This window comes from Meleagris gallopavo, chromosome 25, assembly GCF_905368555.1.
Source record: "Meleagris gallopavo chromosome 25, MGAL_WU_HG_1.1, whole genome shotgun sequence".
Classification (NCBI taxonomy): Eukaryota; Metazoa; Chordata; class Aves; order Galliformes; family Phasianidae; genus Meleagris; species Meleagris gallopavo.
The window spans coordinates 1,153,971-1,225,242 of NC_139428.1; the positions used below are offsets into that span (position 1 = coordinate 1,153,971).

General features: G+C 56.4%; 1 protein-coding gene across 1 annotated transcript; it reads right to left on the bottom strand.

The window, feature by feature from the left end:
* Positions 1-36,755: 36,755 nt before the first annotated feature.
* On the bottom strand, positions 36,756-52,472 carry FOXO6 (forkhead box O6). The gene is made up of 2 exons (XM_085208680.1): positions 51,460-52,472; positions 36,756-40,469 (listed from the first exon to the last, which is right to left on the bottom strand). Exons 1-2 carry the CDS (start codon positions 51,895-51,897, stop codon positions 39,081-39,083), a joined length of 1,827 nt encoding a protein of 608 aa, XP_085064806.1. The 5' UTR covers positions 51,898-52,472; the 3' UTR covers positions 36,756-39,080.
* Between the last annotated feature and the right edge of the window lie 18,800 nt (positions 52,473-71,272).

The window sequence follows — 71,272 nt, forward strand, 5'->3', positions numbered from 1 at the left end:
TTATGCACAACCTTTAAAAAAATAAATAAATAACATGGAAATATTCTTATTTCCAATCATATTCACAATCCTTGAGTCATCTGTCAACTCCCAGTTATCTATCCATCTATCTATCTAGCTATCTATCTAGCTATCTATCTAGCTATCTATCTAGCTATTTATCTCTCTGTCTGTCCGTCCTTCCCCTTTTCCCAGTGCTCCATCCCACCCCTCTCCACAAAGCTTTTCCCCACATCCCGCATGTCTGTACGTAGCCATCTGTTTGTCTGTCTCTCCAGCCATCTGGGTGTCTGCCTACAGTGTTTGCTGTGTCTCTAAAGCATATACAGGCTGCATGTATAGATCTATCAATTGGAAGTCTACTTGCCAGTCTCTTTAAGCTGTGTTCTCTGGGCTTCATTAACATGCAAATTAGCAAGATCTGACTGGCTCACTTAGCTGCTACTTCTCTTAGACAGCCATGCAACAATGCAAATACTAATGAGGCTCTGGAAATGGCACTTGCTCTATTGCTAAGCGAGCATGCACACAGAGCAGGCTTTGGCAATTTCAGGCATGCCATCCATCCTCACACCTGCTGGAGGACTCAGGACAGAAGGGATGGGTGATGGATGGATGATTAGGGGTACTGATGTGGAAAAAAAGGCAAGAATTCCTGCTCTGAGTGGGATGCCAGCGCTCCCAGCCCTGGGATCCTTGGCTCCAAGATCCCTTTGTCCTCACTGCCACATGCTGCGGCTCTGGAGCTTGCCCACAAGTGGGATCCCCCATTGGGAGCATGTTGTCCCCAGAACCCCAACACACACAGACACACCGCCCCAGTGGTTTTACTGAGTTTGAAGGCTCCATCTGTGCTCCCTTCCCTGTGCAGATGGAGAGCTGGAAATCGGGGTGCAGCTGCTCTCATGGACCCCTGGCCCTCCTGGTCCCCATCCCAGCACAGCACTGCCTCCTGGGCTTTGTTGCCCTGCTGCTTCCAACATGAGGCCAGGTCACCATGGGGGAAGTTCCCTGTTACTCTTCAGCTCCATCGCCTCCTCTAATGATAATTCAACCATACATCTCCTTGTAAAACATCTGAAATGATCAAACACTGCGCAGCGAGATGAAGGCACCTCGTCTTAGGAACCTGGTTTCCGTATTCCTTTTTATCCCAGAGATAAAATAAAGAACCATTTGCTCTGGTTGCTGCTGCAGTCTCTTGCCTCTCCTCACCCACGCTGCTATCCATCCCCTTGGGAGGTAACGCCGCAGCACACCCGGCTGCTTTACTCCCAGTCCTTTTCATCTCAGCCCTGGCTGCTGTTGCAGGAGAAGCACAGAGCAGCTTGCTGAGCCCCAGGGGGATGTCCCTGCCCCTGCTCTTATGGGGTGATGTTATGATATGGGTTCCTACAGCTGCTTTCTGGTGGCTGAGCCACCACACGCGTCTTGTCCCACGTAAGGATGAGCAGCCCTTCTGTGGGGATGAGGGAGGAAATGGGGCCTGGAGTGAGGGATGTGGGGGATTGGAGGGAGATGGAGCTGAGGTCGGGATGCGTTGGGATGTGGAGATGGAGCACACATGGTGGGCATATGGCTGAGTGGGGAGGGGTGGCTTTCCCCAAGCAGAGAGCTCTGTGCTGCATGGGATGAGCCATGCCATGGGACTGGGGGGGGTGTGCAGGTCAGGGCACACTGCAATGACTCAAAGCTGTGCTTTCTGGGGCTCTTTCCTCCCCCCAGAAGAATCTGTTCCATGGAGGACACCTCTGCCCAGCAGCCAGCACTTGTAAGAAGGGAAAATTTTAAATGAAGCTCTGGAGACTGAACACCTTTATGGAGGCTTATGGATGAGAACCTGTGTGTTGGCAGCGAGCTACAGGATGGTCAGCAAAGGGGGAGGTGGGGAGTTGCGCTGCTTGTGTAGATCTGTGCAGAGCAGCCCTGCAGGTCTCTCTGCTTCCCCTTTGCAGCTGGCAGATGGGCACTGCAGCCCACAGCAGCCTGCTTTCTGTTGGATGACATCTGGGTAATGCCAATGCAAGTGCCCCATGGGCTCCTGCAGTTCTGACTGTGCCACAGCGTGGCCCTCTCTCTGCAAACCAAGATTGCAGACCAGGCTTCATGTTCTCTGCTCAGGGGATGCCCTGGGAGGTTGGCCACACGCTGTGCACGTTTGCAAAGCAAACTGCCTGCCTGGCTGTGTGGGGAGCCCCACATGTTGGCACGGGTGGTTTCAGATTCACCTCCTGTCTGAGGAATTGTCATGGATTTCTCCTCGTGGTGGGAGAGCCCCTCAGCCATGCAGGGCAGTGTGGGGCTGCTGTTCCCATCCATCACTCGTCTCTGTGAGGATTTCAGCTTGGCAGAGCCCAGGGGCTCCACTTATGCACCCGTAGAAGCGAGGACTCCATTTTCCAGTTCCAGACTGCACAAGCTCAGTGTTTCCACCCTGAGAAATGGCATTACTCTATTGAGAAGATGTGGTGACCCGCTGGGGGGAGAATCTGCGACAGGATAAATTTATCTGATGAAATTGCTGCTGCAGGGACACCAGCATAATAGCACCCCGTGCTTGGCTGCACTCTGTGCTTTCACATCAGCAGCTCTAGCAGCTCCCCAGGTCTCTCCTTGCTGGAGCGTGGCCTCCAGCACAGGTCTGATCGCAGCACAGTGGGCTGAAGCTCATGGGAGAGCCCTCAGCGAGATGTGCCCCACAGCAAAGCACGTACCAGTGTGACATGAGCTGCTCCCAGGCACCGGCCCCTGTCTGCTCCCGGCCTCACTCCCCGCCCTCGGCTGCCCCTTGGCTCCGTTCTGCTGCTGCAGCTGTGTCTCTGGTTTGGCTGGAGGCTGCCTGGCTGCAGAGCTCTGCCCTGAGCCTTTGGGGACGTGCTAGCAAAGGGACCAAAATAGCTCCTGCATTCCGTGACTCCAGAGCAGCTTGTTACCAGTTTCCAAACCTGCATAAGGTCTAAATGTCCCCGTGTTGTCACTGGAGATGCAGATCTCAGTCTACCCTGCAAAAGACAGGCTCAGATCTGAATCCTCTCCATGCAGACTCATGCTGAGAGGTCTCTGCCCACAATTAGAGTCAGGAACTCAAGCTCAAAATTTCACAAAATCATAGAGTATCCTGAGCTGGAAGGGACCCCTAAGAATCATCAAGTCTAATCAGCTTTGCTGCTCCTGTCTCACTTTTATCTTCCATTATCCATGCTTCCATTATCCATTATCCATCCATGATAATGATGATGCACCTAGGATCTGCCCAGACAGGTTCCCAGTGTGCCTAGTGCTCTCCTTGCCATGTCCCATAATATTCCCCTAACGCCACTCAACATCACTGCCATCTGTTCCCATCCTGAGGTGCACAGTCACCACATTGAAGGCTGCACGAACTTCCTATAAAGGATGTCCTGCAAAGGGTCACCATGTTTGGAAAGGCTGGCAAAGGTCACTGCTGGGTGAAGAAGGGTCAGCACTGCCCTGTTGGGATGGGGAGATCCAACACGATGCACTCAGACTGGGGAGCAGCCAGGATAGGAGCCCCATACTTCAGAGCCAGAGGCTGAAGCTGGGACAGAAGAGCTGAATGCGGTGATTCCAGGGAGAATTGAGCTCCTGCTGCCACGAGGATCCACTCTCGGCATGACCGTGGTGCACAGCGTGGCAAAGGCTTCCCCTCAGAGCTGGCAATTTGGAGCCCAATCCCAACTGCAGCACACACACATACTGCAAAGCCCTGCGCTGAGCTCGCCAGGCTGCGAAATAATGAGGGAGGGAGGGAGGGAGGGAGGAGGGCCAGCACGCGACGCCTTCGTTTCAGCTTCGTCCGCCGTGCGTTCCGACCTTAGACAGACGGAGACGGAGCAGAACGCCGCGTCTGCTTAATGCGACCTGTCGACTCTTCAGGGAGAGCAGCGTGTGTCCACGGCGGCGAAGGTCACCTCATTAAGAGCAACGGGAGCTGCGTCCCCCCGGGCGCTCCGGGTGACTCCCGCTGCTGAAAGGTGACCTTTTCCGTGTGGGAGGAGACGGTCCCGCACACCGGCCCTGACCCGGCTGGCTGTTAGCTCCGCAGACACTTACACGTCCCGAGCACTGGTTTTGAACTTTTCATTCTCACGAGCCTGTCAGGTCTTGAAAGCTGCAGGCGCCGGCGGTGCCTCCTGCTCGCTGATGGGCTGCACGGTGCCGATGTGCTCCTCAGTGCTGGTGAGGAGAGCAGGAGCAGGGATGAGGTTCCCGTCCATGGATGGACCTCTACTCATGCAGCATAGCTCAGCCCCCAGCATATGGGCTGGATGCAACCCAGGCACAGCTGAGCATGACGCCCCAGAGTAGCACAGCTTGCAGCAAGGGAGCCCTGTGCAATGCCCTGTGCAGGCTGTGCTCCCAGCCCGTGCAAGCCCCACTTCTGTCTCCACTGTTTGCAAAGCCCCACATTCCCATGGGCAGCAAGGCACTGCAAACCCAGCAGCAGCATCCACGCTGCAGAAAAGCAAATGAGCTGCCTGCTCTGCCCTGCAGCCTCAGAAGGGATTTTTGCCTTTCACATCACCATCCAGCTGGGGAAGGAGGACATGGGTTTCCCTCGGTGGTGGGCAGAGGTGCCATGCTGCTGCTGGGCCAGCCCTGCCAACCCCCTCCCTGCACTGCCCTCCACAGACCTTTAATTCCGCCTCCTCCGATGTTCATCACAGAGGTGGTGCACAGGTCAAGTTTAATATGCTATCCTGGGGGAGTTTCATTTAGAGCTGGTGAGAGCGAGGCAGGGGATTCAATTAGGGTTTCCCATGTAGTCCGAGAGCGCTGCCAGCATCCAAAAGCAGCCAGCTGTGCTCGGTGAATGCCGTTTCCCACAGCTTTAGCATTTACTCATGGGGCTAACCAGTTCTCCCCGCTCCATGGCACTGCCCCCAGTGCCACACTTCAGACACCATCCACAGCTTTGCCAAACAGATGCACCAGCAGCCCCCCATGAGCTGCCCCAGCACCAGGACACACACCAAGGCTCCCATGCGCATCTCCTAGGCTGCGGGCACACACATGGCCCTCAGTTTCCCCATCTGGACTCAAAACACATCGCTTCTGGTGGTTCTCCCAGGAGATCAGTGGGGCAGGTGTGCAGAGACCCCACTGGGGCAGGGGATGTCCATTAGTTTGGGGTGCTGGGGGGATGCTGATAGCTCCAGCACACCTCACCTCCATCCACCAGGCGGGCACGTGGCAGCAGTGCCGCTGTAATGCAAGAGGACAGGCAGCAAAAGGGCCGTGATGGGGATCATAAATATCCATTAAAGCAGCTTTTAATCTGCCCTACTCACAACAGCAATGCAGAGGAGAGAGAGACAGGAGCCTGGCAGGCTGCGTGCGGGAGCAGGTGGCACACAGACAGCAGGGCACCCCGAGCACCCGCTGTGGGAGGGGACGGGCTGTCTGCAGAGTGCAGAGCATGCAATGCAATGGGATGGAGCTATGCAGAGCAGTCACATCGGTGTCCCCTGCCACCAGCATAGCGTGAGGTGTCCCCAGGTGGCAGCGCTCCTCAGAAGCCGGCATCTTTCCCATTCAGCCTTGACTCCAATGCACGCATTTGGGAGGGGGGGGGGAAGGATAAATTCCACCCAGAAATCTCAAAGTGTTTTGACGCCGCTGAATCATTAAACAGCAAAACGTTAGAGAGAATAGAAATGTAGATTTGGAGTAATGTGATAATGTAAAAGCCCAAATGGAATGAAACCAAATGATAATGTCAAGTTGAAATGCTCGTCTCTCATTGGGAAGGATCTTTTCAACGTTATTGAAACAAAATGTGAAAGTTGAAATCATTTTATTTGACACTTCCTGACTGGAAAAAAAAAAAAGGAAAGAAAGGAAAAAATCCTCTGGATCGCTGTGTTCCCAGATTTGGAAAGCTGCTCTGATGGGGAAACATCACCAGGTGGGAACCGGGGAGAGTGACAGAGCTGATTCCTCCCATGCTGAGGGAAGATGAAGGCAAAGGGTGTTCCTATGGGACAGCCCTGAGCCCCACTCCTCTGCTGACTCACACCCTATTAGGGCAGCTCGGACGGCTCCGGCCTGGAGGTGCACTTTGCATTTTGCCTTTTGTCTTTTGCTCTCTGTCATACAGCGGTGCCAGGCGGATGCTCTGTGGCTGCCCCACATCCAGCCCTGCCCACACTGCTCCTCATTTATTTTCTGACCCCTCTGTATGCTGGAGCTGCCCGGTGCTCCCTGCTCCTCCCCAGGCCCAACTCGCCACAACCGGCCACTAATGAAGATTTCCTGGAGCGCTTGCTTAGCAGAAAATGATTGGTTATACCCGCGCCCATAATTAAAAAAAAAAAAAAGAGAGAGAGAGCGTGTGCACTAATGGGTATTTATTTGACTGTTACCTTGTCATGTATTTATCGATGCAGATAAATTCAAAATCATTAAATGCTTTACGGGGCCTGACAATTTACAGCCCCTGTCAGCGCTCCGTTTGCGGCTGTGCGGTGTGGAGCCGTGTGGGGCGGCCGCATCCTGCCCCACTGAGGGGCTGCAGGTGGGGGACGATGGAGTGGACTTGGTGCTCACATGGCTCTGCCTCCGTGCACACACAGCCCCTCGCTGTTCTGATGAGCAGAGATCAGGATCCAGCACATCCCCACAAGGCAAGCCTGGTCCTGCAAACACATCCACATGCTATTGCTGCCGATGTAAGCAGGGGAAAGGAGGGCACTGCTTCTCCTCTTGGCAGCTCTGCGCTCACTGCACTGGTGGGTGTTGCCCTGCAGAAGAAGGTAATGCATCCAGCTGGTGGATGTGGTGCTGGTGGGTGCTGCACCACCAGGTGATGCATGGATGGATGATGCACTGGTGCGTATTGCACCGTCTGGTGGTGCACTGATGGATGCTGCACTGGTGGATATTATGTTTATGGGTGCTGCAACATCATGTGTTACACTGATGGGTGCTGCACCAGCAGGTGCTGCACCAGTGTGTGATGCACTGGAACGTGCTGCACTGGTGGGTGCTGCACCAACAGACCGTGCACTGATGGGTGCTGCACGGGTGAATATTGCACTCGGGGATGTTGAACTGTCCAGTGATGCACTGATGGGTGCTGCATGGGTGGATGCTGTACTGGTGGGTATTACACTAGCAGGTGCTGCACCATCAAGCTATGCACTGATGGGTGCTGCACTTGTGAATATTGCACTGGGAGATATTGCACTGTCTAGTGATGCACTGGTGGATGCTGCACTGATGGGTGCTGTCCCATCATGTGATGCACTGATGGATACTGCACCAGTAGGTGCTGCACTGGTGGATACTACACTAGCTGGTGCTGCACCATCATGTGAGGCACTGATGGATGATGCCCCAGTGAGTGATGCACTAGCAAGGTGCCACACTGCTGGGTCTCTCAGGAGATGCACCAGCATGTGCCATGCAGGCTCAGGGAAAGGCTCTGCAAGAGCCACTCTGACTGTGCTCAGAGCTCACTGCACAGCAGCTCGGGTGGCAGCATTGTTCAGGAGAGAACAGGCAAGAAGTGGAGCTGTGTGTGTAAGTAGGTCACGCACAAGGCTGGCGCTGAGGCCATGGGCACAAGCTACAAACGCTGGTGGGAGAAGAAAAGGGGTGGGGGTGTCTGGGGCTGGTGAACCCCTGAGTCCTGCAGCCCTGTGGATTCCTTTCCGACCCCCACGGTGACCAGTTGGTGCCCTGAGGCAGGAGGTGCAATTAACCTTCTCTTGACAAGAACAACCACCGATGTGATTATTGATCATAAAATGACCCGGCCCTTTCCCAGCCACAGGGTCTGAGTGGAGGTGGTGGTGAGGGAGCAGAGCTCACAAAGATGTGCTGTTCACAGCATCCCTGGTGCATGTAGAGGAGGGATAGCCTCACAGCTCCCACCTTCACACCCTACTCCAGCTCTGAAAACAGGCTTGGTTTGGGGGCACATACAGTGGGGCCGCCCCCCCAGGCTTGCAATGGGCTCACCCAGAAATGAAAGGGAAGGAGGGAGAGGGCCCTGAGGCTCCATGCAAGCTGTGCTCAGCCCTGCAGCAGAACCCAGCGGGACGTGTGACTGTGGGACATGATGGGTGAAGGGTGGTGTCCTCTGGAATCTGGAATGAATCCACTGCAGACAGCTTAATCACTGCGTAATTATGTCCAAGCATCGGTCACTCACTGAGTGGCTTCTGCAGAACACCGACCTGGGGGAAATTTTCCTTGTTTTGGTGTTTTTTTGGGTTTTTTGGTTTTTCTTTTTTTGGAACAGAAACCACGAAACTGGAAATTCTCAGGGTAATGTTTCTGGTCCTAGTTAGGAAAATCATACTGGAACACCAGGCATTTTCACTGTCTTCTGTCCTGACAGCTTTTGTTTGGGGTTTTTCATTTACAAAAGGCAAGGATTTGGCAGAGAGGGGGAAATCTGATGGCAGTGCAAGGAAACAACAATAACAACAACCAAAAAAAAAAGATTTCTGCACACAATCTGCAATGGAAAATAACCAGAAATTATTTCATCTGCCTCCTTTGAGCCTCCAGCAGTGTTTGCAGGGCTGGCCCAGGGGCTGCCCTGTGCTCACCCGCATCCCCGGGCGTCACGCTGTGGCAGCCACAGAATTGGCAGCAGGTGAGAGGATCGTCACCCGCGTGATGGAGTGTCTCCGGCTGCTGAGGACTGCGATGCTCTGCACTCCCATCACCAGAGCTGTGGCAGAGGGAGGGAGAGGGAAGGTCCTTGCGATGCGTGGAGCGAGGCTGGGTCTGCGGGGGGTCCTGGTGCTGCCCCCCGTCCCCAAGCACAGCCTTGCAGCAGAGGGATGGAGGCTCGTGGATGTGTGCTCTGCTCGTTGCTCACGGTACTAATGGCCCGGAGTTATTAATATTGCCACTGTAGTCATGTCTGGGTAATTACCGCCATTAACCGCCAGCAGAACTATTGAGTTCCCCTAATCAGTGCATTATAATAATTGGGACCAAGTGTTTTATAGATCTGGACAGTAATTCCTCCTCCCCAGCACCTCTCTGCTCCCGGGAGCTGCCCTGCTGCTGGGACACCCGTCTCACCTCCGTGCCACGGGGTGGGTGAGGACAGTGGCCACGGGGATTCTCCAACAGGAACTCCTGGTCACAGGAGCTTGGGGCATCTCGGTGCTCCCTATGGGAGTGCCTCTGTCCCCAGAGTGCAAAGCAATGGGTGGCACTCAGTGGGGACCTGCAGCTGCCAGGCAGCAGGATGGGAGGGAGCGCTGTGGCTGTTCCCATTCTGCAGGGACTGAAATCTGGTGTGGGTGCAATTAGCTGCACAGTCTGCTATTTACACCCATTTCCTCTTGCTCTGGAAAGCTTCTCGCTCCCGCAGCCATCTGGATTGCAGAGCCCAAACCTGCCGGGCCTGGAGCTGGCAGCAGGCAGGTTGCTCCAAGCAGAGCATCTCCTCCTTCCATGCAGATCCTTATCACCACTGCCCAGCACCAGTGTGACGGGGGGTCCTGCCTTGCCCTGCATGTGCACAGAGCTCACCACAGCACAGCCCTTGCTGCCCCCAAACAGTGCCCAGCCCAGCTCCCAGACCAGCAGGTGTGCAGCACAGAGCCATGCTGGGGCAGTCAGATCCCAATGGACCCGTGGCATGGAGGGGTCTGCTGCTTCCAACACACAGCCCCACAGCAGTGGGTCTGTGACTGCTGCAGCTGGGAGAGCACACAGCGTGTTCCTGGGAGCTGGCCTGGGAATGGAAATCACTGAGGGGTGGGGGAGAACCTTGGGGTGAAACCAAAGGGTTTGTTGTGGCCGAGCCAAGGCGGTTCCTTCCAACTGCAGCCATTTCACAGCCCTTTTTTTTTTTTTTTTTTCTTTTATGTTTGGAGAAATGAAATTAAGGGAAACTTTGAAACAAACTCGTTTGGAAGAGGAGGAAAAAAAAATCAAAACATTTCACTCTCAAAGTGCTGAAATGAAATGTTTTGATCTTTTGGGTGTGTTTTTTTTTTTTTTTTCCCTCCAAACCATCCAGAAGAATTGACATTCCCTTCCAGAACTTTTTGGTGCTGTGAAACCTGATTTTTTACTATTATTATTTTATTATATTTTGGGGAAAAACAAGAAAGAAAAAAAAAAAAGCCCTCTCCATCCTCTATCCAGACAGAGCTTCCAGCAGGAGAAGAGATGCACTCCATCCTCCGCTGGAGCTCCCGTGTGCCCCTATATGTGACCCACATATAGGCAGAGCCCCTCGGTGGGCTGCAGGGGACCAGGTGCAGAGCTGGGAGAGGGGCACACGGCCCCAGCACAGCACGAGGAGGGCAGCCAGGTGAGAGCCTCATCCCCCGGGAGCCAGCAGGTGAGAGAACAGAGCCACGCAATCAATAGCGCTAATTGCAAAGGCAATGTCTAGCAGCAATGAGGTGGTTATTCTGCATCACTGGGTGCTCTTACAATCAAATCGTCCACAGACAATTAGCTGAGCGAGAGAAATAGGAATTAGGTTTCTAATTATTCTGCCGGTGAAAGGCAGTTGGGAGCATGCGGAGGGATGGAGGAGGGAAGGGCTGCGTCTCCGCTGGGCTGGGGGGCTCCTGGAGGGCTGACCGGGGAGTGGGACTGCAGCTGGGAATCACAGACAGCTGCTCTGGAAGCTGTGGTCAGGGCTTGTTTCTCATGGCAGTTATTTATTTGCAGCATTCAGCACTCTGCACTTCGTATCTCCCAACCCCACTCCACGTGGGGACGTGCACTGCTCCATGGACATCTCCCATCGGCACCCACAGCGCTGAGGGACCACCAGCATCCCCATGGAGTGCATGGAGGATGGGGGGGCGAGAAGGAGCCAAGCCATGCACCCACTCAAAGGCACTTCAAGCAAGGCAGGGGAGGAGGGGGGGTATTCTGTTTTTGTTAGTACATCTCTTGTGTCACGCTTGGGTTGAAACACCACAGAAGGGAGCTCCGGATGCTGCAGGTCATGGTGATGAGGACAAGGGGATGCTCTCCTGCCTCCGCACCATGGAGCAGCCCTGGTGTCCTCCAGCAGCCACAGGGCCATTGCACCCACTCCAACACCAGGGCTCCCTCCAGGAGCATCCTCATTCAGCAGTAGGGCATACCCAGAGTCCTCCCTTAGGTGTAACAACTGTGTCTGTGCTGATCGTAGAATCACAGAATTATTAAAGTTGGGGAAGAATTCTCAGATCCCCAGTCCAACCCCAGCCCACCCCACTATGCCCCCTGACTGCATCCCTCAGTGCCACAGCCCCACAGTTCTGGAACACTTCCAGGGTTGGTGACCCCACCACTCTCTGGGCAGCTGTGCCAATGCATCACCACTCTTTGGAAGAAGACATTGTTCCTAATACCCAACTTGATGGCAGCCCATGCCCATGTGCAGCAAGGACTGCAGAGAAGGTCACAGAACACCCTGAGGGAGCCGTGAGGATCATCACATCCAACTCCTGGCTGCACACAGACAACCGAAGAGTGAACCCAGGTACTTGAGAGCATTTCCCAACTCTCTTAGGTCCAATATCATAGAATCATAAAACCATAGAATGGCCTGGGTTGAAAAGGACCGCAGTGCTCACCTAGATCCAACCCCGCTGTTATGTGCAGGTCACCAACCAGCAGCCCAGGCTGCCCAGAGCCGCATCCAGCCTGGCCTTGAATGCCTCCATGGGCATCCACAACCTCCTTGGGCAACCTGTTCCAGTGCAGTGTGAAAAACTTCCTCTTAATATCTAACCTAAACCTCCCCTTCTCATTTTTGGTGCCCCAGGACTCAATAGGACCAGACAGAGTGACAGCGTCACCCTCCTGCCTCCTCCACCCCCTACCAAGGAGTAGAACTGGAGATGTCTGCAGAAAAACCCCCTCCCAGCAGGTCATAGCTATGTTATGTGTAAATCATTATGTACCAATAAATGTGCACTGCTTCCTCATACTGGGGGTAGGGCTGAGGGTCTCACTGCAGCAAAGAGGGGAGTGGGTCCTCATCGTGTGCTTCCAAAACCATCGGCCCCAGTGGTGCCATGGGAGCACAGCCAGCAGCACTTGCAGAAAGCCATTCTCTTGCACACACACACAGATACCTGACCCCCCCCTGCCTTTGAATCACCTCCCTGCCAAGAGCCCTCTAAGAAATGCTCCTCTTTCTGGTTCTCCCTCCCTCTCTTGCATACGGACTAATTTTATCTTCTGCCTTTCATCTGTCTGTGCATCCACCACTCCTGACAAAAAAAAAAAAAAAGGGATTTTCACAGATTTTGCTGGTGCTCACCAGCTCTAAAAGCTTTCATCTCCCTCTGACGAGGAGTGCATGTCATCTGCGTGCTCCAAATTACAGCGGAGGCCTTCACACTCAATCGGAGCATTTTCTGCCTAATTTCCCAGGCAGAAAGATTAAGTGTGGGCTCAGGGTGCGTTGTGAGTGATCTGCAGAGCGGCCTGGATGCACTCCCAGGGCAGGCAGTGGGGCACAACTCCTGCTCCAGTGGGGGCATCCATTGATATTTCCTGTACAGGAAGATGTGCTGGAATCTTAACCCTCCAAGCCAGGCTCCTTTGGCTTCTGTGGGGACCAGCCATGCTGTGAGGTGCCCCAGAGTTGGGAGTGAAGCAGGACAGCAGCAGGCACCAAGGGCAGGCAGATCCAACACAGCCCCACATCCCAGCCACCCTTTTGTGCTTCCCAGCTCAACATCTCTCATAGAACAGAACAGAATAGAATCATTAAGGTTAGAAAAGACCAGGAAGATCATCAGGTCTCACCCCATCCCCACCATGCCCACTGTCCACATCCCTCAGTGCCACATCCCTGTGGTTCTGGAACACCTCCAGGGATGGTGACACCACCCCTCCACCAGGCAGCTGTGCCACTGCATCACTGCTCTTTTGGAGAAGAAATTAATATATAATAATAATAATAATAATATCCAACCTGTGCCCCCTGGCACAACACGAGGCCATCAGCTCCCATCCTATCGCTGGTACCTGGGAGCAGAGGCCAACCCCTCCTTAACAACCTCCTTTCAAGGGATGTGTAGAGAGCAGTAAGATCTCCCAGAGTTCCTCTTCTCCAGACAGACTCATCCCATTCCCCCACAGTTCTGTGCTCCAGACCCCTCACAGCTCCATTGCCCCAAGCCTGCAGCACTGCCTGGGGCTGTTGTGCCCAAAATGCAGCGCCCAGCACTTGGTCCCATTGAAGCTCATCCCATTTGTCTCTGCCCAGCGATCAGCCTGCCCAGCTCCTTCTGTAGGGCCTTCCTATCCTCAGTAATGGGATCTGATCCTGAGCTTTCAGGTCTTCAGATGACACCCAAATCAAAAGCACAGATAGGAGGCAGTGGATGGGGGCACACAACCCTGCACAGCTGGGACCTCCAGTGGGACCCCACTCCCATCAGTGCCCCACAGCTCCTCCCTCAGAACCCAGCAGGCAGAGCATGAGCTGAGACTGAGCGAGGAGCAGACGGCACGATTAGCTCTGTTCAAAAAGGTCAAAACACTTATCAGACATGAACAGCAAAGCTAAAAATACACTCGGCACCTCCCTGGCAATTCTCTCTCAGGGAAGTGACAGCCAGGGAGGCTGGGTGTGGGATGTGAGCAGGGCTGCTGTGCTGCTGGGTGGGTGCCTGGAGCTGTTGGGGGGTGTTTTTCCATCTATGTGATTGGGAGGGGCAGAGCACGGTCCAACCAGTGGGACATGGCAGTGGAGACATGGGGGATTGGCATGGGGAGCAGCAGGAGATGCAGGACAAGGAGCTAACAAGACACCAGGGATGCTACAGATGAGGAGCAGGAGACATGAGCTGTGCTCCATCAGTACATTGGAATCCCCTCACCTGCCCAGATACAGCACTGTGCACCCCCTGGTGCATGGCTTGAAGCTTTCCATCATGGTGCCACATCCACCAAAGCCTCTGCTGCTGCACTGTCTCTGTGGTACTCAAAGTTGCAATGGGAATTCCTATCTTGGTCCAGCTTTTTTGGCTCAAGGAGGGAGGTGGGTTTGGAGTCATCACCCCGTGCCTTGGAGCACTGCTCCTCCCTCTGAGACCCCAGGGAACCACAGAGCCCTGTCCTAGCAAAAAGACACCCAGTCTGAGCAGAGTACACAGCCTGCTGCCCTCGGCTCAGCCCCCAGCTTTAAGGCTTCACTGCAGGCAGGGAGGAGCAGTGGTGCAGGCTGCGGCTGCCCTGGTCTGGCACACTGCTCCCAGCCCAAGAGCCAAGGCCATCCCTTTGCTGCTGTTTCCCATGGTAGGAGATACTTTGGCTGGGAGTGAGAGCTGAGAAAGTGGCACTTCTCACCCGAAAACCATCCTGCCCAGCAAATCCGTCCAGGAGCACAGCATGGGAACAGCACGGGGCAGCAGTGTGAGTCAGGGACGGAGACCCAGCGGGGATGTGAGCAGCTCCAGCACAGGCAGCAGTGACAGCATGGAGAGACGACAGCAGCAATTTGCAGCAGGGCTGCTGAGCGCTGTCACCACCAATCGCTGTCACCGCGTCGCCTCCAAGACCTCACCTGGGCGGCAGCTGAGCTCCAGGTCTCCTCACCTCATTAGCAATGGTTCCATCATTACCGCTCTGTGTGCACTCCCTGCTGTGCTGGGCCCTGCGGGGATGAGCTGTGGGGTGATCAGGTGTCCTGCCATGCCTGGGGGGGTTCAGGTGTCCAGGGCCAGCCCCAGCAGCTCCTTGATGTCCCTAACTTGCTCTTGTTGTCCCCCTCCAGCACCCAGCATGTCAGTTCCAGTGCAGCCTGGATTCACCCTGAGATGATGTGTGTCCCCTGGAGGATGCTGCAGCTGCCCCCTCTTGTCTCTGCATCCCCAACACCCAGACCGGTGCTGCCCCGCCTGCACCTGTGGCATTATTCCCCTGGAGTCGTGGAGCTATCAGGTCCCTGGAAAAAGTTCCTCTCCCCCTCAGGGACCAGCAGCTCTGCTGCCCTGTGCTCTAGAGCAGAGCCTGTCTCCCATTATACCCAGTGCCCTCCTGGTGCCATGGGTGTGCAGGGACATGAGGCCCCCAGAACCTCATCTCTACTCTTTCCCACTGAAAAAAGCAGGAGGGAAGAGGTGTTTCTCCTTCACCTCCTCTTCACCCTTCCAAGGCCAGGGCTTTAATATCCTTTCAAGGCCAGAGCAGCAGCCATGGAACAATGTCAGATCCTTGGTGCAACACCAGGGGATCCCTGGTGCATGACTGAGCAACATCCCTGTACCTGCAGGTCAGAGACCCTCCTAGTGCTGCCAGCAGCTCTGCCAAAAACTCTTCGTTCCTCAGTCCCCTGAGTGGTTGGCAGCACCAGGAGCATCTGCATCACCCACAAGGACTGTCCTGATGGGGAGATGCTCTCTGGGCAGCTCCAAGTGCCACCTCAGCTCATCCATCCCAGCTGGGGTTTGCCCATAGGGCTCAGCCCTCTGCCCTGGGTGCTGTCCCATGGGTGCCACTCAGCTGCTCTCCCATCACTGTGCACGCACCACGCATGCAGCCCCTGGCCCAGGGTCAGAGATGAGCTTGTGCCCCCTGCTTTGCACAGAGGGGCTCCTCTGGTGGGCGCCTACACCTTTAAATCAGGGAGAAAAATAAAATAAATAAATCCTTCGCCTAGAGGGCAGTGGAACAATTTTGACTTTAAAAAGAGAGCGAGACAGAGAGAGCGAAGTGAGCGTTAACAACTCCTGATCCAGTCCCTGGGCATTCATTAATGTTTCATGGCGCTTTCAATTATTGCCTCCTCTGCCACTGCCGTCATCTGTCTCTTCAAATCGACGGTATAATAACCACTCAAGCAGAAATCCACTCTGCTGTCTGCCCGCCGCTCCCCTCCCAGCCTCCCCAGCTCCCTTTGCTCCCACGTTTCCCACTGCACCGCCCTTCTGCTGCCGTCGCCGCGTCCCCACGCTGTGCCAGGGTTGGGACCTCCCGTCTCCAGGCAGGATCCACCAGCCCCACGTCGTGGGGATGCTGCAGGTGAGCCGGGCAGCTCAGTCCATGCCTTGCAGTTCGCGTTGCTCCCTCCAGCCCTCAGCCTGTATTGCTGGGCAGGGGATGCATGAGGGTGTGCACCGTGCGTCCATGCAGACATCCAGCTCTGCGTCCAAAGCAAGCCAGCAAGGGGCTCAGACCCCAACCCATGCCCCTCATTCCCCCTCCTGCAATCGACCACTTTGCTCCCTGGGGATGTGGGAGAACTCTGAGCAGAGGTGGGTTCTGTGCACACCCAGGAGGTGCTCTGGGAGGAGCAGGAGGGGCCCTTCCAGCAGCACAGCCCTGATGGAGGAGCTTGGAGCAGACCACAAGGCTGTGCACCGCAAGCAGAAGTGGAGTGGGAGCAGCTGCAGCACCTGCAGCTCTCTGCAGCTCCATTCTGCCCTTTGGTGCCTCCATACTCTCAGACCAGGCAGCACTGAGCCTTGCACAAGCCTCTATAAATCTCGTGCTCAACTTCGGAGCTCACAGCACAGCACAGTGCCTCGTGCAAGGAGCGAGCAGTGGGATCCCAGCTGCTCTGCACACTCACGTGGGAAGGAGAGCTGGGGGTTCCCCACAGACCGCCCCGCTCTGGTGTCAGAGCGCTTCTGTTCACGGAGACAAAAGCATTTTGTGCAGATGAACTCATGTCCCTCAGTCCCACCCTGCATTCACACCTCACGGAAGTGTCGAGGCTCCATGCTCTGTAACCTATATGAGTTTTCCAGAATGAAAACAGTGTTGAAATACCCCTTTTAATTGTCCTCTCTGGGCTGAGGTTTATTAACAGCAACTGAACCACCCACATCTTGTTGCTATTACCCAAAACTCTTCTCAGCTCAGCTCCAGCACCCCAGAGCTCCCCACAAGGATGCTCCAAGGAGCACTGAGGCCAACTGAGTATGATGGTGGCAGGCCAGGGAGAGTGAGGGCACAGCAGCACTGCAAACCCCTTTTCCTCCAACTCTGACTCCCAAACCCTCCTGGCAGAGCTGCTTTGCGGTGTCTCCCACCCACCTAACACCCCAGTGCTCCCAGTGGCTCCAGAAAGGCTGCAAGTCCAGAGCTCCTGCCTTACTCCTCTCTTGCTCCCTGCTGCCCAGCCGTGCTGCTGTCCCCTGCACACTGCATTCTGCCTTTCCCAGAACTCCTCTGGCTGGAGGAGGCGAGCTGGGACATGGCCCAGGGTCAGTGCTGGGACTCACAGGAATGCCCCAGCAGGAGTTTCACTCTCTCTTTCCTCTCGTGCTCTTTAAGGATCTGTCAGAGTCCCTCTGATGAGAGCCAGATGTGCCGCAGCTGTTTCTGCTTAGCGCAGCGCTGGCCCTGCCTGCTGCACGCTCAGAGGATGCGCTGCGTTTTGGCGACGTCAGCGCAGCCCCACTGCACCCACACACACACGGAGCTGCAGGCAGTGCTGCACACGTGAGCACACCCCAGCACGCCAGGACAGGGTATGCACGCCTCTCCCCAGCGTGATTTCTCATGTGCACACGGAGCAGAGAACATGTAAATGCATGCACACACACGCTTTGGGTATGCAAAGGCACAAGCACACCCATATGCCCGGGGTTTGTAGCCCAGAGCTGCTCGGTGGGGGCCCTGGGGGTACAGCTTGCCTAGGATCAGCACTCCCTCGGACGCAGCCAGAAGGGTGAGGATGGGATGCATCTGACCATGCTGGGGCTGCTTGCAATGCGGCAGGAAGGGCTCGGTGCCCAGCACCCACACCCAGCACCCAGCTGCTTTTCTTTCCCATGTATGGCCTTGTGCTGCTGTTCGCAGCACAGCATAAATCTCAGCGACGCCGGGTGACATTTCAGAGCAGGCGGTGGGGTGGGACAGAGCCCATCCCATGCGAGGACACAAAACCTCGGCTGAACCTACAGCAAATGCTCGGAGCTGCCCCTGTGTGTGCCAAGCAGGAAGCCAGGGCTGATACTCACCAGGCACCAGGCTGTGAGTGTGGGGCTGTGAGTGTGGATCCTTGGCTCTGCCTCCCCGTCGCCCCCTCCTCCGTTTCCCCCTGCTCCGCTCTCCCCCTCTCCCTCCTAATCCCCACAAATGCTAAGATATTTAAATGTGGTATTTTCAAATCTAATCAGCGTTCCAAAGCTGTGCTGCCGCCACTCAAATTTAATTTGATCCATTTACCAGCTTTGTGGTGCATCTAATCAAAGAGAAGGAACAATTAGGTTAATGTCAGGGGTCACCCCGCAGCCTCAGCAACAGGAGGCATCTGCAGCCCCAGGGAACAAAGTGGGAGCCAAGGGGTCTCGGCGCCGGGGCCGGGGGTGGCCGTGAGGGCATAGGGCGTCCTGGGTCAGGCACATCACAGGGATGCTCAGGGCTTCAGGCATCTCGCAGCATCCACATCTGGGCCCTGAGAGAGCTCTGAAGTAGCAAAAGCCTCGGCCAAAGTGTCTCCTGGCTTCACTAAGGCTGTAGCATCCGTGTCGTGCGCAGGGTGGGACCGCTTTGGATCATGCTGGCCATCACTTTGGCCAGCTGATGTTGGGCAAACCAGATTTCACGAGGGCTGGGAAGGATGTCAGTGCAAATAAATCAGACATCCTGCTGAATGAACAGCCCCACAAAGCCAGGGCAGAGCTGCACAGGGGTGTTAGGGATCAGCAGCCTCATCCCTAAGATGGTGAGCCGTCAGAGCTCTGAGCAAGGTGAACAACCACACATGGGGCTGTGCCCCCACCAGCCTGGGAGCAGGAGCCCACAGCCAGAACTCCCCCGCAGGGCAACCAGGGCCAGGCATGCTTCACTGACTCTGCTTAACTCTAGAATGGAAACCTCCCCATGTTGACACGGTCCATCTCACAGGTTCTCTCTGCTCTTTGTTCACGCCAGGATAAGGGTCAGCCCCGTGGAAGGGCACTGGAAAGAGCACGGGAGGTGGTGCTCATTCCCATGGGGCATGATCTCCTGGATGATGCTGAGTGGCTTTGAAGTGCCGCACAATCCAGGGCTCAGCAATGATCAGGAGGAGATGGAGATGGAGGATGAGCATTTCTGGTGCCCCACTTCATAGCCCCAGTAAGGGCAGAGCAAGGAATCCTGCCCTTCCTCCTCCTCCTCTCCTCTCCACCTTGCTCTGAAACACCAGGGGAGGGAAGAGAAGGGGAAAGGGAAGGGGAAAGGAAAGGTGAAAGGAAAGGGGAAGAGGGAGGGGGAGGGGAAGGGATCCTGCGCATGCAAGGGCCCATCCTAGGTTGACACAGCTCTGAAGATGTGGGGTGGGCTAAGGATGCCCACCCATCAGGGCTGCTGCATCCACAGCCCCACAGCACCTGAGGAGTGAGCATCACCTCCTGCAGCAGCACTGGGGATGTCTCTAGCTCAAGCTAGGGCAGAGATTTGGATACATCAGGTACTTGTCCCAAGGACTCAGATGGGCACCTCCAGGCATTCTCATTTCCTCTCAGTACTCCATCCCTCTCCCTCCTGTCCTAAAATCCCTTTCTCCCAGGGCTGGGCCACACATGCCATAAGCCCCACGCAGGTCCCTGTCACCTCTGACCATAGCAGTGTGGCACCTCACCAAGCCATGTCCCTGCCTGCCGTGGCATTTCACTCCCCAAACTGGTTGCAAGGATGTTTCTGCACCGTGTGATTTAAATACACATGCTTTGCAATCTGTTGCAGAGCAGGGGTGCTTGGCAAGGCTTGGCCCAGGCTGTTCAGGGACTTTGGGCTCAGACACAGCTGGGGTTTCCTAGATTTAACAGAAGCAAGAGGAGGCACAGGTGCTTGCCCCCTGTCTCCTGCATTTCCAGATGCCATCCCCATCCACGGCTGCCCCAAGCCCTCCATCCCCAGGGGGCTGTGGCAGGGACTTGTGTTGCATTTAGCTCCTTGGGGTGTTACATTTAGCACCCAGAGAGCACCTCTGTCCCTGAGCAGAGCTGCCCCTCTGGATGCACCACAGACACACCCTAATAATGGGAGATGGACCTTGAGCCCATCTGCCAGCACTTCAGCATTTGTCCATGTGCTGGGCATGGGAGCATCAAGCTGCCCATCTTCTTGAGGGCCAAGATGGCATCTTCTTCACAAGGCATGGGGAAACATGATGCTTAAAAACCTGCTGACTGTGCTGAGGCCACCTGCATTTGGGGCAAGTGTTTTCTTCTTCCTTTCAGCCTCCTTTCATCCACTCTCTCTACCTCATTGCATCCATGATTTGCATCTGACCCACAGCTGCAGTCTCCCTCCTCTGCCCTACATCCCCTTCCCCACCACCACAGTGCAGCTATCACAGTCCAGAACCAGTGGGTGCTCAGCAGCTTCATCCAGCCTGCAGCTTCTGGGAACAGGATGAGAAGGACAACAGGCAACAGAGACCCAAATAGTTCAGCCAGGAGAAACCTTTTGGGGTAGGAAACCACTGGGGTGGCTCCCCACCCATCGCAGAGATGAGAAGATGACATGCACTGATGGCATGGAGGTCCATTTTCCCTCACATCTCAGCCACCTCATCATTTCCCTGTTCATTGCAGGGCAGTTGGACTAAATGACTTTTAAGGGTGTCTTCCAACCCAGACATTTCTATGATTCTATTCTATTATTGTCTATCATACCTCCTTCCTGTTCCTTATCCCACATGCAGCCCTTTCCCTCCTTCTCCATCATTCCTTCCTTCTCCACCATCACTTACTTCATCATCTCTTTCCCTCTCCATCACCCTTACTTCTCCATCAGTCTCATCTTTTTTCATCAGCCACTTCCTTCTCCATCATTTTCTTCCCTCTGTCACTCCTTCCTCCTCCATCATCCCTTCTTTCTCTACCATCCCTTACTTCTACATAGCCCTCTTCTCTCCATCACCCTTCCTTCTCTCCATCACCCTTTCAACAAGGAATCATAGAATAATTCGGGTTGGAAGGGACTTTTGAGATCATCTAATTCCAACCCCCCAACAGTCCCATTCTTCTCCATTAGCCCCTTCTCTTTCCATTGTCCCTTCTCTCTCCATCCCTTCCTTCTCCACCATCCCTTGCTTCTACACAATCCCCTTTCCTCCACCATTCCTTCCTTCTCCATCAGCCCCATCCTTCTCCATCCTTCTCCATCAGTCTCATTCTTCTCCATCATTTCCTTCCCTCTCCATAATTCCTTCCTCCTCCATCATCGCTTTGTTCTCCATTATCCCTTTCTTCCTCATCACTCCTTTCCTCTCCATCGTCCTTTCTTCATCACCCCTCCCTTCTCATTCATCCTTCCTTCTCCATCAGCCCCATTCTTCTCCATCACTGCCATTCATCTCCGTCAGTCCCATTCGTCTCCATCAGCCCCTTCCTTCTCCACCATCCCTTATTCCTATGTAATTCCCTTCCTAGCACCATTCCTTCCTTCTCCATCACCCCTTCCCTCTCCATCACTCCTTCCCTCTCCATCACCCATCCTTCTCCATCATCCCACCCCTCTCCCATCTCTCTGCCTGTCCCCCCTTCCCTCCACTCCCCCACCCCAGCCCAGTTCCTGCAGGAGGAAGGCAATGCCACGTGCATGCAGGAGCACGCTGAGGACATGGGAACAGCATCAGAGAGACGGCGCCGGGGAAGCGAGGAGCACAGCAAGAGTTTGAAAAGCCTGCCCCCCTGTTTGGTTGCAAGGAGTTAATACTGTGATCTGTTGCGTGAGTTCTGATGAGAAGCTAGTTGACATGCAGTGCTGGAATAATGAAACGTAATACACATTAATAGGACCTCCCTCTGCGTGATTGCTTCTGCTCCACTAGCCCCATTGAAGATTTCACTTTTCTTTTAACAGTCAGAATAACAGAATGTGACATTAAGTCTTTTACATGCAGCAATTTATTTTAAAATATTGGGGCACTCAAAACAGTATCCAGAATGTTAAATAAGATATGCATGAGATGGAAATCAGAGCAGCACTGCAGTAAGGAGACAAGAGTCAGACAGAGCCTTTCGCGGGCAAAAGCAGCTCCACTTTTATTCTTAATTGCTGTTTAAGGCACAAAGAGATAGCCAAGTTGGAGAGAGCTCTGAGGCATGAAGCATCTGATCTCCCTGCTCGTGGGTCCAGGCAGGACATCGATGCTGCATGGCACAGTGCAGTGGCCAGCGATGCTGGGAGCCCACATCTCAGATCTGCTTCATCCCGGGAACATGGAGCTTCTGGGGTGGAGCATGGCAAGACTGGCACTGCCACGGAGCTCCAAGGCTTTGGGACCTGCAGGGTTCCTCCTCATTGTGCTGGGTCACACAGAACCTTCACCCAACCCATCGCAGGGACGGCATTTCCTCCGTGGCTCAGCCGAGCAGGAGCCGTGCCCCCATGGCTGCTTTAATCCCAGCTTTACCCCGGCCTCATCAGCCATCAGGGATTCTCTCATTAAGCATTCAGCCCCAGCCTTGGCCTGGATGCTCTCGTGGCCCATTTTGTTGGCCCACGGCAGTGCTGGAGCAGATCCCAACGGCAGATGCTCACTACCAGCACCCCTCCCTGCACCACTGTGACAGTGAGGATGTTCAGGCAGTGCTGGCATGGCCTGGGGCATCCTTCAGAGGACAATCCTTCAAAAGCCTTGTTGAGTTTTTTATGCCACATTTTCAGGTTTTCCTCTGGGAGTTTTGGACTGCAGTCACTGAGGCCAGGGAAGTTGGGCCATGGTGAGGCCGCAGTGCACCACCCCCTCCTCCCCCCTCCCAGGAGTACTGCAGTGCTGCTTTCTTTGTGCTGCTCATGCAGAACAAAACCAGTTGGGTGGTTTGGACTACGGCTCTGCACATCCTCAAAGCCCCCATCGGATGCCCGTTGGAACTCCCATTTTGCAAGGACAGCAGAGGAAAGCTCCTGCCGTGCTACATGAGGCATCCCACTTGCTCAGTGCAGCTCCAGCCAAGCAACTGTGAGCCAAAAGCCGCCAGCAATTTGCCTGTCATCTGCTGGCACTGCCCCTGGCAGCACGGCAGGTCCCCCCACCCCATGCCATCTGCCCCACGGTGCTGCTTGTTGGCTCCTCTGCCAATGCCAAAACATTTCCATAGGGAAAACTGGTGGCTGATTCCTGTTTTCTGAGAGCTGAGGGGGATGGAAATGATCCCTGCTTCCATAGCCCTGGGCTCTGCTGGTGTGCGTGCTGAGGTCTCCGTTCTGCCGGGCTGGAATTTCCCCAGAAATCTTTCCCTGCCAAAACCCTCACGTTCTGCATTTGTCCTCACAGTGGCTGAGCCATGCTCCAAAGGCAGGGCACTTTTCCAGGGAGGGGACTTGCAATCTGCAGCTGTCCCCGTGAGAGCCGGGGTCCTGCTGTGCTCTGGCAGAGCTTCCATGGTGTCACTGCATGTCCCCACCGTGCACTGCACTCAAGGAGCTGTGCTTTGGGGACACTGTGACACTGCAAATCCCACAAGGGGTCCGGCACTGTCACAAGTGCCCCTTGCAAGAGCAGAGAGGTGATGACAGCCACCATTCTTGGGGCAAAGTGTGGCTCCAAGCAGGATCCCCAGTGAGGGGATGATAAGGGTGGGAGGTCAGAACCAAGCTGAGCTTTGGATGGAAGGGGTGCTCCCTCAGGGGCAGACCCCTGCCTGGCTGACACCTCACCAAGTGGCACTGGGTGGCACCTCCACGCTCCCACACACCACGAGCTGTCTCCATGTGCCCTTAGGGGACTCAAAGCAGTTCTGAGCTCAGAGCCTCGTGCAGCAGGAGCATCCCTGCTGCAGACATTGCAGCAGGTTGTTGGCGCACTGGGATAGGGGTCTCCATCCCATCACCCACCCACAGTTCCTAGGGACAGTCCCACCCCATACACACCAGGCTTTAGCTCTTGCCTCCACACTGTGCTGCTTACATCCTGCAGGAGAGGCATTGGATGAGTGTGTTCCACAACCCTCATTTCCGCCCCTGCAGCCTCTTCTGGAGCTTGGAGGAAGCCGGAGCCATGCTGGGGCAGAGCCTGGGAACTTCTCACTGCCCTTCCTGCCTCCCGGCCCTCGTGCCAGCTTCGCTTCAGTTTTATTCTAATTTAGGGAACTGATGCAAAAGACCGTCCTGGCAGTTCAGCTTGGCTCGGGCTGGGGTTATTTTGGTTTAGCTGCAGTCATCTGAGGACAGGTCACGCTCCATCCAAGCCTGTCTCTGCACAGCCAGGGTGCATAGAGGGTCACAGCCATCCATGGAGCGTATTTAGGGAAAGCTCTCTGCCTGAGTCCTGCGGCACTGCAGCACGCAAAACCCCCAGGGTGCAGCCAAGGATCACTGCACGGAGCCCCAGCTGTGGTTTCAGAACAGCCTCAGTCCTGCACAGCCACCACCCTCCCCTGGGATGCTCTGGAGACTGTCCCTGAGCTGGGAACAGGCTGGCACCAGCACGTCTGCTCCCACTGCCACCCACTTATCCCTTGGGACATTCTTAGTCCTGAGTCAAATAGGGGAATACTGGGGTGGGATAAGCCACAGAATGGGCTTGCCACTGGCACAGAGCTATCCGAAAGTGTTTATATGGTATCAGTGTGCCTGGGGTGTTGCTGCAGGTTGAGGCTAGGAAAAGCAAAACACAAATCTCTGTGATGTCCCTTAGGCTCCAAATGCTGAGTCTGAACTGTCACCAGGGAGTGATTCCCAGCATGCTGTATCTCCATTTCCTCATCATATCTCCATGTCAATACTGCATCTCCATAACCAGGCTGCCTCTATGTCCATCACATGCACATCCTCCACGCTCATGCCATGTCTCCATGCCGTCTCCTTGTCCATCACATCTCCATGCTCAAGCCATTTCTCTGTGCCCATGTTGTGTCTCTGTGCCCTTGCCATGTCTCCATGTCCATACCACGTCTATGTTCGTGCCATTTCTTTTTGCCCGTGCTATATTTCCATGCCCGTGCTATGTCTCCATGTCCATACCATCTCTCCATGCCCAAGCCATGTCACTGTGCACGTGTCACATCTCCATGTTCATATCATGTCTCTATGACCATGACATCTCCTTATCCATACCATGTCTCCATTGCCCATGCTGTGTCTCCATGCCCAACCCATGTTTCCATGCCAAGTCTCTAAGTCCATGTCATCTCTCCATCCCCATATCATCTCTCCATCCCCATACCATCTCTCCCATGCCCATGCCATGTCTCTATGCCCAAGACACATCCCCACATCCACACTGTGCCCAAGAGCTGTTTGTCTCAGGGCAAAGCAATGCCCTTAGCCAAGTGAACAGTGGAATTCGTGCACCCAGAAACATGCACTAGCACAGGTCCCTTTCCAAGAAGAAACAATCTCTCCCTCCAAGCAGAGGTGACAGCACCCAGTGGAAACACCAGTCCTGCCCTAGGGTGCCAGGCACAGACTGGGGCTGCCTGACCCTGCAGTGCTGAGGGTTGGTGGGAATGTGCTGCTCTGCTGCAATGTGTGTTGTGCTGCTACAAGGAGACCGGGTGGCTGCACAGGAATCAGCGCTCAGGCCCAAGCAGAATGCTTCTCCCTGGGATTTGAGCATGAGGGTTCTCCCTTCACACTGTCATGTTGTCACGTTGCAGCAGGCAGCTGTGCTGAGCACTGATTTCTATTTGACTGAGGCCACAATTCCCTGCTGCTCCTGGGATCTCAGGCACGTGAGTTCAGTGGAAAGGGAAAGGAGCCACCAGGGCTTGGCACCCAAAGCTGCCATGTGCTGCAGAGACACCCTGGAGGAGATGCAATGGCAAAAGTGATGGCTCTGGGAAGGACTGATAGCAGTACCATTACGCACAGCTCTGCAATGAACTGCAAAGCCTCCAGGAGCTGCACACACTCCTGTAGGGGAAAACTGCACCCATGCAATGCCAGAGCTGGTGCAAAGTGAAGGCAGCCCATGGAAAGCAAAGGCTACAGCTGCCCGGCAAGATGTCCCAGCAAGGGACAGGAGAAACCAGGTGCTGTGCCCCCTTCCTACCCACCAGCCCAGCCTGGGCTCAGCCATCCACAGGGCTGGGAGCAATTCCTGCTCTGTGTGCCCCAGGGCGCAGGTCGCTGCTGGAGAGCATCACACTGCATGTGCGTGTGCCCTGAATGCTCGCTCTGCACGGTCATTAGATGATATTTATGGCCCTTATTAAGCTCCCCCCCCAAAAAAAAAAATCTGATACGCAGGGGGAGAAGCGGAGCTCACTCAGCTGTGCAGACAGCAGGCGCCAACCCATCCGCACACCGAGCCCCGACGCCCGCAGCAGCCCCATGAGGGCTGGGGGTGTTCCTGGCACAGCACTGGCAATGCAGCTCGCATGGAAAGGCCACCTCTGTGCCCAGTGCTGGTTTGGGGACCCCACTGCCGGGCTGCTGTCCCACTGCTGCAGAGGAGCAGGATCAGAGCCCTCTGTGTGTGCGGGGACCTCCCTGCACGGCTGCGGCTTTGTGGCGTGGATTTGTAGCCTGGCTGCTTCCGAGCTCAGCATGGAATACACTCTACAATTTTTAATTTGCCAAAAAAGCCCTCTTTTTAGTTTACAGGGACAGAAGGGGGACTTTTATGTGCAATCTGTACAGCTCTCCAGAAAGCACTTACATTTATGATGTTCATGAAATTTATAGCCAGTTGGCAGTGCTGCTCTCTCCTCTCCTCTCCACCAGCCACCCTGGCAGGATGGCAGACTATAATAAGCCGCACATTCAAGTGGCATAAAAGGCATTTCTACAAGTTAGCCTCCTGCCCGGTCTTATAAACTCTAACAAGTCTCTAACAAGTAGGCAGGATCTCTTTATAGCCAGGGAGAAAAACCCCTTTCAGAAATGGCCTTTTCACAAAGCCCACACCTTACTTCTAATTAAGGTTAAATAGCTCCATGTTTTCTGGCCAATTTCATTCTTTCCCCTTATTCCCCTCTTAACAAGGCAGCCTTTAAAAAGACATCACTAATTGGTGTCTGCTTCTCACATACCATGCGTGCTTTGATAGTCAGTTAGAAAGCCTTCCCCATCGATCAAACTTCCCCTGAAAGGCTGCTAATGTGCTCCATGTGTCTGCCGCAGGACAAAGCCAAGCGCCGCTCCCCCTGTTCCCATTCCCAGCCCGGGACCGCGGGTCGGGGCTCCTGGGCACCCCCAGCCCCGCGCCCTGGGAATAGCCCGGCCCCGGCAACGTGTGTGGCAAAGGGGAAATTAATGGGGAGTGGTTGGATGTGAAGGGTAGGATCTGGAACACAGAGAGCACTTGGCATGCTGATGAGGCTGGAGCGCGGCCAGCCCGCGTTCCTGAGAGCCCAGTGTCCCCAGTGTGCCGTGGGCCAGGCGGAGAGGTCTTACTGGGGAGAGCAGTGGGGAGGGGTGGTGCCTCCCACCAGGCCAGGCTGCCAGGTTAGGGATAGGGATAACTTAGTGCTGGGGTGAGGATTAGGGTTAAGGTTTGGGTTAGGGTTGGAGTTTGGGTTGAGAGTGAGGTTGGGGTCAGGGTTACGGATGAGGCTGGGGTTAGGATTAGGTTAGGGATGAGGCTGGGGTTAGGGCACCTCCAGGGATGGAACACCCACAGCTTCTGGACAGCCTGTGCCAGGCCTTCACCACTGAAGAAGAGGTGCTCCCCTATGAGCATCCTCCTGGCCTTCTCTGGACCTGCTCCACCAGCTCCATGCCACCATGGAGTGGCTGTCACCACACAAGCTGCATGCTGTGCACAGAATGTGGCATTGAAGGGCACGATGGTTGTCACCAGCTGGGATGGCTGCACCGTGCGTGGGTGACATGACCCAGGTGAGAGCTGTCTGGAGTGGGTTGGGCATGCAGGATTGCACCAGGGCTTTGCCACGTTGCTGTTCCCACTGCCAACATTTCTGTAGTCCCCGGTGCCCAATAAACCTAATGTTGTTTAGGAGAAGTTACCTTCCCCAGCTGTGGCTCTGTTCTGGCTGCCAAACCTCTCCTGGGGTGAAGGCTTCTCTCCACAGGTCTGTATGTCCCTGGTGGGGCTGTTAAGCTCAGCTTCGCCTTCCAGCCCTGCCCCAGGGGCTCCTCCTGCAGTAGCAGCCAAGGACTCCCAGGGGTGGCAGCCAAAAGCTGGCATCCTGTTGGCACCACAGCATGATGGGCACAGCCTTGGCACGAGGCACTGTGCAGAGCAGCAAGCCGTGGCTGCACCGTGGTGACAAGGTGACGGGGTGTCCCCAGAGGACGGGGACATATAATGTGCACACACTCACCATTTCTCACTGGCAATTTGTGTTGCTGGAGCCAAGGAGGAGGGAGATGGTCGGCAGCCAGGCGCTGGCTCGCGCCCAGCGCTCAGTGGGGCTTGTCAACACCATAGGTTGTGAGGGTGGAGGACTGCCAGGAAGCATCGTCCCCCGCCTCCAGGCAGGCTGCAGGTGTCTTCCTGCCTCCGTGGCCAGAAATGTCGCTGCTGAGGCTCTCAGAGCCACGTTCAGCTTCCCTAAACAGCAGACGTGTGGCTTGCACCAGACGGCCTCCATCAGCTGGGGTCTCTGGTGCCATGCAGCGGGGCTGGTGAGGTGCTGGCATATCGCTCTGTTCCCAGCAGCGTGCAGAGCCCACAAGCACAGCCTAGGGGATGAGCACAACAGCCCCTTGGGCTCTTTGCAGCACTGTGCTGAAGAAGGAAGCACCGCAGGGAGAGCGCTGGGATGCGGGGTGGCTCTGAGCCCAGAGAAAGAGAAAGGACAGCCCACAGCCTGCACTCCCCCAACCCCAATATCTGCGCCTGACCTGAGCACTCACACACCTTGCTGCTGGTCCTCCCCTCTGTGCACTGCAAAGCAGAGGGGCGTAACAGGGGTGCACAGCACCAGCACCCATGGATCGGCGCTGGAGGGGCTCTGGATCACAGATGTCCTCACGTTGTAACAAAATGCCTGGGGACAGAGATGTGAGTGCCGGGCTCACCTGGGCAGAGCTGGGGGTGTGGATGCAGAGCAATTACACAGCTGTCAGTGGGGGTTGGGATGAGGGGCACAACCACTCAACACAGACACCTGGCACAATCCGAGATGCCCAGAGGGACCTGAGACTTCCCCGCAGGGCTGGTGGAGGTGACACAGGATCCAGGGGAACCCGCATCCTTCTGGCACAGCAGATGGTGGCCAGGTGGGCTGCCCATGTTGTTCCTGGTGCACTGAGTGTCAGCGGTGCCATGCCAAGTGGCTCACCTACATGCACGGTGCTGGAGATGTGTGCATGTAGCCCTCCCACCCCTGCACGTGTGTCTTAGCTGCCACTCCATGCCTCAGTTTTCCCAGCTGTGTTAGGGGACCACACTGACCTCATCTGTCCTCACAGCTCTGCCTGCAATGGGGATGATGCAACTCCTCATTGCCTCTAGGCAGCTCATTGCCCACATTATTCAGCTGGGGAAACTGAGGCAGGGAGAGAGCAAAGAGCAGGCAGTAAGCTCATTGCAAACTGGCAGAGCTACTGGTGCCCCAGCTCCTTTGCAGAGGGGAAAAGCAGTTCCCATTATGCTCCTTTCTGATCCATTTGATCACTGCATTACCCTCATTGGTAAGGGGCACGTTTGCTGGTTCAGTGCCAGCTCCATGCATGGAGATGCTCTGCTCTGTGCTGTGGCTGTAGCGGTGCCACACACCCAACAAAGGTCAAGGAGAGATGAGAGCTTTTCTCAGTGGTGGCACAGCAGAAACCTGCTCTTCACCTTCTGAGATGCACCAGGGTCCAGGAGATGGGCAGAAGAAGGCACAGTGGGCAGGAGCCATTCATATCCCCCCCAACATTCTGAGACTCCAAGGTGGGATAAGGACATTCTGGGGCTGCAATTGGGACAGGGACACCCTGGGGCTGTGATAGGGATAGGATCATCCTGAGGCTATGATGAGGAGCCCCTGGGGCCGGGGAAGAACCAGTTCAGGGACTTCCCTATCACACTGTAATACTGATTCCCCAAAAACCACAGGACCAATTAATCACACAAGCCATTGTGAGCAGATGACAGGAAGGTGACTAACAACCAGCCCAGACTTGTTGGGAGCACGGTGTGTTGCACCACCTCATATCCTCGTACAAGGGAGCAGCAGGTACAGGGGAGCTCTGTTGGCTCCTTCTCCTTCAGCCAGAGAGAGGTCTGTTCCTTTCTGTGTGGCTGCAGGAGTGATTTAGTGGGAATGGTGGTGTTGGGTCAACTGTTGGATATGATGGCCTTGGAGGTCTTTTCCAACCTCAGTGATTCTATGACCTTCCGTGATGAACCCAGAGTGGGTGATGCTGGAGGATGCAGTGTGAGGCTGGAGAGGCAGTGGGAAGCCAGAGGGTGGTGACAGAGTGAAATCCTCTGCTCCTGGAAGGGAGGAATGCTTCCTTCAAACCCATAGGGTGATCTTGATATGATGCCCTCAGGCCAAGTGATGTAGCTGTGGTTACATGGCCAGTCACCCCTAAGAGGAGTGAATGGTTGGACATTAGGAAAAATCCCTTCTCCCAAAGAGTAGCGATGCATTGACACACACTGCCTGTGGGGTGGTGGGCTCACTGTCCCTGGAGGTGTTCCAGAACGTGGGGCTGTGGCTCTAAGGGATGTGCGCAGTGGGCATGGTGGGGTGCATTGGGGTGGGATTTGGGACTTTGGAGGTCTTTTCCAACCTTAATGATTCTAAGATTCTATGCTCACAGAGGCAGGAAGAAGCCACATAGGCCAGGCAGTCATTCAGAGAGAGGCATCTTTGTGGTGCCCAGCAGACATTCCCAGCCTCCCCACACAGCCCTTCTCCTCGTGCTTTGTCAGTCACCACTGGCTGTGGGGTGATTTTGGAGCATGGATGCTCCTGGCATCTCACCCAGCCCAAAATGAGGACAAAACTGGGGCTTTGTCACCCTGTGGGTCTGAAGGAAACAAGCCTTCCAGGAGCAGAGGACTTCACTCCATCACTCCATCTCAAGCACCTTCAGGTTAGACTAGAAATAGCAGCAAGGCAGTCACTGTAGGGAGACACATGGGGACGTGTGCCCTGCTCACAGCCCCAAAGAATCCAGGACAAATGCAACAGCAGCTTTTTGCAGTAGGTTATAACGAGAAGTCTGCATATCCTGCAGAGGGACGGGCAGCTTCTCCACAAAGCCTTAACGATGCTGGCCCCCCAGAGGTGCCAAGCAGAGGGCAGCCCTCAGTGGGAGGATGCAGCTCCCAAAGCACTGCACAACGCTGTCGGTGCTTCCAGCAACCCTCAGGCTCAGTGCACACACGGCCGTGAGTGGAACCCCACGTGCTCCTCTCCTCCCCACGGCAGGATTTGGCCCGGAGCTGCCCATCTCCTCCCCATGCCATCACCCAGCGCAGGACGCTCACATAACCGAGGCCGCCTCTCTGCATGTGTGGTCCTTTGGACTGTGTGGAGCTCATAAATAAATAAGGGGAAAAGTTCTTAATCTTCATTCGAAAGCTCCCGGTATCACAATGCTGCTGCACAAAAGCCATCTTATTAGCCCCAAGTGCAAAATGCTGCCTTTTCTTGCAGAAGCTCATTAATTGCAGGTCACCATTCAACAAGAAAGATGAGGCACTTGAGTTCTTCAGGCTCTCATTAGCCACAGAGCTGAACAGTATGTGTGAAATTAACAGTCACCTGAGTACCTCTATAATTTCATAATTATTAGGCCTAATGGGTTAGTCCCTGCCAAATGGCTTTAACTCTTTCCTTGACAAAGCAGGGAACGGCGCGAGGTGCCAAGGTTGGCGTATCTCACCAGTTTTATAACCATTTAACAGCTTCCTCGTGGAAATAATAATAAGGAGGGGAAGTTTCCAGGATCATGTACTGTTTGCATTTTTTAACATATGTTTAGCTTTTAATTATTCATATACAGCGCGCCAAGGAAGCAGATAGCCCATATCCCAGAGAGTGGGTGAAAGAGCTTTTCTTTGCAAAGGGATTTTAATTGGTTTTAAAATGTGTTATGTGTGTGTGTGTGTGTTTATATTTGTGCATGTGAGAGAGTCGAGCCTTTGGTTTCTCCTCTCCTTGATGATTACATTACATTATTTCCCACCTCTTACTTTTTTTTTTTTTTTCTTATTTATCTTGGACTTAAAAAAAGCAAAATCGGTGCAGAGATTCTGCCTCTGCTTTTGAACTCGAGGAGCTGGGAGACAGCGCTGCCTTTTCACGGGGATTTTCTCCTCCTTGAAACCTCAGAGGCAAAGCTGGAGGGGAAGCCACCTCTCACCTCCTCCTCGCTCATTGTTTTCCAGCTGGCAGACAGAGCGTGAGCACCTCGTGCCAGGAGGGAGCACATGGTATTGGGCACATGGCACGTGGACCCCCGGCCTGGGGCCATCACCCCACAAGGACCCCAAAGTGCTGCTCACGGATTCTCCTCTAGGGCCAGGATGTCTGAGCAGTAGAGACTGAAGCAAAGAAGGCATCCATCCTCCTCACCATCCCCAGTTATCAGAGCACCCACCACATTCAGCATCCGGTCCACGTTATCCTTATTCCTCCCTTTGCTGTTGACACGCTTAAAGAAGCCTTTATTGACACAGATTTAATTCCAGGTGGGCCTTAGCCTTTCTCATCACATCCCTGCAGGCCCTTCAGCATCCCTATATTCCTCCAAAGTGTCCAGGCTCTTTTCCCACATTTCATAGAATCATAGAATTGCTCAGGTTGGAAAAGACCTTAAAGATCATCAAGTCCATAACCTAACCATACTACCCTAACTCTAACAACCCTCTGCTAAATCATGTCCCTGAGCAAAAGTTCGTAGACTTTCCTCTTCCCTTGGAGCTTACCACGAGCACCTTGCTCACCCATGCAGGTCTCCTGCCACTTTTGCCTGATTTCTTACTCTGAGGGATGTGCCAATCTTGAGCTTGGAAGAAGTGATGCCAAAATGTCAACCAGCTCTCCTGGACCCCCTTTCCTTCCAACGCTGCAGCCCATGGGGTTCTAAGTTCTAAGTTGGTCCTTGAAGCGGTGAAAGTTGGCTCCCCTGAAGCCCAGCATTACGATCTTACTTGCTGTAGGCCATGGTGGTGGTGGTGTTTGGGAAACACGTAGATGTGGCACTGTGGGACGTCATGGAGGGCAATACTGGCGGTAGGTTGGACTCTTCTGTGGATCTCAGAGGTCTTTCCCAACCTTAATGATTCCATGGCTCTACGATTATTGCCTTGCTTCTTCCACATGAGAGCCTGAACTCCACTGTCTCACGGCCACTACAATCCCAGACCAGATGCTCTTCAGACCTCCCTGCACCCACCCCAACACTGGTCACACCACGGTCCCCTCCAGCACTGCAGTACAATTCTCTTTCCCAGTGCATTCCCAGTGCTGCAGATGAGGGCTGGGAAGAGGGAGGGCCTTTCCTGGTGCAGGTGCTGGAGAGACATCTCCTGTGCTGCTATTTCACCTTACCTCTCCTTGCCACATCTGTCAACTTCTGCTAATTACCGAGTTTGCTATCACCCTCCGCACTGATGTGAAGGGTAGGAAAAAGAGAAAAAGGAGGTTAAGGGATTCTACAATTATAAATGATGTCTGGCAGGCTAAGGTACCATATAATGCATTATAAGCACTTAAAAAGCTAACCCATTCTGTCTTCTTTCTTTGGCATAAATAATGGCTTTTTTATGAATAAATCATGCAGCCAAGGTCTCTGAAAATAGCAGGAACCTGGAGCAGAATGTCTCCATCCTCATTTTTGCTAGGACAGCAGAGAAGTCAGCACTCCACTCCATCACCGCCGATAAAGCGGGGCGAGCGCAGCTCCCGGGAATGAAATAGGGAGATAAAGTTTCGGGAGGGTGAGTGGGGCAGGGGGGATTTTTCTGCCAAAGCACCGATCGCACCCGGGCTCCAAATGAAGCATAATGGACTCTTAGGAGATAAGCATTTTTTCCTGCCCCATGAATAAAGCAAGACCTCATAACTCACAGACAGGCAAAGCTGCCAGCAACTTGAAAGTGCTTCCTTCTGCTTCTGGTTTGTGTTTCCTTTTAATGAAGCTCCGAGGAGCCGAGGGGAGGGGGGGGGGTGGCTCAGAAGTGGGGCTGGAAGCGAGCCCTGCCTTTGCGTGTGTGCAGTCCGGCGCGCGGCGGGCGGCAGCCACCCAGCACAAAGGGCTCACAGCTGCACGGCCGGGGGGGCTGCAGCCTCTGGGGAGTGTCTGGGGGGAGCACGGCCCCACAGCTTGCTTGGCCCCACCGTGGGGGCACACAGGTATCTCCCACGGGAGCCACCCAGCTGGTGGTGGGGTGGTTTTGGGGTGGGTGCGAAGGATGCGGCCACAGTTTGGGGTGATGTGGTGCCGTATCTCAGCCACCTCCTGAGATGCAGCACTGAGAGCTGAGTGTGCAGCCCTCAGTGCTCCTGGACAGGGGGCTTCCTGCACGGGTTCTGCACAAAGCAGGGCAGCAGGGAGAGAGCGGGGGCAGCCCGGTATTCTGAATGGGATGGGGGCACATGTCACCCGTCAGCCTTCCCTCACCCCCCATGGGATGCATCACTAGGCTGCAGATGTGTTTGCAGTGGAGTCCCTTCCATGCAGGGCAGTGCAGCTGGCACACAACAGCAGAGCAACCCCCGGCAAGAGGCTCAGTACGGAGACAGATCCACAAGCACTGTGCAGGTCTGAGTGCCCACCATCCCTCCATGCCCAGGGTGCAGCATGGGATGGTGCAGGGTGGGAAAGCAGCATGCAGCCCCCAGGCCAGGTGGCTGGGCTGCTTCCTTGGGCTGCGTTCAGCAGAAGCAGCTTGTGATGTTTCTCCTTCTCCCTGGGGTGGGCTGCTCATTTTTGCCCCATAAGACAATGCCCTCTTTCAAAAACAAAGAAATTATAAAGTACATATGAACATATGGTAACATATATTCTGGGCTGCCTATGTGGCCAATTTTCTGTATGTTACCATATGGTGCCGCGTATTTAGCAAAAATATAACTTGACTGTTTCTCTTTCCATATGGGGATTCTTTTGCCTTAATTAATAACATTGAGCAAAAACTCTTTCTAAGGTTTCCAAGATTTCTGCAAGGGAATATCTTATGACAGACACATGCTCCTGGAGGCTTTCCTTCCCATGTGCCTGCAGCCTCCTGTCCTCATCCTCCTCCGTGTGCTCAGAGAAGGGCTCAGCTCCATTCCCTGTCCCCTGGGCACCGCTGTCCCGTCTCTGTTTCCCTGCCCCTTCCCACTGAAGCCCTGTGTGAGCCGCCCGAGCCAGCTGGCAGTCAGCTCTGCACCTTCAGCCTTGCTCTCCATCCCTGTTCTCACTGAGCTCAAATCCTGCTCAGATGTCGGTCCATCCCACTGCCACCCTCATCACTTTGTGCTCTGCGGTGGTTCCCACAGCCCAGAGCGCGAGCAGAGCAGGCAGACGTGGATCTGGTGACCAACACAGGGAGCTGGTGTGGGATGGGAGTGGGGCAGGCACAGAGACAAGGGATCGTGGAACCATAGAATCATGGAGGTTGGAAAAGAGCTCTGAGACCATCACACCCTACTGTTGTCCCATCCCCACCATGCCCATTCACAGAACCATAGGATCATTAGGGTTGGAAAAGATCTCCAAAATCATCGAGTTGAGCCATCAACCCATCATCACCATGCTCACTCAGTCGTAGTCATCAGGGCTGGAAGAGAGCTCTGAGATCTCCAAGTCCCACCCCCACTAACAGCATCTCTCAGTGCCACATCCCCACAGTTCTGGAACTCCTCCAGGATTGGTGACCCCACCACTCCCTATGCAGCGTGTGCCAATACATCACCACTCTTCCAGAGAAGAAATTGTTCCTAATATCCAACCTGACCATCCCATCTGTTTCATGGGAAGGGAGCTGATGCTGAGGGTGAGGATGTCCCTGGACCAGGCTAAGGTTGGGTGAGAAATCAGTTTTCCAAGAAGGAAACCCACCCAGGAGCCTTGGCTCCAGCACTGCATTTTGGTAAGGCATTGAGCACTTGGGGATTTCCAGAGCCCTGGGAGAACAGTGGAGGTTGGCCTCATATTTTAAAAGGGGAAACAGGACGACGCGGGTAATTACAAGTCTGTCAGCCTGACATTGATCCCAGGCAAAATAATGGAAAGGCTGATATGGAATGCAATGAATAAAGAATCAGAAAGGGTGATATAATTAATGCCAATCAACAGGGATTTATGGAAAATAGATCCTGTCAAACCAACTTGATGTCTTTCTTCCGGTTGTTCTTTTTTTTAATTTTTTTTTTTTTTTTTTTTTGCTAAGATGACAAGTTTTCCCAGTGAGGTGGTGGGGTTCACTGAGGACACGGAGCACAGCAGAGTCCCACAGCTCCTGGGGTGAAGGTGCTGCTCTTCGTGAGCATTACCCAGGCACTATGGAAGGCCCCAGACTCTTCCTGGTGTCACTTTTAGTTTAACCCCAACCTCTCCAGCCCTGGTTCTGCCCCTTGACCCTACATAAGGCTGAGCTGAGCCTTCTCCAGCAGCAAGACCTGGGAAGCGGTGAGAGGCAGCCGGCTCTGGTGTCCTCCCAGCTGACACCACGAGCGCCCTTGAACCCATCACCCACCAAAATCATAGAATCACAGAATGGTTGGGTTGAAGCCCACCCAGTTTCAACCCCACTGCTGCAGGCTGGATGCCCCCATTGGGTTGGGTTGCCCCATCCATGGCCTCGTGCACCTCCGAGGATGGGGCAGCCAAAAAGAGAAAGCTTCCCCAGAAGGAGATCAGAGAACTTCCAGAACAGGTGGCTGCACAAAAGGGAGTTTCCAGGCCAGCACTGCACCCAAAGAATCCCTACACCCAGTGGGAGCAAGGCTTGAGCATCCCCAACCCAAACACATGGAAACATCAAAGCCAGCAGCCTGACCTTATCATATTTAAAACAATTTTATTCATGAAAATATGCTGTACAATGCACTATACACAGTTCTTTACATTGCCACATACACAAACTCTAATAGCACAACCAAGAAAGTTACCATTGCCATACGATAGATGCGTGGTGAGAGATGACGCCTGTCAGAGACCCTCCCCCCCAGTCTGTACAGTTATAAATACGAGGGAAAGGATGGACCGAAGCCACTGGATGAAGAAAGCTGGTGGGACCCCTCAGCGTCCCCTGGCTCGGTGGGTGCAGAGCTGCAGGCTGTGGGGCGGGGGCGTGGGAGGGGGTCAGGGGGGAGGTTGGGGTTGGGTGGGCAGTGTTCTGGGAACTGTTTTCAGAGATGGAAACCCAGCAGTGTGGGCACCCTATGGGTATCACCCTGTGCCACACGCCCAACACCAGCCTTCCCCATTCTCCATCCCACCCAGAGCCCCCCGGCTCCTGCCTGACTCTCCCGGGCTGTTTTTGGGGGGCTCAGCCCCCCGCTGCGCTCCATCCCTCGCACCTCACAACCACTGTACACACGACGCTTAACCAACACGACTCCACCGCACACACGACAACCCCACGGTCACGAACCACAAAGACAGCTTCGCAACGGGACCCCCCCCCCCCAGGGGGTGCGAGCGGGGCCGGGGGCTTTTCTCATCCTTCGGGGGCTTCAGAGGGTCCCTGCACATGGGGCATCCCCGTCTGTGTGCCGGGTGCTGGTGAGCTGCTGGCTGTGCCTACAGAACCGCCACTTGGGGGGCACACAGGGCAGGACCCCCCCCTTTCTCCAGTGCCCTCCCCACCTCTCCACATGCAGAGCTGGGGGGGGGGCAGGGATTGCACTGCGATCGCAATCGTTTTCCAATGACTGAAACACGCCTGAAACAAGAGGTGGTGGTACAAAACGGATGATCCTGACCCAAAGAATAATCCTTTTTTTAAAAAAGCATTCGAGAAAGATTATATATAATAGAATATATTAAATTCTGTACATGATCAAATAATGTAAACATAATTAATTAACCTGTAAGAATGTCTTTAGAGACTACGCCTGCCACGTGCCCGGGCCGGAGGTGAATGGTGGCACTGCTCTGCCAAACCCAGAGCCAGGAGAGCCACAGAGGGTGCCCACCCATGGGCCCCAATGGGACCACCAAGCGGGACCAGCAGCACGGTGAGGAGGCGATGCTGGAGCCAGCAGGGAAGAGCTGAGCTGAGACAACATGCTGGCTCAGCAGAAGGAGCCCTGCTGTATCCCATGGATGCCCAGCGCAACCCCCACTGCAGCTCCCAGCTCCTGCTGTCGGTCCCAGCACCCAGCCCAGCTGGGACAGGTGGTGGGCGCAGCTCTGTGCTGCACAAGCGCTGCCATGGCCTCCTCCTCCCCTCCCCAAGCTCGACCCTTCCTTCCAATGCAAGAACTCAATGGCAAAAGAGTGCATGAAATCAAATAAATACACCCCCCCTCCCCAACCCTGGGACTGCCCCTGGCTCATGCATGGGGCACCCAGCTCCAGCACTGAGACCATGGCACAGCCCACACCAGGCAGGCAGCGCCGGCACCGTACACAGAGCTGCCAGCCAGCCTGCCCATGGCACTGCAGACTGACATGGCACCACAACAGAAACATGACACTGAATGTGACCATGGCATTGCAGCATGACTGTGACACTGCAGTGTGGCTGTGGCACTGCAACATGGCCATCAATGTGACCATGGCACTGCAGTGTGACCATAGCACTGCAACATGACCGTGGCACTGCAGCTTGACCGTTGGCACACACAGTGCACATGTGCTGTTGCACCCTTCCCTCCATCACCAGCCCTTCTTGCTTGGCCCCTGCACCGAGCAGAAGGACCTGGGCGCATGCGCAGAGCTCAGGTCCCCATAAGGGTTTTGGAGGTGATGAAGCCCCCAGCCTGGGGCAGGCTCCCTTCTACTGACACTGCTGCTTGGAGGACTCACTTTCTAAGGTGTCTCCAAGCAAAGTGTTCCCCATTTCAGAAATCAGTACGCACAGAGCAGGTCCCCACATCACCAGATGTCCCTGCTCCTCCACCCAGCACAAGCACAGGCCAAGCTGAAACTAGTGCTCGGAACCTCTGGGGAGGGGTTCCCTTTCTGCTGCCCTTCCTGCCTGCCCCCAGCGCCCACCCCATCTCCATCCGTGACCCTAAGGTTTGTGTTTCATCACAAGTTTGACCCGATGGCTCTAGCCCATCTTAACAAATAAAGGCAGAAGAGAAAGGAAAAAAGAAAGAAGTTTGTCTCAGCGTTCCCCTGGTGACATCCCGGAGGCGGGCGCCAGGCAGGGGTCACCCGGGCACCCAGCTCTGGTTTGTGGGCTGCGGGCCACCGGGCAGTGTGGGCACATTGAGCGCGTTCTGCGGTGGGAGTGCTGAGTCGAAGTTGAAGTCCATCTCATCGCTGTCCATGAAGTCATTCAAGATGATGGACTCCACGTCGCACTCCAGGCTCCCATTGAACATGTCCAGGTCCAGGTCTGCTGGAAACCTGTCCTGGCCCAACACCGGGGGATGCACAGCCCCCGCGTAGGGCGAATCCAGCAGGCTCATGTGCGCCCCTTGGTTGGCGGCGTAAGGGTGCAGGTGCCCGTGGTGCGGCATGGCCGTTGCGCCGCACGCGTCACCGGGCAGGCTCATAAGGCTGACGGGGTTGGCTAAGGCACTGGCGTTGAGCGCGGGGTGGTGGCCGGCGGACGGTGGATGGTACAGAGCACTGCCCTTCAGCAGCGGGGCCGGGTGGGCTGGGTAGGCCATGCCCTGCTCCCCGCACAGCAGTGGGCTCTGTCTGTGGCCGCGGGACGGCACCGCAGGGCCGGGCGGTGGAGGGGGCAGGTCCCCCGGCACCATGCTCTCTTTGTGTGCGTAGGAGATGGAGGAGAGCAGATCCTGCAGCGAGGAGGCATTCCGGTAGGAGGCGGCGGGCGAGAAGGTGGCCTGCTTGTTCTCCTGGATGGTCTGCATGGGCAGGCGCCGCATCAGCCCCAGCGCTGGCTGGCTGTAGATGGTCCCGCAGTACGTGTTGGCGGCCGGCCCCATGCTGGAGCACTTGGAGTTGAAGGAAAAGCTGGAGCTGCGTTGGCGCAGGGGCAGCGGCTGCGAGGGGCTCATGCTGTAGCCATCCTGCAGGTCCTCCAGCAAGCTCTCCCCCAGGCTCTCCCCCAGGCTGATGGTACCGGTCAGGTCGGTGAGTCGAGGCAGCTCGACGGAGCAGCGGGCGCTCAGGGAGGGGGATACGGTGCTGGAGGGGCTGGGGTACATCAGCGGGGAGGACGGTGTGCCATCGTCCTCCTCCAGCTCGTCGGGCTCACGGTTGGCCATGATGGGCGAGAGGCGCCCACTCAGCGTGCTGGCCGAGGAGCTGGCCCTGGTCCTGAAGTCCGCCCAAGCGTCGTACTCGTCGCTGGCGTGGGACGCGGGGCTCTCCGACCACTTGGCCTGCTGTGAGCTCGGGCTGTCGTCCCCACGCTCCGGTGTCACCTGCAGCTGCTTCTTCTTGCTGGCCTTGCCTTTGATACGCAGGAACTTGCTGTTGTTGTCCATGGAGACCGCCCGCCGGCGCGGCGTCTTGCCCGTCTTGCCACCCTCGGGGTTCAGCATCCACCAGGAGCTCTTCCCCGTGCCCTCGTTCTGCACGCGGATGAAGCGGGTGTGCAAGGAGAGGTTGTGCCGGATGGAGTTCTGCGGGGAGAACAAGCAGAGGGGACGTCAGGGGGGACTGCGTCCATGGAGGGGAGGAAGCCAAGCGAGGGAACAGAATGTCTCAAGCCTTGCAGCTCGTGGGATGCCGCTGCAGCTCCCTGCTTCCCCAGGAGGGATGCAGAAGGGGAAGGAACCAAGGTGCTGGGGAGAAAGTTTGGTGCCATCGCCGGCGTACAGCGGAATACTAATGAAGAGGCGAGTGAGCTCCAGCCTCATCTATCATATTATGTAATGGCTTACTTCTCTGCACTTCATTTATTTGGAGATTGCTCCCAGGCTGGCTCCTCGCCAGCAGCCACCAAATCCAAGTCTACAGAAATCAATCTCGCGCTGACTGATTAAGCCGTGTTTAGAACTAATTGCTCCTTCGTGTGTGGGGAGAATAAATTACGGGCTTTAATTTCACATCTTTAAAATGCAACTGCAGGTATGGGCTGGCCATTAACCCCTTCCTGCACGGCCCTGGGTACAGCTGGGGAGGGGGTAGGCAGAGAGGATGGGATGGGACACGGTGCTGCCTCCAGCGTGGAGAGGTCTCCCTGTCCCCAAAGCCCTCCTTGGGGACACCTGACAGCCCAAGCCTTGCACTGCGCCACCGTGCTGCAGTGCGAACTGCAGGGGACTGGAGCGGAGCACGCAGCATCGTCATGATTGCAGAGCCAGCAGCAGCTTGATGCCACTTTGTCCCCACACATAGGGACACATGGGGGCTTGGAGGACCCCAGGGGTTGGGGACACCCTGAGGGTGGGGACACCCAGGGGCCAGGGGCACCCGGGGTTTGGTGACACCTTGAAAAGGACTGTTGGGATGTGACCCATCCAGGGGTTGGAGACACTCTGAGGCTGGGAATACCCAGGGGATGGAGGCACCCTATTAAGGACCATAGCGATGTGACACACCCAGGGGCTGGGGACACTCAGAGATCGGGACAACGGGGGGCTGGGGACACTCAAGGTTGAGGACACCCAGGGGTCGGGTGCCCCCATCCCCCTCTCTGCCTCCCGTCTGACACCCAAATCTCACCATGCACCCCTCGCCCTGCCCCCCCACAGCGGAGGGAGGGACCCTCCACCCCCAAGGCCCCCACGGAGCCCCCTCTACCCGCCGCCCCCTCCGCCGAGCTGCATTGTCAGGGGAGCGGGCGGTGTGAAATCGGTCTGATTAGCAATTAGTCCCATTGTGAGAGGATTAGCCGGACCCCATTGTTCGGCGGAGCGACTGCCGGGCGATCTGCATCTGGCAGCGCCGGGAGGGCCGTCCGTCGGGGGGTGACGGTGGGGCCGTGGGGGGCACATGGGAGGCCCCCCCGCGGGACCCCAACACGGCCGCTAATGAGTGCTCGGCCGCACGAGTGCGGTTCCGGGGTTAATTGGTGCTGATTTATTCCTCTTACACAAAAAATTGCCACTAACGCTGGGAGCATCCGCGGGGACACCACGCCTGGGGGGGGCGGACACGGGGCAGGCGGTGGGGCACTGATGGAGGGGTGACACCGCCTCGTAGCACCGCTTACCAGCAGCCCTATGGCCACGCCGCATCGCTTCATGCTCAGCTTTAAACCCTGCAATGCCCCATAGCCACATCCGTGTTGCCCCCCATAGCATTGTGCACAAACCCCACAGTGCCCCATAGCCACATCTGCGCTGCGCCCCATAGCATCGTGCACAAACCCACAGCACCGCTCCATCCACGCCCCACCTATAGCACCCTATCACACCCTGCAATTCCCATAAGCGCCCCATGGAAACACGGAGGAGCAGTCCCACTGTGCCCTCCCCAGGGCGGGGTTGCGAGGGATGCTCCCGGGAAGGGCACCGCGGCCGTGTCCCCCCCCCTTCCTCCCCCCGGGGCAGCCCCACGGGGGTCTCGATGGAGGCGAGCGTATTCGGGTCAGCGCTCCGGCTGAGCGGAGCGGGGATGACGCGCCGCTAATTGAACCAAATGCCCATTAGCGGCGTGACGGGCCGTGTCCGCCCAGCCCCACTGCAGGTGGTGACACGCAAGGAGCACAGCGGTGGCCTGAAGGCCGTCACCGCAGCTCCTGCCCCGTCTCACGCTGCTGCTGTCTCTCATCACCCTACGGGGTGGGGAAAAGGTCGGCCGGGGACGGGGCCTCAGCACAGCCAGACCCAAAGGGACGGGGTTGGCACGGGGTGGGGCTGCCCTCCATCCCCAGGAGGTGCCACCGGGGCGGAGGCGGTCGAACAGCCCTCTCCCAGCGCTGGTCTCTCTGCTGCCACACAGCTGGTTGCTACCCAAGCTCTGCAATGGGAGTGATGCCGTTGCCATGGCAGCGGGTTGATTTTTAGCAGCTGCCATCACTCCGGGGCCCCTCCGAAAAGGACAGCATCCGCCTCGGGGGTCCCACCGTGTCCCCATCCCCGCAGCCCCGCCGTGTCTCTCAGAGCACCCATAGCAGTGGGACCCCCAGACATGTCACCCCACCCCTGCTCATGCCCTAGCTTGGGGTGTCCCCTTGGCCCGGACCCCTCTGTGGCACCGGGACACCTCGGGAAGACCCTCCTCCCCCCCCCCCCCGCCATCAGCCACTTATCCATAATGCTCTAATTACACCCCAGAGCTGCCCACCGAAATAGCTGCAGTAAATCACACCGAGCTGCCGTGTAATTTTTGCATGAAATTACAGTGTTTTTTCCCCTGGGTTCAATTTTCTCCACACCGCGTTCCTCCCGCAGCCCAACCACCGCAGCCGCTCCCCGCTCACCTCCCACTGCACAGACTGGGGCACAGCCCTGCAAACCCCACACAACCCCAGCTGGGTGTCCCAGCCATGCACTGCCCTCCTGCCCCAAAGCAGAGACCCCCAAACTCTACTCCAGTGCGATGTGCTGCCTGCTGCAATGCCAGCACCCCCCTGCTCCAATCCGTGTTTCCCCCCTGAGACCTTTCTTGCTCCAACTCCAACGTCCCTCTTTGCTCCAACCCCAATGCCTCCCTACCCCAACCTCAGTGTCCTCCCTGCTCCAACCCGATGTCCCTCCCTGCCTCAATTCCAATGTTTCCCTGCTCCAAACCCAATGTCCTCCTGCTCCAATCCGTAGACCTTCCTTACTCCAACCCTGATGTCCCCCTACCCCAACCCTAATGTTTCCTTGCTCCCCTATATCCCCCTACCCCAACCCTAATGTCCTCCCTGCTCCCCCTCAGTGTCCCTCTGCCCTAACCCCAATGTCCCCCCACTCTCCAATATTCTCCTGCCCCAATCCCAGTGTCCTCCTGCTCCAATCTGAGCATTCCCCTGCTCCAACCCTTGTGTCCTCCCTGATCCCCAGTGTCCTTCTGCTCCAACCTCAATATTCTGCTCCAATCCAAGAATCCCCCTGCTCCAAACCCAACGACCTTCCTTGCTCCAACACCAATGACTCTTCTTGCTCCAAATGCAATGTTCCCCTGCTCCCCAGTGTCCCCCTGCTCTGGTGCCAATATCTCTCCCTTGCCCCAACCCTGATGTCCCCCTGCTCCCCAGTATCCTCCTGCTCCAACCCCAGCATCCTTCCCTGCTGCAACCTGATGTCCCTCCCTGCCCCAACCCCGATGTTCTCCTGCTCCAAACCCAATGTCTTTCCCTGTTCCCCAATGTCCCCTTGCCAATCCCAATGACCTTCCTTCCTCCAACCCCAACGTCCCCCTGCTCCCCAATACCTTCCTGCTGCAACCCAATGTTCCTCCCTGCCCCAACCCCGATGTCCTCCCTGCTCCCCAGTGTCTCCCCTTCTCCCCAGCATCCCCCTACCCCAACCCACGTCCCTCCCACTTCCACCCCCTGTGCCCACACACTGTGGCACTGACATCCCCTCAAAACACCGACAAAAACCCTACAAAAAATACACAGAGATCCATGAGGTCTCCATGGGACAGGAGTGGCACAATGTCACCGATGCGTCACCACCCAGGACAGGAACCCGTGTGGCACAGCGTGAGTGGGCACCAGGATGTCACTGCAGAGACCCACAGCAGGACTGCTGCACTGGGTGCTGCTGCCCCACAGATTAGATAGCAGCAGTGACAGCGAGCTCTGAGTGCACCTGGCAGCCATGCACACACGTGTGCATACCCACCCACACCCATGCATGCACCCGTGTACGGACATCGGTGAGCACAAACATGAGCACCCATGCACAGCCACATGCACACATCCCTGCCATGCACGCCCACGTGTACAGCCATGCACACAGCCATGCAGGCAGCCCCACACCCTTGCACACCCATGCACACACACAGGCACACAGCTATGCATGTGCACACACCCCTATCCATGCACATCCTTGCATACACACATGCATGCACGCACCCATGCACACGCACACACACACCCATGCACACATCCACTCTGCACACCCATGTGAACAAACATGCACACTCATGTACACCCATGCACACGCCCACACTCACGCACACACCATGCACACACACACACTCCCGTGCTAACTCATGCACACCCATGCATACACGCATGTACACATGCACGCACACTCCTGCACATTCCTGCATGCACACCCACACCCGTGCACACAGCCATGCATGCAACACCCGTGCACACCCACACGTACACACTCATGCACATGCACATTCATGCATACAGCCATGCACTCCTATGTGCACACCCACCCCCACGCACACCCCCATGCGCACACACACACACTGCAATGCCCCCCCCAGGCGCGGCTGCTCCAGCTGCCAGATCAACCCATATGGCAATGGGAGCAGAGTACAGCTGTGATGGGTACACAGGTGGGCCCTGCCCAGCCCCACTGCTCAGCCCCCACCCCACAACCCGCTCTGGGGGCACCAGGACCCCCATACCTGCCCACTCCACAGACGCCAGGTTACCCGGGCAACGGTGAGGGATGTGTGCGAGGTGTTGGGATGCCATTGCTGTTGCCAAGGGAACAGCGGGCCGGTGACATCCTGCAGGTACATGGAGTGGGGGGGGACCCCAGCCTGAAGCCCCCCAGCACCACATCCACTGCAGAGGGGCCGAGCCCAGGGTTTGGGACCACTGATCAACCAATCTGCCTGACCCCAACACTGAACCATGGGCCAGACCCCAAAAAGTCCATCAGTCAGAACCCAAAGCCCACGGATCTCACCCCAGAGTTCATGGATCAGAACCCCAAATCCACCAGCCAGATCCCAAAGCCCATCCATGGATCTGACCCCAAAGTCCATCAGCCAGACCTTGAAACCCACAGACCTGACCCCAAAATCCATCAGCCAGACCCCGATGGCACAACAGGGCCGGTGACATCCTGCAGGTACAGGGAGATGGCAAGGGGCCCCCAACCCACGGGCCCCCAGCCCACAGACCCCCAGCACTGTGTGCCCCACAGCCAGGCTGAGCCCAGGGCATGGGAGCATCGGACACACCCCGAGATTTCCCCACTCACCCCAAACTTTCCTGTTCAGGGACATGGCAACCCTTCGGGCACAGCATCCCCCCCATACTGAACACAGGGCTGCCCAGGGGGGGCTGCAATGGGGCACCCAATGGGGATAAAAGCACGGGGATGCTCCTGGCTGAGCAGGAGGTGAGGACTGGGGGATGCGGTCGGGGCGAGGGGATGGGGAGAGCCGTAGGGCAGCACGGTGGGGACATCAATAGGGTGTAGGGCGGCACGGTGGGATGGAGGGTGGGCGCAGGGGGCAGAAGCCCCACGGAGCCCCCATTGCCGCAGGGGGCGGTCGGCGCGGGGGAGGCAGCAGGAGGAACCTGGAGAGATCCCATCCCCACGGCGTGACCCCGTCTCGGGGGCACCTGGCAGCCCTTCAGTCGCGCCGCGTCCCCGTGGGGCCCCCGCCGCCCCCCGGCTGCTGCGTGACACCGCGCGGTAATTGAATCAGACGCTGCTGCCGCCTGCAAAGCATCCCCGGCCGGCTGGGCACGGCGCCCACCCGCTGGCTGCCGGCCCTCCTCCTCCTTCCTACCCCCTCCCACGGGCGGGAGCCCCCGGCCCCACAGCGCGGGGTGGGCGTGGGGTCCGACCCGTAGCGTTGCGCGGCGGTTACCCACGGCGCTGGGTCAGGCGCGTGGAGCTGGCGGCGATGCAGCGCGTCCCGCGCCAGGTTCCTCTGCTACAGAATGTACCGAGGGCCGAGGCCGCAGCCAGGGACACGCTGTGCTCCCACTCCCGGAGCTGTTTTTCCTGGCCGGGCTCCTGATCCGCTCCCGGCGCCGCGCTGTGCCTCAATGGGGCCTTTGTTCACAGCCTCTCCGTGCACCTCCGGCCCCAAAGGCTGCCCCACAGCACAGGGACTGGGAGCTGGACCCCGAAGTCCAGCCATTGGCCAGACCCCAAAGACCATGGATCGGAGCCCAAAGTTCGTCCGTGGGCCCAATCCCAAAGAAGAACATTGGCCGGGCCCTTAAAAGGATCAGCCACAACTCCCAAATCCATGGGGGAATCCCCAAAATTCATGGATCAGACCCCAAAATCCGTCAGACAGACACAGAAGCCCATACGTTGGCCAGACCCCAAAATCCATCAGCCAGACTCCAAAGACCATGAACCACATCCCAAAGCCCATTGGCCAGACCCCAAATCCATAGGTCAGACCCCAAAGCCCACAGACCAGACCCCAAAATCCATCAGCCAGGCTCCAAAGACCGTCCATCAGTCAGACCCCAAAACCCATGGGCCAAAATCCAAAGCCTGTCCATGGGCCAGACCCCAAAGTCCGTGTCCAGATCCCAATATGCATCAGCCAGACCCCAAATCCTATAAACCAGCCCCAAAGCACACCAGACTGGCTCCAAGGGGCAGGCAGCTCTGTGCCCCCACTGCCCACAGCTCCATCCCACAGCGGGGAGCACACATCCCAAAAGCCACCCAGCTCCTGCACCACAGCCCCACGGCATTAAAATCAGAACGTGCACCAGAACGACCCCATCTGAGCCCACCCCACAGCAGCCCCACATCTTCCCTAGGCAGGGGCTCCCCATGCCCCCCAACTCAGCCCATGGCTGTAGGGATGGTGCAGTGCTGTGGGACCATGGGGCTGAGCAGCTCCAAGCCTGAAGTCACACAGTGGCTACATCCCATCCAACCCCCAGCAGCTCCCAGCATTGGGATGCACCCACCTCCCCCAGCCCCACATCCACCTCCCCTAGCCTCACCCATTCCCAAGATCACAGCCCCACACAGACAACTCCCAGCCCCACATCCTCCAAGCCCCCAGCCCCACACTGATGTCTCCCAACTCTATATCTCTGAGTCCCCAAGCTCTGCACATAGCATCTCCTCATCCCCCAGCCCCACATCATGCAGTCCCTCACCCATATTTTGGGAATAGAGTACTCTAACCCTATACCCAAATCCCCCAACTCCACATCTCAAGACCCCAGCCCCACACTGACATCTCCCATGCCCATACAGACATCCCCCAGTCCCACACTGTCATCCCCCATAACCCCAGCAGCATTTGAGGTATAGGGTGCAGGATGTGTGGGGCACAACGCAGGATGAAGCAGGCAGGGTGTGGGGTGCAAAGGGTGGGGAGTTTGGGATGAAGAGTTTAGGATGCTGAGTGCAGGGAGCATCAGGTACAGATTTGGGGGTGCAGTGTGCAGGGTCTGGGATGGAGGACTCAGAATTTGGGGTGCAAGGTTTGAGGTGTAGGGAGCAGAGTTTGGGATGCAGGGTGCAGGGTTTAGGTTCAGGGTGCAGGGTGTGAGGGTCAGAATTGGGGTGCAGGGTGCAGGCTTTGGGTTGCGGGTGCTTGCCATTTTGAAGCAGAGGATGGTTTCCCTTCCCTTCCCTTCCCTTCCCTTCCCTTCCCTTCCCTTCCCTTCCCTTCCCTTCCCTTCCCTTCCCTTCCCTTCCCTTCCCTTCCCTTCCCTTCCCTTCTCCCTTCCTCCACTTTCCTCCATCTCTCCCCTCCCAGCACACAGAGCTGCCCCCCATCCCCCCCCAACTCCACCTCCATGCTCCCCTCACTCACACCACGTGTGCCCACGTGCAATGCATGGGTGTGCACACACATGGGAGCGCACGCGGACAGCCCCGTGCACACAGCGTGTGCAAGGCAAGCTCCTCCATGCATGCACAACTGGATGTGCAAAGCAGAGCGTGCAAAGGAAGACATGCACACATGCAGGCGTGCAGAACGGAGTGTGCAAGCCACGCTGCTCCGTGCATACACATGCAGGTGTGTGCAAAGCAGTTTGTGCAAGGTGAGCTGCTCCGTGCATGCACATGTGCAGGAGTGCAAAGCAGGGTTTGCAAGCCACGCTGCTCTGTGCATGCACGTGCAGGGGTGTGCAAAGCAGCGTGTGCAAGCAGAGTTGCTCCGTGCACCCACACACAGCGGCTGCTCTGCAGCGCAGTGCCCAGAACAGACAGAGCAGCACACAGTGTGACACACGGCCGTGTCACTGGGGGGGGGGAAAGGAGGTGGGCAGGGATGGGACCCCCAGCACAGCACTGCAGCCTCATAGGTGGGGTGGGACAGCAAAGCACAGCCCAGCAGCTGCCGGATGGATTTCGGATGTCAAAGCTGAGCTTTCCAACCGCAGGCGCGGCGCTGACGCAGGGTGTTGGTTTCCCATTAACAAGTGCAGAGCGTGAGCTGGAGCAGAAAACTTCAAGCGCTTCGGAATTGATAAAATAACAACTCCCTAATTAAGCAGAACTGTCAGTCACGGGCGCCTGCTGCCCTGCATCGAGTGCAGCAGCTCCAAATGTGTGTGCACTGTGCGGCACAGGGGGGCTGTGTGGGGCCGGAGCATCCCTGCCCCATAGGAGCACCTCTGCCCCATAGGAATATCCCTACCCCGTAGGTGCATCCCTGCCCCATAGGAACATCCCTGCTCCACCACAGCATCCCTATCCCACAGGTACATCTCTACTCCATAGGAACATCCCCACCCTACCACAGCATTTCTGCCCCATGGGAACATCCCTGTCCTATCAGAGCATTCCTGCCTCATAGGAATATTCCCATCCCACCACAGCATCCCTACACCATAGGGGCATCCCTATCCCATAGGAACATCCCCAACCCCACCAGAGCATCCCTGTCCCACAGGAACGCCCCTGCCCCATCACAGCATCTGTACATCATAGAAACATCCCTATTTCATGGGAGCATCCTTGCCCCATCAGAGCAACTCTGCCTCATCGGGTCATCCCTGCCCCATAGGAATATCCCTGACCAACAGAAACATCCCTATCCCATCAATGCATCCCTGTCCATAGATGTATTCCTACCTCATCAGATCATCCCTGCCCCATTAGTGCATCTCTACCCCATCATAGCATCCCTGTCCCATCAGAGCATCTCTGCCCTATTGGAGCATCCCTGCCCCACAGAAACATCTCTACCCCATAGAAACATTCCTACCCCATCACAGCATCCCTTCCCAATAGGGACATCCCTTTCCCATAGGTGCATCCCTGCCCCATCGGAGCATCCCCGCCCCACCGGGTGTCGCTGCCGGTTCAGCGCTGTGCCTCAGTTTCCCCCAAGCAGAACCCTGGAGGAACCCAGCACCCACGAGGAGATGTGGGCACTCCTGGGGACCCGGGTGCAGCAGCGGACGGGACATCCCGTTCGGATCCCATCCCGTTCGGATCCCACCCCGATACTCCATGGGGAGGCGGAGCCCTCGAGCCGTCCCTCCGACCCCCACCGCGTGCAACCCCGGCTCGGGGCGGCAGCCGAGCTAATTAGCGCGGGGCCCATTAGCCGGGACCCCCTCGGACGACCCCGCGCTCTGTAATGAAGCGCTGGAAATCCGCACCGCTGCTCCCGGCCGGGGTGGGGGTGGGGGGACGGGAAGGAAGGACGAGGCTCTTTAATCCGCTCCGAGCGGTTCAGCACCGCCGAGGGGACCGCGCAGCGCCGGGCGGAGGACGGGAGGGACGCGGGGAGAAGCCATGCGGGGACCGGGAACCGTCACACCGAGGCGGGGGGGGGGGACAGCAGGACGGAGAGGGGGTCCACGAGATGGGACGGCGAGGGGCCGGCGGCTTCGGGGACAGCCTGGGGACGCTGGTGGCACCGCCGGCTCTGCCCGTTTTCGCCCCGAGGCCACGCGTCGGAGCCAACGCGTGCGGGAGGCGCACACCCACAGCGCACACCCGCGTGTCACCGCGTCCCCAGCACACCCAGGGAGGGCACAGCTCGGCCCCTCGGGGACACCGCCACGACGGACGGGGAGGGCTGCGCCGATCTCCGCTCGGCAGCACTGCCCACCACGCAGCGCACGGCCCCGCAACTCCGCCACCCGCGGGGACACCCGGGGACACCCGGTGGTTCACATCGCACTGACCGCCCCGGTGCGCACCCGGACACCCCCAGCACCGCTCCACGTCCTCGGTGCGCACCGGGCGCGTGTCCTCGTGCTGCCCCAGCGGGCGGGGGACGTGGGGATACCCCGCAACCCGAGGACGTGCGGGTGTCCCGACATTCCGAGGTCCCGCAGCTCCCGGCACCGTGGGAGACGGACACGGCTACGGGATGGAGACACGGCCATGGTAGGAGGGGGACACGGCTGCTATGAGCACAGCTCCACCTGTGCCACCGGCTCCGCGCTGCAGGTGGCACACAGCTCAGCTTCCCCGCCCCAAAAGGGCCCCGTTTGCACCCAAAAGAGCCCCCCCCGTGGCCGAGCCGGGTGACCGATGCCGGCCGCGATGCTTACGGAGGTGCCGGCGCCCCCGAGTCCGCCACGCACCGATCCCAGCGGAGGCGGCAGGGCTGAACAGAAAGCGGCTCCTCGCTCCCGGCACCATCTGGACGCGGCGAGGGGGGCACCGGGGGGGTCCCCGCGGTCTCCGTGCCCTCGGGAGGGCGGGCGAGAGGGAGTGGGCAGCGGGGACCGCCGGACAGGTCCCTTCCAGCGGTGTCGCCGTCCCCGCGGGGCGCACCCCCGTGCCACGCTCCGGCCCCACCGGTCCCCCCGACGCGCGCGGCTGCGGGGAGGGCCCGGCCCGGCGGTTCGGTTACCTTCCATCCGGCGGAGCTGTTGCTGTCTCCTTTATCCTTAAAGTAAGGGACGTAGCGCACCATCCAGTCGTAGATCTGCGAGAGCGTGAGCCGCTTCTCCGGGGCGCTCTCGATGGCTTTGGTGATGAGGTCGGCGTACGAGAGGTTCCCCCACGCGTTCCGTCGGGAGGTTTTGGCCTTTCGGAGCTGCCCCACGTCGGCTCCGGGGGGCGGCGGCGCGGCGGCGGCGGGGGCTCTGCGCTCCCCCGGGACCCCCCCTCCGTGCTCGGGGCCGTCCGCGGGGCCGGGAGCCAAAGCCGGGGGGGCCCCCGCCGAAGCCCCATCGTCGTCCTCCGCGAAGTCGGGGTGCGGGAGCGGCCAGGTGCACGAGCGGGGCCGGCTCTGCGGCTCGAAATCCGGGTCGATCTCCACCTGATGCGCCTGGAGCTTCTCTTCCATGGTCCCCCCCCGCACCCCCCGCAGTTACAAAATAATAATAATTATTATTATTATTATGTTTTTTCTTTTTTTTTTCTCTTTTTTTTTTTTTTTTTTTGCTTTAAAAAAAAAAAAAAAAAAAGAGGGAGAGGAACGCGAAGGCTCCGGCGGACGGGGCTACGGGAGGCGGAGGGCCGGGGGCTGCCGCATGGTGCGCGGAGGGCGCTCAGCGGGCGCGGAGCCCCGGCACGGCGGGCGACGGGCGGGCGGCGGGGGCGGCCATGGGGGGCTCAGCCCGGGGGGGGCGGCCCGGCGCTAAGTCCGGCGGAGCGGCGGAGCCATGCACCTGACAGCGCCGAGCGAGGGAGGGCGGGCGGGCGGCTCCCCGCCCCTCCGGGCCCCTCCGCCCCTCCGCTCCCCGTCTTCAGCGGCCGCGCTCCGGCCGCGCGCCCGCCCCCCCCCTCCACCACCGCCGCCGCCGCGCCGCCGCGGCCCGCATGCTGGGGCTGCTCGCTCCGCGCCGATCGCCGGAGCCGCCGCCGCCGCCGTGCCGCGGGGCGGGGCCGTTGCGGGGCGGGGCCGTGCGGGGCGGTCCGCGCTCCCCCCTTCTCCCCCGGGCGGCCCCGACCCCGCCGCCGCCCCACGTGTGCCCCGGGCGCGCCACCCCGCCCCGCCCCGCCCCGCCCGCCCCCCATTGTTGCCCCGCGCCTCCGCCGCCGCCCGATTGGCGGGAGGAGCCCCGCGGCCACGCCCCCGAGCCCGCCTATTGGCTCCCCCCTCCGGTGACGTCACGGGTGGCGGCGGGACCGCGCGTCACCCCGGACAACGCCGCCGCGGCCGAGTGAGGCCACGCCCCCTTACTACGGGACACGCCCCCTCGCCTCGCGAGGCCACGCCCCCTACGCCAGGACGGGGGAGACCCCGCCTGCAGGCCACGCCTCCCGCTCGTAGCCACGCCCACAACTAAGCCACGCCCCCCTCCGGGCACCGCCCACGTGCGGACTCCGGTGCGTGAAGCGCGCGGCGCGGGGCGGGCGGTGCGGGGGCGGCCGCGGTGGGAAAACGCGGCGGGGCTGAGCGGCGTTGCGCTGCGTGCAGCGGCTGCGGTGTGCCGGGCTCTGGGTGCGGGGTTTGGGTGCGGGTCGGGATCGAGCTGGGCACACGGGCGGGTTGCGGGCCGCCGTTGCGTGGTGCGTCCACGTCCCGCTGCTCCCTGCGGGCTCGGAGCGGGGCAGCAGGGCGTGCGGCTTCGTGTCCCAGTAACGGCGCTGATGGCACCTCCCGGCGCCCCGCAGTGCCACGCAGAGCCCCGTAGAGCCCCACGGTACCACCAGCACCAGCTGGAGCAGCTCGGTGGGAGCACGGCTGCAACTCGGTGTCCCCACGTCCCCTTCCTGTGCCAAACTGGCCCTCGGCACGGCAGCGCTGGGGGAAGCCCTCCTCTCTGCGGTGCAGCTTCACCTCACCCCCACGGTGCCCCGGCTCCGGCTTCACTGCAGGGTGTTGGTTGTGATCATGGTCGTGGTCAAAGGGGATACTGGGGATACTGGGGATGAGGGGAAGCCTCTTGGGTGGAGCAGGGGACACGAAGGGGACGTAGAATGGAGTTTTTTGTTTCGTTTTGTGTTTTGGTTTTGGGTTGTTTGTTTTTTTTTTTTTTGCCAGGATTGAAAGAGACCTCAAGGATCACAAATCTCCAACCCCTGCCACAGGCAGGGCCACCAACCTCCACATTCAATACCAGATCAGGCTGCCCAGGGCCCCATCCAACCTGGCCTTGAACACCTCCAGGGATGGACGGGGCATCCACAGCCTCTTGGATTTTGTGTTGAGGGACATGGTTTAGTGAGTACTATTGGTGATGGTTGAACTGGATGATCTTGAAGGTCTTTTCCAACCTTGGTGATTCTGTGATTCTGTGATGATTATGACTGTGATGGCAAGGATGGTTGTGATGATGGTGATGGTTCTGTAGTGATAATGATGGTGAAGGTGGTGATGGGGGTGATGGTGATGGTGGCGATGATTCATCATCATCACCATCACCAGCACTGCCATTGTAGAATCATCACCATCATCACCATCATCACCAGTGATGATGATGGTTTTAATGTTGATGGTTTTGATTATAATGATGGTGATAATGATGGTGATGAAGGTGATGATTCTACAGTGATGATGATTGGTTGGACTCGATGATCTTTAGGGTCTTTTGCAACCTGAGCAATTCTATGATAATGATGGTGATGATGATGGTGGCGGTGATGAAGGTTATGATTCGATAGTGATGCTGATGGTGGTGATGATGATAATGATGGTGATGATGATGATGATGATTCTATAATGACAGTGATGGTGATGACGGCAATGATGGCAATGGTGATTATGATGGTGACAATGATGATGATGATGTTGATGATTTTACGGTGTTAATTATGATGATGGTAATGATGGTGATGATTCTATAGTAGCAGTGATGGTGATGGTGATGACGACGATGATTCTGTGGTAACAACGGTAACGATGGTGATGATGATATGGTGACAATGATGATAATGTTGATGATGATGATAATGATGATGATGGTGGTGGTGATTCTGTAGTGCCGATAATGGTGACAGTGATGGTGGTGATGCTGGTGATGATTCTGTAGTGACAATGATAGTGATGGTGACAATGATGGTGATAATGATGACAGTGGTGGTGGTGATGCTATAGAGATAATGAAGATGACAGTGATGATTACAATGATTATGGTGATGGTGATAATGATGGTGACGATGATGGTGATGATTCTGTAGTGACAATGATGATGGTGATGTGGTGATAATGGCAGTGATTCTATAGGAACAATGATGGTGATGATGATGATGGTGATGAATCTACAATGGCTGTGATGGTGATGGTGATGATGATGACGACAACGGTGGTGATGTTTCTATAGTAATAATGATGGTGATGATGGTGGTGATGTTGATTCTACGGTGATGATGACGATGGTGATGTTGGTGATGATAATGGTGATGACACTGATGATGCTGATGATTCTACAGTGGCAGTGACGACAATGACGATGATGATGGCGATGATTCTATAGTAACAATGATGATGATGTTGATGATGATGACAGTGAGAGTGATGATGATTCTATAGTGACAGTGACGACGATGATGATGATGATGATGATGATTCTATAGTGACAATGGTGATGATGATGGTGATGATGGTGACGACAGCACGTTGTCTCACCACATGAAGCTCACATCACCCACCTCTAGCACCAGCAAGATGCTTACACTGCCAAGGGGGGAGGAAGGAGGCTGGGAGAGGAAAGGGAACCTGGGCGAGGGATGGGGTGAGCAGGGCCAGTGCTGCCTGCACCTGTCTGAACTGGGAGCAGGCAGGGATGGATCCCCGCAGTGTCTGCAGTGCAGGAGGATCTCAGGCTGCACATATAAGTGCTTCCATGGAACATAAACGGGAAGTTAAGCAAATGAAATGATGAAGTCAAAATGAACTATTTTTCACTCTCCCGCGATGAGTTTGGTGTTTTGACACGATCAGAATAAACATTTTGACACCGCTGAAACAAGAGAGTCAAAGTGGTTCCGCTACACTTCTTCCTGAGGAAAACAGCAACGAGATTGGTGAGTTCTGGGGAAGGGCTGATCCTCCATGGAACACCTCCCAGGGGTGCACAGCCCTCTCTGCACATGGAGAAACGTGTGGCTGCAGGGCAGCAGGGCTGGGCAGCAACCCACAGCAGAGGCACAGATGTGTGCACACACATGAAGGCATGTGCTTGCTGACACACCCACGTGTGCATATGCACACACGCACACACACACACTCACGTGCCTGCACTCGTGACACCCATGCACACACCCATGCGTGTGCATGCACCGTGCAGGCATCCCTGCATGTGCACCGCAGGGATGTCCCAAGGGTGGGCCTGGTGCTGCTTCACCCCCATGGGAACCCACCCAATCCCTTCCCCTGCCATGTCCCAGAACAGTGGTTCTTTGCCAGGTGAGCACCCCAGCGTGCACGAAGGCGATGCTCATCCCACCCATGGCTGCAGCCCCAGAAGGGCTGACGGAGGGACAGGAAGGCCAGACATGTGCCTGCAGCCTGCAGAAAACTGCACGTCCTTTTATTTTTCAAGGGCTCGGTGCTGCTTTCCCCCATGTTGTGCTGGGAAGGGAGGCAGGTGCCTCTCCGAGGATGCTCTGATGCGCTCCCGCTGACCCCGAGCGCAGGAGGACGGCCAGTTCCCGGCCCCCGCCCGCAGGGAGGGGAACTCCTTTCCGATTGCCGCAGGAACTCACAGCTCTGCCCTCTCCCCGCAGGCTCTGCTCCCGGCCCCCCCCGCCCCACGGCTGCCCTCCAACAGCCGGGTCAGCGCAGTCCCACCCTGCGGTCTCCCCGTGCACATCGCCAAACCGGGAGTTCCCGGAGCGGAGGGCTGAGTGGAGCCGTGCTCCTTCCTGCTGGCTTTCCCATCGCGTTGTGCTGCTGCAGGTGAAGGGGGGTTCCTTTCCTCCACAGCTTTTCCTCTATCACTTCTTTGGTGTCAGTTCCTGCTGAAGGAACCCTCTCTGCTCTCTCTTTGGGAGCGTTCAGGTTTGGTTCCATTTTCTGCTGGCTTAGGGGATTCTTCACACCCGTGGTTGATAGCGTGCCCCATCCAGCGAGCCCAAGAGCAGCATCAACATTGCAAAGCAAAGGACCCTCAGAAGAACGGGCACCACCGTGCTGCTACCAGTCCTGGCACCCCTTGCATGGCACCCCCAGCACTGCAGTCCCCACAGCAGCTGCTTGGAGGACACAGAGCTCTGCACGCAGGGATGGCCCCACTCAGGATGGCATCAGTTCCCTCCCCGAACTGCTCTGCGTGGCTCCATCACTGCAGCAGCTGCGATGGCCTCATGCAGGTGGGGGATCTCTGACCCATCCCATAGCCATGCATGGACACCTCATCCCTGTGCTGCTCTCACGCAGGATACTTTCAGAGGTGCTTTTCCAGCAGTGCTGTTTTTGTGTGCCAACACCTCCCACTTAGCCCAGATTTCAGTCTGGGATCATCAGGCCAGCTGCATGCATCACCTCCTTCATGCAACAAACACTCCATGCATGCAACACCTCCTGCAGTGCAGCAGCCTGCCCTGTGCACATGGCAGCCCCTGCCTTGGCATAGCAGATGTGCTCGATCCTTGCAGGCATGAGGCCATGTCACACCGTGCCATGTTTGGAGGGTTCCCAGCTGCAGGGCCTGCTGGCTGTCTGCATTCTGCAGCAAGGGAATGCTCAGCTGCTAATCCACGTAATCCTGCTCCAGGCTGGATTCGTTTTAAAGAATAAGTAAGCTGTCTGTCTGCCTCAAGTGCTGGGCTCTGACGGAGAGAGGCTGAGTGGCAGGAGCCTTCTGCACAGTGATTTGTGAATCACAGAATCACAGAATGGCCAGGGTTCGAAGGGACCTCAAGGATGATGGATCTCCAACCCCCTGCCACACGCAGGGCCACCAACCTCCACATTTAATCCCAGCCCAGGCTGCCCAGGGCCCCATCCAACCTGGCCTTGAACACCTCCAGGGATGGACGGCGCATCCACAGCCTCTCTGGGCAGCTGTTCCAGCACCTCACCACTCTCTCTGTAAAGAACTTCCCCCTGACATCCAACCTCAATCTTTCCTCCCTCAACTTCAAACCATTTCCCCTTGTCCTGCTGTTATCTCTCCTTTCCAAGAGTTGATTCCCCTCCTGTCTGTAGGCTCCCTTTAGGTACTGAAAGGCTGCAATGAGGTCACCCCACAGCCTTCTTTTCTCCAGGCTGAACAAGCCCAGCTCCCTCAGCCTGTCTTTGTAGGGAGGTGCTCCAGCCCCCTGATCATCTCTGTGGCTCCTCTGGATCCTCTCCAACAGCTCCCTGTCTTTCTTGTACTGGGGGCTCCAGACCTGGACGCAGTGCTGCAGATGGGGCCTCACAAGAGCAGAGTAGAGGGGCACAATCACCTCCCTGTCCCTGCTGGCCACCCCTCTGCTGATGGAGCCCAAGGTACCATTTGCTTTCTGAGCTGCAAGAGCACACTGCTGGCTCATGTTCAGTTTTTCATCCACCAGGACCCCCAGGTCCTTCTCCACAGGGCTGCTCTCAAAGACTGCTCCTTCCAGTCTGTATATATCACCGCCTCACTCCCACCTGGGGTGGCTCTGATGCTCTGCACAGCACTGGGAGGAGCAGGGCCTGGAGGAACTGCCACCCCACGCACCCCCACACCAGGGCTGAGTTTCGGTGCTGAGCTCAGAGCCAGCACACGCCGTGGGAGCACAGCAGCTGCAGCCCCAGCTCCCAGAGCCCAGCCCATGTGCACCCCTCCCCGTGTGGGAAGCTCCTGTCCCAGATTCCCAGCTTGTGAAAACAGGTTCTGGTGCTGCATCTGGCCCTGAGTCATACTGCATGGTTGCACAAACTCTGCGTGTGCCATCTCGCTTCCCTCTCCATCCTTATGGGATCTCCATCCTGGGCTGTCCCATCAGCGCACGGCACCAGGTGCTGAGCAGTGCAGCCAGTGGACACACGGCTCTGGAGGAGCTGCTCCCTTGGAGGACTCCTTCCATTGGTAGAGGAGGAGGATCTGCCCCTAAAGTGTCCCTCCAGCCCTGCTCAGAGCTTGGCAGGCACAGCTTCCTTGGCGAGCACTGCGCCCACGTGGCCCCGCTCAGCTCTGATGTCTCAAGGGACAGCCAGGGCACAGCGCCCACCACCGTGAGCCTCCCCCACCCAGCGATATTCCTTCCCCTTCTACTTCATGTTAGGGAATAAAAAGCAGAAGTTTGACTGCAGCGGATGGCAGCGCGAGTTGTTAAAACCTCAAAAGGCAGCAATAAATCTGCTGAGCTGCGAGGAGCTCTCAAAGAAGGAGGGATAGATTCTCTTTCTCTTTATGATCTTCCAGGTGACTCTCAAGGCTCGCTGGTCTTTTATTTCCCATTAATTGTTCTCTCATCACAGTGGGGAGCTGTGCCACCCCCAGCCTGGGGCTCAGCCCTCCTCCTTTCCCAGCTCACATGGAGAGGTCTGAGGCCACGTGTCCCCCTGGGCACAAAACCTCACAGCTGTGGGATGCGGGGATGGGAAAGCAGAATTTGGATCCATCTGGGACCGACATGGAGCCCTCAGCCACGCCATGGGGATGGAAGTGCTGGGAGCACCCATCCATGCACCAAACCCAGGCTCCCAGGTTTCTCCTTTCCTGGAAATCCTTTTACTTTTGAGGTAGACACAAAGATCCCATCAGGGCTGAGCATCCAGTGCATCCCAGCATGGCCCACTGAGGTACTGCATTCCTGTTGGTGTGCAGGCTGCTGGGACCTCATGGTGTGGCACAAAGGAGCCAAGCATGAAGTGCTGGCTCAACACACCAGGAGCAGCTGGGAGGAGCAGCTTGCTGATGGTGTAAGAGCCAGCCATAAAAGCTTTTGGAGTACATCGGAAGCAAAGGCTCTGCCAAAAAGCCTGCTGGGCCAAGAGGTGAGGAGAGGGGAGAGAAACTGCAGTGGAAAGGTCATGCAGATGAATTACTCAATGTGTTGCTCGCAAGGAGACTCCACTGGTGTTTATGGGGTCTGCAGAACATCTCACACTGACACATCCATCAGAAGCACAGTGGGAGAACCAGAACCAGGGGGAACCAAAACGGGTGATTTGAGGGACTGGTCACAAAGTGTGGGGATGTGGCACTGAGGGATGGGGTCAGTAGGCATGGTGCGGTAGGCTGGGGCTGGACTGGGCGATCTGTGCAGTCTTTTCCATCCTTCATGGTTCTGTGATCTTATGAAGGCATGAACAAGAGGTTTGTCAGCAGTTTGTAAGAACATCAGCAATGCAAAGAGGGGAGCTCTGTTCTGCATTGCACTGCAGGGGCCATAGAAAAGTCAGGTTAGACCAAACTGCCCATGGGATCCACGGGCATCCTGGAACAAGAAGTGGTCTTCTCAGGGCTTCTTCTCCAGGCTGATCAAGCCTGGTTCCCGTTGGTGAGCATCACCTCCCCTGTGCTCTGACCCCTGTGCACCCTGCTGACCTGCTTCACCTGTACGTGTGCCCAGAGTTACACTCTGGGAAACCATCGCCGGTGTCATCTGGGGAACCCAAACTTCCCTCTGCATGCTGGCCTGGCTGCAAGGTGACCTCCACCTCCATCACTGCAGGGGTGCAGAGGAGGACAGGTCTGTGATCCGTGCTGCTCCAGTCACGCTCACAGTTGTAGGAGGTCCAGAATCTGCTGCTGGAAGAGGGCAAAAAGAAAAGCTCCTGTCTGCACAGCACAACTGCACCCCGAGTTCTGCAGGGACAGCAGAAAGACAGAGGCTGTGGGTGGTGGGGCAGCTCCCTGCTCCTGGAGGAGCCCTGCAGAGAAAGGCTGTGCTGTGCTCCCAGGCAGCTCCAGGGCTGTTCCTCCCATTAGAGCAGAGACATGAGTCTGCTGGGACAGCTGAGGCTGTGACAGGAGAGCAGAGCCTGGGACACAGCGGCCACTCCAAGCAGCAGAGCTGCAGGACAGCGAGCTGTGCTGACAGGCGCCAGTGCAAACCACAAGAAAGCCGGGCTGGGCATCTCTGCTGCTCTCCGAGCCTGACAATTAATGCATGCAAGCCACTGAATTATGGGCTGGAGACACTGGGAGCCCAAATGGCAGCTAACGAGTGCTGTTGATTGGCTTTCCGGAGGCCGTGGAGACACAGACACTTATTCTTAGAGAGACCGACCCCAGAGGGGCTGCGGCGGACACCGATGTCTCTCCGCAGCGCTCGCATCCCCGCTGCCCTGGCGCTGGCAGCAGTCGTGTTCCCCCCCAGGAGGTGGGGAGGAGGTGGCAATCAGCCCCAGCGCTGCGCTCAGCCCCCACCACCCACCCAGCTTTGTCTGCTCCTTCCAACCCACAGGCATCCCCCCCCAGAGGGTCCCATCCCCGCTGCTGGGCAGAGCTCTGGGGCAGAGGTGTCGATGGAGGTGAGGTGGGACCAGCTTAAGGCAGATTAATGTTGCAGAGAAAGGACCAGAGCACAAAGAAATCACATGAAAGCATCACATCAGCACTGCCCTGCAAACACCCGTGCGTGTCTGTGCTTCCAGACGCATGATCCAGCACAGGAACATTTTTGCAGTCAGCTCATGCTTCCCATCACACAACCAATTAATTGCTGGGAGTATTTGAACTCTCAGTTTTCAGAGGCCGTACGTTTCTGTCCTTCCTCTCATCTCCACGCTGGCTTTTCCCCAGTGCTTACAACTCCCTGGTTATTTCTGGCCTCACATTCTTCAAGAATCAGCCTGGCACCTCCTGCTGCAGGACAGCTCCAGTATCTCATAGTTTAAAACTATTCCCCCTTGTTTTATCACTGTTAGACCGTGTAAAAAAAGTCACTATCTACCCATCCATGCCTCCATCCACCCACCCATCCTTTCATCCATCCTTTCATCCATCCATCCATCCACACATCCACACATCCACACATCCACACATCCACCTTTCTCTCCTACCCTTCCTCCATCCATCCATTCATTCCTCCATCCATCCATTTCTCCCTCCATCCATCTTTCTCTCCATCCCTCCATCCCCTCATCCACCCATCCCTCCATCCACTCATCCACCCATCTCTCCATCCCTCCGCCCACCCCTCTACCCACCCATCCACCCATCCTCTCCCAGTGCTGCCAGAGAGAACAGCCCTATTACTGCATCCAGTTGGGCTCTGGCAGTGCTGGCAGATGGGTCTGGAACTCTCACAAATGCTTTTCCTAGAGGCAAATAAGCAAGTGTGCAGCAAAGACTTTGACTATGCACAAAGCAAGCGCCCGAATCCCACCACTGAAATGCACAGCTGGACCTCAGGGAGCATTCCCAAGTTGGAGACTATATTTCTCAGTGCTTTGGGATGAACCAGTGCAGAGGATCCTGACTGGTGTGCATTTCCTGACTGGCTTGGGGCTGGGAGGAGGTGTGGGAGGTGATCTCACACCCCTCGTGCTGCAGTCCCTGCCCAGGTGGGGCACAGAGCCCCAAGTGACCCCGTTGTCCTTGCCGGGCTCTGCCTCCTTGTTTCCAGTTTTTCTGTTGCCACTCACAAAATGCAGTTCAAAAGGTGTGAAAATTAAACTAGATCCTCTCTATTTCTTTTTGATTGTTATTATTCTAATTTCCTGGATATTCACAGTCTGAGTGGGCGCGGGATTCCCCCAGCACATCAGCAGGCAGCACAGATCAGCACAGTGAATGTCCATCTGCCCAAAGCCAAACAGGGCTGAGCAGAGCAGGGTGTCCGCAGTGCCCCACACCACCCCAGCCCTGCCCAGCCACCACAGTCCTGCCCTACTAAGAAGGTGGAAAGGGGGAAAAGCAGCTCCAGCATCCCCCAGGTCACGACTGTTTTGATCCAGGAATTAAAATGTTTTTTCCCTGCTGAGAAACTCATTATTCTCCATATCAGCAGAGCTTCCAAAGCTCTTTGCGGGAAGGATTGGATTATTGTTGGATGACGAAACTGCCTGGAAAAGTTACGGGGACAGATCCTTGGCATGCATCAAAGCCAAGAGCACCAGATCCAGCGACGTGGATGGGGAGGAGAGCCCCAGCGAGCAGAGCACGTAGCAAGCAGGCACAGCACTAAGTTCTATTGAAGATGTAATTCCAAGCACCTGACATCGCAGCATTTCGTGGGGTGGGCTGATGGAAAGGGGCTCAGGGATCCAGAGCACGGGTGGTGAGGAATGGTGTCGGAAACCGCACGTTCACTTTATTGAGAAGAGTGGTGAGATGCCCATAAATCTTTCCAAGAGCATTTCAGGTGCTTTTATGACTCTTGCAAGGGATTTATTGCATATTTTCAGGGGGAAAAAAATGTAATTTAAAAGGACGTTGTCGAAGCACTTTTTATGGCTTTTATTTATTTTTTAATCTCTATTGTTTGCAAAGCCCTCTTCGGAGGTGGAAAACGCAGTTCTGCCCCAATTCTGCTTCCTTTTCTTTGGAAACTATGACTCTCCCCACCCTTCCCCATCTCCCCACCCTCTGTCTGTAGGGCTCTCCCACCACTCCACAGCCCCCTCCCATGACCCCTCCTGGGCGGCTCCGCAGAGGGGAAGGCACTGAGCAGATGGATCGGCTACTTTGGCTCTTTTCCCTTCCTTTGACATCACTGCTGGCCCCTCCAATTTTGCTTCTTTTGTTGTTGGTTTTTTTTTTTTAATTATTTATTTTATTTTCTCCTCATCTCTCCCCTAAAACGTGGTTGTTATTCCTTTAAACACTTGGTGAAAACTCATAAAGCTACATAGGAAACGAGCAGCAGTGTTCTTAGAAGGAAGCCAGGCGCCAGCCAAGCTGAGAAAATCTGGCTTGAGCGACACAGAGAGAAGGAAGGAATGGAGGAAGAAGCCAACCAGCAGGGAAGGTCGAGCTCCAAGTGTCCAGAACATCCACTTTGCCAGAGACAACCTGTCGGTGCACATCGGGACATTCAAGGCGCGCTCCAGCGATCCCATGGCCAACACATGCAACACAATGAGCACACGGGGCATCTCCCCTCGTGTTGGCTGTGCTCTGATCTGTCTCCTCTATGTGCTCGTGCCCGACTCCCGTTGAGCCCCCAGGAGCTGGAGGAATTGCCCAAGGGAGCGAGGTCACTCCTTGGAGTACAACTCCAAATGCTTCCTCCATTGGTTCCTGTTGCCTTTTATCTCCGCTCTGATCCACCTCCTTGCGTCTTGCACAGTGTCATTGGAAGCTGAAGCTCACAGTGGGCTCAGCAATTAGTGGTAGCACAGAAATATAAGGCAAAAACAAGTCTTGCTAATGAGCTGACACATTAAACAATGAGTCACACTTCCATAAGGAGCCCAAATCAAGTTATAACCCTAAATAAACAAGCTGTGAGAAACAGTTTACAAAATATGAATGTGTTACTTATTTAACTGCTGTTGAGAAGCTGCGATCTGAACCCTGAGATGTATTTAAATATCTGAAAGAAATATTCCACGTGTGGTTCGTCGGAGCGGCGCTGAGGGCTGCACAGAACAGCTGGGGATGCACTGGGCTTTGGGGTGGTGGATTCCCCAGCAGCGTGGTGCCGGGCAGGAGATGTCCTGCACTGGGATGAGGCTGACAACAGGAGCTGCACCCCTCTAACGTGGTTGCTTTTAGAAGGAAAAACTGCCTTCTGCAAATGCAGAGTGGCAATACGACACTTTCCTCACCAGGCCCCACACTGCACACCTTGCCAAGGTGCAGCCAAATCCCAAAGCTCTCCCCTCATCATGGTGGTGAGAATTGATGAGGGCCAGCAATGCCACAGTTCTGGCTCTTTGCTCACGCACTGCTCAGCCCCTCAGCTTTGCCTGGGTAACGTCCCACCCCAGGGGCAAGAATCTGTTCTGCTTCTACTGATTGCATGTGCCCATGTTCCCAAAGTGCTTGGGATGAGATGGCATGGGGATGAGATTGGATGTGATAGGATGGGATGGGATGAGGGTGTGGATGGGGATGGGGATGGGAATGGAAATAGGATGGAAAGAGATTGGATGTGATAGGATGGGATGAGATGGAGATGGAATGGGGACAGGATGGGAATGGGATGGGATAAGATGGGACGGGATGGAATGGAAATGGGGATAGAATAAAGTGGGATGGAATAAGATGGAATGGGATTGGATGACATTGGATGGAAATGGGGATGGGATGGAACGGGATGGAAATGGGGATGGGATGGGATGGGATGGGATGGGATGGGATGGGATGGGATGGGATGGGATGGGATGGTACATTTGGGAGAGACCTGCAAAGATCATCTTGTCCAGCTGCCTGGCCACTTACCAAAAGTTAAAGCATATTAATGAGGGCATTGTCCAAACACCTCATGCACATTGACGGGCATGGGTCATCACGCTCTCCAGGAAGCCTGTCCTAGTGTTAGACCACTCTCATGCTAAGGACGTTGTTCCTAATGTCTGGCTCGAACTCCTAGAGCAAATTTGTGCAAGGAGCCGGCACAGCAGTTCCTAGGGCTGGAGAGGTGAAGAGGTTTTAGAAGTATAAGTTAGGGATACAATAAATCCCTAGTGGTGGCAAAGGGCACAAAAGGAAAGGGAAGGGAAGGGAAGGGAAGGGAAGGGAAGGGAAGGGAAGGGAAGGGAAGGGAAGGGAAGGGAAGGGAAGGGAAGGGAAGGGAAGGGAAGGGAAGGGAAGGGAAGGGAAGGGAAGGGAAGGGAAGGGAAGGGAAGGGAAGGGAAGGGAAGGGAAGGGAAGGAAGGAAGGGAAGGGAAGGGAAGGGAAGGGAAGGGAAGGGATCATTGGCTGAGAGGAAGGTAATTGATGTCCTGGAAATGCCCCTTTGTCTCCAAAGTCTGCTGAGGAGCCTAGGCTGAACAGCCCAAGAGATGCTTGCGTGGGAGAAGTTGGTGTTTCACCACTGGAAGCCTTCCCATACAGACTGTGGTTGGACTGTGCCAAATTTGAGCTCCATCCGGCCCCTGGAACGTTTCCAACCAGGTCAGCCACAGCTGCTCAGAGATGCAATGCCAGCACTGAGCCATCCTTCCCCATGGTGCTTTTCTGTCTTCAGTGATTCAGAGAGTCCAGCACTGCCCGCTGCATTCAGGTCAGTCCCGCAGTGCTGTGGCAATCATCACTGCCCTGTTGTGCAGGGCTTTGTCCAACCTGCCTCTCTGGGCATCTTTGGTTTTTGTGACACAGCGATGGCAGTGAGTTTCATGGTGTGATCACTGCTGGCCACACGCCGGAAAGTTGGCTGTGGTTTTGGAGTCAGGGCTTTCTAGAGGTTGTGGAAAGTTTTCTGGTGCTGAGAAAAGCCACAGTAATGATACAAGGGCTGGAAAAAAAAGCCTTGCGAGGGGATGTTCAGCAAGCACAGCACACTCCATTGCAAGAGTTCAACAGAGAGGATCCATCTCCTGGTGCTCCTGCAGAGATGTCTGGGGCTCAAACTGCTCAGCAGCATAGGAGAACTCTGACCCAGGTAGCAGTGGAGATCAGGTCTTTCAGTTTCCAGCCTATGACAGCAAACATGTCCAGACCAGGCAGAAAGGTCCTGAAGGCAGTGCAGAGATCCACAGCCTGTCAGCAGGGCCTAAATTACCAGAATTTAAAGGATTTTGGTGATGGCTCACACCAGAAAATGTCATAACCATCGGTGTCAATGGTGCAATGTTTCCTTTTGTCTCCAACCCCGGAACTCACAGCGCTGCAGCACCATCAGAGCTCTGCCATGCGGCACAGCAAGAGCCAGCACTGTGTGCACCCACACTGTGCCCACAGTGTCACTGTCCCCAGCAGTTCAGGAGCACTGAGGCCAAAAAGGGCATCCAGAGAGACAAGCTGTGCTGCCTAAAACCCATTCCCCATCCCTGGGCAGGCAGCTCCAAAGCAGCACGCACCTCGCCTCTTAAGCACACGGTGAGGAGCAGATCAGCACGAGACATCTCCTTAAGCTCATCTGGGAATCGCTGCTATCAACGAGTGCTGCTTTCCCAGTCAAAGATGATTTACTCTGATCTGCACTATTGATTTTATTGTGGGAAATGCGGTGATACCTTGAGAGAGGGAGAGACAGAGGTTTGACTTATGGGAGCGCGTGGGGAAGGCTCCCATCCCCGTCGCTGCGACGGCCTTTTCTGCATCTGCACCAGAATTATTTGTAGTGTTTTATGCACCCATCTGCTCCCTGCATGCTCTCTATAAATCTCACTGGCTCTCTTTCACACACACATGTTTGCTTTCCATGTAGATTACTTATGATGAGAGTCTAATTAGACCCGGGGAAGCCTGCCTACAGAGTGAGCCTGGGGAGAGCTTAATTAAAGTCAATGGAGAAAATTATAGGTGAAAAAAAAAAATTAGGGCAGAAAGGAAAAAATATCAAGAATGAAACCAAGGGAAAAAAAAAAAAAAAAAAAGGAGAAGCAGAGAATTAAAAGCACTGAGAGCATGCACCACCACCAGGCTCCCAGAGCTGGTGGTGCTGCAGGGTTGGGATCCAATGGGATTCCCAGTGGTGTGGGGTCCCCATGGGGCACGCAATGGTGTGGGCACCCAATGGGGTACCCAGTGGTGTTGGGATCCCACAGAACAGCCAGTGGTGTTAGGATTCAAAGGGGTACCCAGAGCTGTGGGGATCCCATGGGGCATGCAGCAGTGTGGGGATCTCACAGGAACCCAGTGCTGTGGGGACTGCATGGGCATTCAGCAGTGTTGGGATCCAATGGGGCATCCAGTGGTGCCCCATAGGGCACACAGAGCTGTGGGGATCCTATGGGGCATCCAGAGCTGTGGGAATCCCATGGGGCACACAGAGTTGTGGGGATCCAATGGGGCCCCCAGCTGCCCCGCAGCACACAGCCTGCAGGGCTCAGGTTGGCCAGGCAGAGAAGGGCACTGCCCAACTCTGTGACTTCTGATAGAAGGAGAAGAACTCTTTCAGAAGGACTTGATTTAAAGACCACAAATGATGGAGAACCCGCCACATCCCTTGGCAAATTGCTCCGATGGTTAATTACACTCCCTGTTTAAAAGATGCATCTTCCTTCCAATTTCGGTTTTTCGAGCTCCAGCTCACAGCCATTGAATCTCATTACATTTTTTATCTCCTAGATTAAAAAGCCCTCCATTATCAGAGCTCTCCTCCCTCCGTCAGTACTGATAGCTGTGATGGAGCTGTCTCTGAACCTCCCCGCAATCAGCCACACCACTCCACCTGCTGCCACTGCCCCCACTCACCCACTGACCCACGTCCCATGTGGGTCCCTGGGCATGATCTTCCTGGAGAGATGTTAAACCCTCAGTGACGCACAGCAGAGAGGGTTGGGTTGGGTTGGGATGGGTTGGGATGGGATGGGTTGGGTAGGGTTGGGTTGGGCAGGTTTGGGTTGGGATGGGTTGGGTAGGGTTGAGTTGTGTAGGGATGGGTTGGGTGAAGTGCTGACGATCTCATGGACCCTGTTCCAAACTCCTGATGCCTCAAATCTGAAGCATTTTGTTAAACCTCATCTGGCACCTCTCTTCCCAACTGTCCAGCTGTCCAGGTCTCTCTGAATAGCAGTACAGCTTTCCAATGTCAGACATTCCTCCCAGCTTCATACTCAAACTTGCTGAGGATGGATGCTATCCCCTCATCAAGGTCATTGATGAAGATGTTGAACAAGACAGGATCATCAAGTCACCATGGAACCTCTCAGATCCAACCCCAGTCCTCCAGCACCACATCCCCACAGTCCTGGTGCACACAGGGATGGTGATCACGCTGCTCCACGGTGTCAGTGCATTACCATTACCACTCTTTCAGAGCAGATATATTTCCTGATGCTCAGCCTGCAGCACCGCCATGCCAGGGTGTTGGACGTTCCCTGCCAGCCTCTCCGTACCTCAGCCACCAATGTCTCATCCCCACGGGTAAAACCTGCAGGCAACACAATGTTGGCGGAGTGGTGAATTACTGGAGCTGGAATGCATCCTTCAATTCCTACGCCCTGTGCAGGAGCTGCCCATCTCTACACACTCACGTTCTCGACAAGGCCAGTGGGGAGGGCAGCTGTGGGGAGAGGTAAACCACCAGGCGAGGGTCCCCTGGGGCACTGGGGCCAGACCCCCTGCTTGTGCCCTCTGTACCATTGTCCCCATGCTCCCAGCTGCTCAGCACCAGCACCTGCACATGGACAGCAGGGAGAGCCCTCACTGGGGATGTGAGATGCCCACTCCCACCAGCAGACCTCCCGCCCCCCGCACACCCTCTGCCTGGAGATCACCAGACGCTCTTTGTGAAGACTGGGAGCAGTTCCTCACACACAGCAGATCCAACCCCTTCCCAGGGCTCTCCAGGCCCACACCTGCAGCCCAGAGCGTGCTAGATGGGAACGAGAGTTTGGGGGGACCCTGAGTCTGAGCTGAGGAAGTACACCTGAAGGAATGCTCTGTGTGATGTGGGGAGGGCATGTGGGGGTTCCCCCCGCCCAGCGCCCAGACACGTGGCACTACAGTTGTCCTCTTCCATGTCACAACCGCCAGCATCGCTCCTTGGCCATGGCCCTATGCAGGGCACAGCTTCACCCCACAGCCCCAAACCCGCACCCCCACAGCACTCCCAGCCCTATAGCACGAGCATCCATGGGAAGAACAGCGTTGGCATCCACAGATCCACCACAGGAAGACAAACCACCACAAACACGTTGCATGTGGGGAGGTTACGGAGCGGTGCTCCCATTGCACGCCCCACGCGTGTTTGTCTTCATTAGGTGGTAATTCATGGTATGGCCTTGCTAACATTCAAATCAGAAGGAAGAATATTAAAAAAAAAAAAAAAGAAAAAAAAAGAAGAAGTAATTATGCTTTTCAAAGTAAGGCTTTATGGGTAAATTGTATGCAAATCGCCGTCTAAATCAGGACGGCATATCTTAAGCGGATCTAAAAGTTGCGAAGGCCTCCAGCGCATCATTGATATGTAATCAGCAGAGATGTATGATTCTGCTCCTCACTTAGGCAAATGTGAGTGGCAGTGCTCCGGTCGGTAATTGCTATTTATCACAGCGGCTGATGCGAGGAGCTGTCATCTGGCTGCGGGTGGGACCGGCCCGCCATCCATCAAGCTGCTCGGAGGTGGCTGCTGCACGATGTGCCACTCTGGGGTTTCCAGGTGCTCTGAATCCCCCATCGCAACTTGGATGCTGGGGCATGCAGGTCCTGCTGGATGGGGCCGGGCTGGGGGAGACCTACAGGTCCCTTCTAACCGCTCTGACCCTGAGGTGCAGTGATTTTTGGTCCTGTGCCATCGTGTTTCTTGCCATAGATCAACAAAATGCAAGGCAGAACTCATCCTGAGATGAGGGAAGAGATGTGCTCTCTTGCCAGGCTGCAGCTCCGGTCGGCTCCTGTCCAGCAGAAGGTTCATCTCTAAGTTGCAGCACGTGGGATTGCCCCAGCACTGCAACACACAGCACCCACCCAGAAAACCACACCTGTAATCTTCCCCCACAAAGTCTGCCCACAAACACCTGCAAACACCCCTGGGCAGTTAAAGCAGCTAACTGACCCGGCTGCCGTGCAGGGCTGTGGCTCTGCTCACACCACTGTGTCCTCACAGCCCTGCAGCCGTTCACCCCCACACACCCTTCCCTCCTGGTGAGCCCCGTCAGGGAGGCAGCAAAGTGTTATGTATTTGCAAGCCCCATCATCCTTAAAAGCAGAGTGATGCACGCTCCAGATGAGAAAAGAGCCTCCATCCCATATGTTAATAGATAGCATTAGGGCAATAATGAAAAGCACTTGAGACAAGTAAGCCCCTATCAAACGCTGAGTAATAGAGATGCACAGAGTGAATCACAATGCACCTCCTCTGCAAAAGATATTAAGACGTCTGCTTTAGTGCAGGGCCCATTCACTCCAACAGCTGCTCCGTTCCTCTGATTGAAGCGGGACCGAGGAGCACTTTTCCAGCCATTTCCACACACGCAGAGCTTTGCACGCTCATCTGCAGCCCCATCCTGCAGCACACGCAGCACGGTGAGGGACGCACAGCGATGGGCACAGAGCTGAGATCCCACTGCACACTCCAGCTCCGACTCACACCGCTGATGAAAGGCGCTGTCCTGCAGTCGCAGATGGGCGCTGGGTGCGGGCTGCTGATGGGAGCGATGAGTAACTCCAGCAGAGCCCTGTGCCAGCACTGTGCAGGCCGGGAACATGGAGTGCTGCCCGGCACGGGGCTGGGTTCCTCCACTGCACAACCTGATGGGATAGGACTGCGCTGAGAGCCTCAGCCCAACCCCAGCTCAACGCCGTTCCCATTCCCAATCCCACCCCCAACCCCACCCCCAACCTCAATCTCATCTCCAATCCCACCCCTAACCCCAACTCCATCCCCACCCCCAACCCCAACACCATTCCCATTCCCAGTTCCAACCCACGGGCGCAGCCTCATCTCCAGCCCCAGTTTCAACCCCAACCCCATTCCCAGTCCTAACCCCAATGCCAACCAGCAGCAATCACATCCCCATCCCCATCCCCATCCCTATCCCCATCCCTATCCCCATACCTAACCCACCCACAATGCCATCCCCAACTCCGTCCCCAACCCCAACTCAAAACCAATAACCCCAGCCCCAACACCACCCCTACCTCCAACCCCATCCCCATCTCCAGCCCCAACCCCAACCCCATGCCCACTGCCACCCCCAGCCCCAACTCCCTCCCCACCCCCAGCCCTCCACATCCCCAGCTGCCAGATCCCCACGCCTCCACCCAGGGCACAGCAATGCACCCTGAGCAGGAGCAGCATTTGTCATTTGTCACTGCGCTGTAAAACGAAACACTGACAGGGGAGGACAGAGA

Bases quoted from the DNA above. Each gene is read 5' to 3' on its own strand.
- FOXO6 (XM_085208680.1), bottom strand. From the start codon at position 51,897: ATGGAAGAGAAGCTCCAGGCGCATCAGGTGGAGATCGACCCGGATTTC. The intron at 40,470-51,459 runs GTAACCGAACCG...TTCTCCCCGCAG, and splicing joins ACAGCTCCGCCGGATGGAAG to AACTCCATCCGGCACAACCT.